Raw genomic sequence first — 72,089 nt, forward strand, 5'->3', positions numbered from 1 at the left:
TGACATAGAATTTGCGAAGTGTCTGTTAGTTATTCTAGGGTGGCAGGCACAGACGTGAAGTGGTTAGCCGGCCTGGGTGGCCGAGCGGTTCTGGGCGCTACAGTCTGGAACCGCGCGACTGCTACCGTCGCAGGTTCGAAAGCTGCCTCTCGCATGGGTGTGTGTGATGTCCTTAGGTTAGTTAGGTTTAAGAAGTACTAAGTTCTAGGGGACTGATGACCTCAGATGTTATGTCCCATAGTGCTCAGAGCCATTTGAATCGTGAAGTGGTTACGACGTGTTTGGTGCACAATACGACGATTTTCTCTTGTGGTGACCAGACGTGATCTACCGGAACCTTGAGGAGTGGAGTATGCCGCCATCACATTCTCACGCATATCAACATCTGGCCACTTTCACATCCTAGCGGCCCACAGTACTGGAATTTGCACACCCCGACCAGGCGGCAACTGGAGATAGCAGTGAGGCCCCTTTCATACTACGTCAAGTTCTTACAATGCTGTCTCGTGCAACTGGCGTCTCTGTTGATTCAACATCTGATGCCGTTCACACGCCTTATATGCCATACCAGGCCTGGTAACAACAATAAACGTGAATAACAAACTAACGCAGTCTGGTGGGCATTCTGCCTGTCACAGAGCTCTAGTCACTGCACTACCTGCCGGTAGTGTGCACGAGCACAGACTTATATTGACATCCGATCGTATCTTCTGGTTGCTTCACTTGTATTGTTAGGTAGTACAAGTGATGCCATTCATACGAGGTCATGGAGGAAGTGTTTTTGCAGCCACATTGGCGTACATGACTTCGGGCATGTTCACGGCGTGGAACGCGCCGGTGATGCCGCGGCTGCAGCAGAACACGTCGCACATCGTGCTGACGGCGGACGAGGCGTCGTGGGTGAGCTCGGTGGGGCCGCTCGTGGCGGTGGTGCCCAACTTCTTCACCGGCCCGCTCGTGGGGGCCGTGGGCAGCAGGAAGCTTCTGCTGGCGTCCGCGGTGCCCTTCTTCGTGGCATCACTCTGGCAGCGCTTCGCCACATCCTTCGGTGAGCTGCTCGCCACCATCGTCATCTCGGGCTTCGGCATCGGCATTGTCATCCCAGTGAGTACCTGGCGAAGCAGGCTAGTTGTCTGGCGCGTAACTGTTTTCACGGGTCTGGTCTACAAGTGATACGCCATGTTCATAACTCCTTCTACAGTGTGCAACCAGATTCCCGTTACAGACGCTGAGGTCTTGTACTGGGGACCAAGAAGGTTAAGTTTAGCGTGGGAACTCATGTCCATGAATGCATAGTTTTCCCGCTTACGCAAAATACCACAACACACTCCCACATTTTCGGTGACACTGACTAGCTTATTATGTACGTCACTCATCGATCCCCCGATGTCTCAAGTCCACTACAGATTTTGTTTACATGTCATTCAGTTGAGTTTGTGTTCTGCCCCGAGAGGTTTATACCTGCTGTTTTTCTTGTGGCCTTTTTTCATACTGTACTGCTGTACAGTAGTGAACACTCACTGTAGTACAAAATAGAAGCTGTAGGTACACTTCAGTTTTAGTGTGCTACTGTTAAACACGGTGAACTACACGTTTCCGCAACACGCGGTCATGATGTTACTGTACACCGAAGCTGGGTTTCGTGGGAGGGCTGCTCGACAGTTGTATGCGAAACATTTTCTAGACGTTCGCACTCCCTCTTTGCTATGGCGTAAGAGCGGCCCTCAGCGGTGGATACATTCACCACCATGAGGGCCGACTGTGGCGTTTCACGGCGGCGCCGCGCATCCGAGCTTGAAGTGGCTGAACGCCATGCGGTGGAAGAGGACGCGACGATGAATACAAGAAACATAGCAGATATATTAAATATGGATCGACAAACTGTCTACTGTGTTCTGCATGAGCAGCAGCTACACCCATACCACCCCCCGAATGCATGCAATGCGGCCACAGGATTTTGAGTCCACTTCTTACAGGTGGTTCCTGCACCGTTCTATGGACGAGCCCGATTAACCTTAGCAGATCCTTTCACGAATGAAGCCAACTTCACCATAGAAAGCATTCGTTCTCACAACAGTGACGTGTGGGCTGATGAACCCTGCATGCTGTGCACCCACAGGTGTTTCAAGAGCGATATAGTCTGAAGATTTGGGCAGGGTTCGTGGATGAACGTGTGATTGGGCCATACCTTCTTCCACTATATCTCACGAGTGCCGCGTACTTGCGATTCCTTGACGGCGTATTAGATGGTCTTTTTGAAGATGTGCCAATGCACGAGCGACAAAATATGATGGCGCAGCACCTCAATTTTCACGTGTGATATGAGATCATCTGGCCCAACGATTTGAGCACGAGTGGGTAGATTGTGGTGGCCCTATTGTTGGCCTACGCATTCTCGCGAACTGAGCCCTCTAGATTTGAAATCCTTTATTTAATAGATCCCCGTGATATCCGAGGAAGTGCTACTGGCGCGGACTGTGGCTGTGGCTGATGCTGGAGGTTTAGAGATTGGTGATCGTGTGTACCGGAACGTGGTACGGAAGCACCGTATCTGTGTTGGCGACGGTGGTCGTTACTTAGAGCCCACTTGTAAATGGACCTACACGACAAGCAGCCATAGTCAGACAGCAGTGTGCGTTGAGCTATATAGCGTGTAGCAGTAAAACGATTCCCGGACAAGAGCGTATGCTAAACTTACCGGTACACGTCTTTGTCCCCACTACAAGACTTCATCTGTAAAGAGAATTTAGTTACCCCTACATTTTGTTTTTTTGTTCTTGAAATTCAAGCATCCAGAAGATTCTCACGTCGACAAATGTTATGTGTTTATTTGTACTTACCTTCTGGTCGTTGATTTCTCCGAGACGGCAGCTCCATGGCTTCATATAGTGTATCAGGTTTGTATATTAACGTTCAGTGTTAGTACCATACTGTTCAATAAAATCGAGTAATCGGAATCACACTGTTAGAAACACTCTCCAGGATTGTCCACAGCTGCCATCTTCAACTAAGATGGTTTCTTGTATTGTGGTGACATGTGACGTCATTCCTAAGACGGTCAAGTCCTGTGGAAAAATGACAAATTGTGTTACGTATTAAATGAATACTTTCACAGTTTTCAATAATGCTGAAAGCCCGTTTTCACTACGATTCAGAGGACCAAAGTAGTACTGGGGGAACATTACAGATTATCTGTTATGTTTGACTGAACTGAGTCAACATGGGTGTAGAAAGACTAAAGACATGCAGGACGAAAATCTCTCAAAATATTAAAAATCAAAATCAAACAGAACGTGTTTCACGTGTACATCAAAAGGCTGAATTTTGATCATATCGGTAGATTAAAAATTTGGGTTTCTTCCCAGGGCAAAATATTCGTACCTCGTTAGTTATCGGTGCATTTGTATCGATGTTTTAACTGTGTAATATTAACTGCCATAGTTTTGGTACAACGTCATTATGTAAAAAAAAAAAAAAAGAAACTGTACTTGAGAACTAATGTTTCGGCCACAGTTACAGCTGCCTTCTTCTGCCTTTGCACCAATGGATTTGAGTGGTCATCTTCTGCGTATACAGCAGACCAAGGCCACAACCGCGGCCGAAACGTTGGTTTTTTTCAGTGCAGTTTTCTTACATTATGGCGCGGTACCATATTCAGAAAACTTTGGTTCAAGTAACTCTGGCGGCGGAAGCCTACGCAGTTGTACAGGGTGAACAAAAATTCGAGCACTCGGACTTCGCAGCGTGATTTCTCACATATTAGCAATGTAAAATTGTCTCTCACAAAATTTCGTCCTGCGCATATTTCCGGCAGTAAATGGACGTTAAAGATTGGCAGTCTGGCAACACTGTAATCACATGTACCGTAGTAATCCCTGTCAGCAAATGGCAGTGGTGCTGTGCAGTTGGTGCAGTTGATAGTGTTTTGTTTTAGCATGCAGCAGGTGGAGGGTTCGATTCTGTTTCGAGGCGTATTTGTTTTTATATGCTAAATGTAGTTTGCATGATACGGAATCTGGCGTCTTAATCGTCATACATCGATTACAGTGGGTCTTCTACAAAACATTTACACTTACTAACTACGAACACAGAAATGGAAGTACAGTCGTTTTCAATGTTCAGCTTTAAAAGAAGCCTTTTGCATATCGTGGACGCGAACTGTTTCACACCACTGCATCTACTAGACTCCAAACCTGTTCTCTGTATATTCTCCTCAATGGTCACATCGATTAATACCAACTATTAGTCTTGTCACTTTCAGGTCCATTATATTTCATTAGGGCCTTACACATTCGTAAGCATGTCGTACTTTCTTTTTGTGTTATTTTGAAACAGTGTGACACACGAATGGCGTACACAAACGACGAATATGTGGATATGCTTCTGGTCCTTGGTGCATCTGATAACCGAGCTCGTGAATGTGCTGCTAGATATCCTGGTCGACGTCATCCACATAAAAATGTGATTCCTCGCCTGCAGCTTCACCTTCGGGAGACAGGTTCTCTCCTTCCACCACCGCGTGACAAAGGTCGTCCACCGAGCTCGCCGTACTCCAGCTACTGTGTGAGTCATTGCGGAGGTCATACACCAAGAACGCCAGCGAAGTACACGTAGGGTAGCAATGCAGCTGCGTGTCTCGCAACGTACTGTCGTTCACGTCTGCACATGCATTGGCTGCACCCCTATCGTTATTCCTTAACACAACACCTACATCCTTCAGACTGCCTTCTGCGGATGCAATTCTGTGAATGGTTCTAACAACAACAGGAAGCCAACGACGACTTTATAAACACTGGAATATGGTCGGATGAAGCAACGTTCACTCATGAGGGCGTGTTCAATATGCACAGTGCCCCCATTGGCGTGACGCTAACCCGCACGTCGCACGCGAGCGTGGATATCAAGTTCGCTATGGCATCAGTGTCTGGCCTGGAATGTTGGGAGACAGGAGTTTGGGTACCTACTTATTGACTGACCGGATGACTGCACGAAGATATCATACATTCGTCTCAAACTATTTGCCTGACGCCTTGAAGATGTCCCACCTCATACTCCAACATGATGGTGCACCTCCACGCTTTGGAATTAATGTGCGACGGTGTTTAGACAGAACATATCCAGGAAAATGGCACTGACGAAGAGATCCATTTGTATGGCCTCGGTGTTCACCTGACCTAAATCCCCTGGATTTAATCCTGTAGGGACAGGAGAACGTGTGTTCTACTACGCCGACACATGTGGAAGAATTGATAGCGCCTGTTTATGCTGCTCTTGTATTTATGGATGCTGCCATGTTGCGAAGAGTCCAGAGCTGTACGATCCAGCGGGTCGCGCAATGTCTGGAAGTGCTCGTGGGTCGCTTTGAACTTCTGCTCTGAGGACAACATATTCGTCTCTATACATCATGTGGTCACTACTATGGAAATTGTTATTGTCACTGGTTGCTAATGTGTTACTTCTGGACGTACTGCATATAGTTTAAATAACTAGAGGATGTTGAGTTATTTAACAGTGCAATCATCTTTATCACCTCGAAATTGATATTGTGTAGTAGTTATTCTATCCTATAGCAGGTCACTTGTTTCAACTCTTTGTTTCTCACCATGTATTTGTTATGTTCACCTCTAAAAATCGCTATTATGTAAATGACGGATACGTATGGCTTAAAATAAGTGTATACAACAGTATTATATGGCAGAATAAAACTGACAAATAAAAACAAATAAGCCTCGACCCAGAATCGAACACCTTACCTCCTGCATGGTAACCCAAAACGCTATCCAATGCACCAACTGAACAGCATTGCTGTTTTATTCTGACAGAGATAGTTATCGAACGTGGGATTACAGTGTTGCCAGATTGCCAGTGTTTAACGTCCATTTACTGCCGGAAATACGCACAGGACGAAATTTGGGGAGAGATATTTTTGTGTATTTGTGAGGTATCATGCTGTGAAGTCCGAGCGCGCGAATTTTTTTTCACCCTGTGTAAGTAGTATTAATTATAACCTGGTCGTTTGTATGTAACATATTACATGTATCGAGGTATTTCCATCTTGTATATGACTGCGATACTTCAGAATATTAAAAAAAAAAAAAATTTAGTTAAAAGAAAGTTTGAGACTTAATAAATGTTTGTATAAAACACTCTAAGACAAAAATAACGTCGTGCTACGAAGGGATTATCCGAATGAAACGGAAATCAGTAGAAGTGATGTACACTTACAGAATAACAAATGATGATTTAATTTATGAAAAATTGGAGGGATTCATTCAAGAGAAAGAGCTTCACAAATTGAGCAAGTCAATAATACGTTGGTCCATCTCTGGCCCTTTGGAAGCAGTTATTCGGCTTGGCATTGGATTATGTCATATTGGGAGTATAGTACCAAATTCTGTCCAGCTGGCGAATTACATCGTTAAAATCGCGAGTTGGTTGGGAGGTCCTGCGCATAATGCTCCAGACTCGATTGGGGAGAGATTCGACAAGTATGCTGGCCATGGTAGGTAGGGTTTTGAAAACACGAAGACAACCATTATAAATTCTCGCCTTATTCGGGCGGGCATTATCTAGCGCTAATGTAAGTCCAGGATGGCTTGCCATGAAGAGCAACAAACGGGGACTAGAATATCGTCGACGTACCACTGTGTTGTAGGGATGCTACAGATGATAACCAAAGCGATGGTGTTGCGAAACGACATGGCACCTCAAACCATAAATCCTTGTTGTGGGGCAACATAGTCAGGATGGTATCCCCCCACTGTCCAGAGCATCCCCAGACACGTCTTGGATGCTCATCGGGGCTCAGTTCGAAGCGGGTCCCATCACAGAAGACAATTCTACTCCTGTCAATGAGAATCCAGGTCGAAGAAACGAGTGGAGCAGAAATTAGGGGACTTACCCTTCTCTTCCAAACCATAACTTCTAACAGGTATGCCAGAAATATACTACATCCTTATTCAGAGAATTAACACAAACGAAAATATCCGCGGTCACTTCATGCTGGAAACTATGGGAGCAGGGCCCATCAATGTGTCTGTAACTGTATTACTAGGTGATTTGAGTATGCGATATAGAATTTTTAACAGTTGTACGTAATAGGAACATTCCATAGCACACGGAAAAAGTTTCTTCACGAACTCTTTTTGTTTACGTATCTTTTACCCGGAATAGTTATAAGGCCCCGCACTGTTAAAAGTTCATACAGTTACTCAGACGGGTTACCATTTTGGAGCCACATACCGCACCGAGACGATAAGCTTAATGTGACTAATTCAGTATTTTAAAGCTATTTAGAGATTACTTGACGACTTAACCTTGTGCATCGGAATAAGTGCTATTTTGCATTTTACATAAAAGGAACTTCGTTATCGTCTAAAGGCTTCAACACTCTAACTATTGATCTCTACTATTGTTCCCTTCGTAAGTCACATTCAGTACTTGTGATACTCAAAACTTGCGGTCGATTTAGAGTTTTAGAGGAACTTAATTACCTTACCCTCAGAAAGGAGTATGTGGAAAGCCACTGTCTTTCCATCTCTCTGTCAGTACAACAGCTGAGATATGGCAAATACAATTATCTAACCGCAGATCACAATCTCACCAGATTTACATTTCTTTCGGGTGTTTAATGTAAACGATATTTGTCCAGAAACTGTTTCCAGCTTGTTCAGCTGCTGCGAGAAGACAGTCACATGTTGAATCAATATAGCTTGAAATTAAACTGTCTGAACTCAAGAACGCAATTCTGCTACGCAGGGAGTTATGCGATTCGCATCGCATGGTAGCAGAACTTGCATTCGAATCGCTTTATTACAACCGATGCGCGAGGTGCCTACGTGCTTAGACTACCGTCTCAGTTGTAGGACGAATACATTTCACCATCAGAAATCCAACTGGTCAGTACCGTGAGATACCAGTTTACCTTCTAATTGCGTTATAGAAGGCACTAACCATGGCAGGAAGAACTTCTGAAAAAAACTGGAACATTTAAATATTATGATGCGTATGTAAGTCATCACTTGTGACGTTACAGCAGTGGTCGCTGTTGTAGTTGGCGTGCGGATTTCGTGGCCGACGCAAACTAGCAGACCGTTATTTGCTTTATACTGCTCAAACACAATCGACTCCCACCTAAGCTCTCAGGTCAGAAGTATCTAGACACCGTTAGTAATGCGGAACTGACCACTAGATGTTAAGAGAGGAAAATCTACCATTAGGAAATGGGGCAGGGAGTATTTTGTTGTATTCGTAAGTATAGGAGCAGTAAGAATGGAATAAGTCACTCAGACGAGCTTAGTGACTTCGAACATGCTTTAGTCATTGGATGTCATCTGAGTAATAAATCCATCACCGACATTTGAACCCTTCTAAGGTTGTGTAAGTCAACTGTTGGTGATGTGATTGTGAAATGGGAGCACGAAGGAACTACCAAAGCTAAACGAAGGCTAAGCAGACCTCACTTACCGATGGACAGGCACGGTCGAGGATTGCCAGGGCGGTCATTAGAAACCGCATGAAAAACAGAAAGTCGCCAGGTCCAGAATTAATTTTTATAGAACTGGTTAAAGCAGCATCGTCAAAACTCTTTGAGATATTGGTAGTGATTTTTGACAAATTCCTTAGAGGTGACGAACCCCAAAAGTGTGGAAAAAGGCAACATCAATATTTAAGAAGGGCAACAGGAGACATTATGCAAACTATCGTGATATTAATGTGATGTCACCATGGCGAGAGTCTATGGCCGTATCTTAAAAACAGAGGATAGAAGAAGAAATAACTGAATCTGAAGAACAAAATGGATTCAGATCTGGTCGCTCCTGTTCTGATGGAGTATTTACCCTCAAAAACCTAGTGGAAAAGGACAGCAAGGGATGTGACGACCCACCTTATCTTGTAGACCTCCAGAAAGCTTACGAAACAGTTCCACAGAACAAACTAGGGACAAGTCTAATTTATAATGGCGTGTTACCGAGCTATGTGGAAGCTGTCAGACTCCCCTACCAAGGTTGTACGGCAATGGTGAAAGTGAGACATCAACTACATCAAGAGTTTGAGGTGACAAATGGACTACGCCAGGGATGCACACTCGCTCCTACACTCTTTAAGATCTACCTAGAAGAGGCACTAAAGCCGGCCGAGCGGATCTAGGCGCTTCAGTCCGGAACCGCGCTGCTGCTACGGTCACAGGTTCGAATCCTGCCTCGGGCATAGACGTGTGTGATGTCCTTGGGTTAGTTAGGTTTAAGAAGTTCTGTCTAGGGGACTGATGACCTCAGATGTTAAGTCCCATAGTGTTTAGAATCATTTGAATCATTTTACAGGGACTAAAATCCTGGAAAAGGAAATGAGAAGGAATGGTTAACCCCATAGACGATGAGATCTTATTCACTTTATTTTTTGCTGACGATCATGTTTTAGTAGCTTGAGATGAGGAAGATGCAAATTACATGCTCCGCAAATTAAAAGAAGATATGAAAAATGGGGTCTTGTCATAAACGTATCTAAAACAGAATATCTGAAAGTGGGATAGAATGCTGTTAACGACTTACAACACGGTGCTGATACTGTTAAAGAGTGTCATAATTTTAAGTATCTGGGAGTGGCACTGTCGTCCAATGGTAGAAGTATGAATGATATAAACAATAAAATTGGCCAGGGCAAGGGAGCCATAAAACAACTAAATGGTATTCTCTGGAACAAAAAGATAAACCACAGAACAAAACATACCATCTACCACATAATTACTGAAAGTATCACAAAATATGGTGCAGAGTTGTGGGAACTAACTCAGAAACAGAAGAATCGCCTGCTGGCTGTCGAGATGAATTTCTGGAGTCGGACTTTTATATATTCCAGGCTTGATCGTGTTAGAAATGATAGGATCAGAGAGGTTATGAATGTCGAAAGCACAATCCTAGACTACATGGGAAGGAAGTGCCTACTTTGGTATGGTCACTTACAGCGTGTGCCAGACCCAAGATAGCCAAAACGTGTATGGCAATGAACTCCACACCTGCGAGATGCTGGAAAGACGACGTCAATGAAGCAATGGCGGCGGAGATCTTAATGAAGGAGGCTGGAATGACCGTGAACGATGGAGATTGGGATGCGAGAGGCAGCCGTAGAAACCTCGCTCATTCATACAAATCAGCAGATTGACTTCTCGTGAGTTCCAAAGCTCTATCAGCGGTCCAGCTAGCACGACGACCGTGCGTAGGGAGTAAAAAACAATGGGGCTCAATAGTCGAGCAGCTCCTCTGGAGCTACACATTTCTGTAATCAGCACTAAGTGAAGCTGTAGGTGGTGTAAAGAGCGACGTCACTGGACAGTGGTTGACTAGAAACGAGTAATTTGGAATGATGAATCACGCTGCACTTCGTGATAGTCCAAAAAATGTTGTGTGTGTGTGTGTGAATTTCTAAGGGACCAAACTGCTTAGGTCATCGGTCCCTAGACTTTCACACTACTTAAACTAACTTATGCTAAGAACAACACACACATCCATGCCCGAGGGAGGAATCGAACCTCCGGCGGGAGGGACCGCGCAGTCCGTGACAAGGCGTGTGGCAGTCCGCTGGAAGGGTTTGGATTTGGCGAATGCTTGGAGAACGTTACCTGTCAAAATGTGTGATGCGAGCAATGAACTACAGAAGAAATGGTGTTACTGTATTGTGGATGTATTTCGTCGTTGGGTGTGGTCGGCGAGCTTTGCTTAAGAAAACACTAAATGCGGAGTGTTAAGGACGCTTTTGGTAGCAGTGTGTACTACGTACAGTAGAGGAACAGTTCGGAGACGATGGTTCATTGTATCAGAATGACAATGTATCCTCTCATAATGCAGCATCTGGAGGCAATGGTTTGTGGACAGTAACGTAGCTCAAATAGACTGGCGTTCCAGAGTCTTGATCTCAACCTAATGGAGCGTCTCTGTGATGAGTTAGAACGTCGATTTCGGTCCAGACCCCAGCGTCCGCCATCACTGCCTTTTCTGGTTTCGGCTGTTGCGGAAGAATGGGCTGCCATTCCTCCAGAGATTCTCAGATACCTCACTGAAAGTGTCCACAACATAGTTCAAGCCACCATAAAGGCGAAGGGTGGACGCAACTCGTATTAATGTCTACTAATGAAGTCTGGATATTTTTGATCACAAAGTGTATTCCAGGGGTGTCCAACCCGCGACCGGCGGGCCACGTGCACCCCAAAGCAAGTATCAATGCCGCCCAAGAAGTGAGCGTCCGTCCCATGGTCCTTAAAAATTCGAATACTCGTCTTCTTCGCATGTGGTGCAGGTAAGCTAAAAGACTGGACACCACTGATACATACCGTCAACGCTGTACCCTACTGTGCAGCGGATTCATCCGCTGTATTGCATATACCTTGAGAAACGATCTCAGCAGGTACTAATAACGCGCGTTGGTGCTGCAAGATTTTAAACCCGAAATAAACGAAGATAGATCAAGAGCACGTTATTGGTTTTTACTAAAGGCTATCGACAAGTCTACACAATATTTTCTTAGTTAACTTTGTTGTAGAACTGTTCCTGTGTTAATCTAATACAATATAATTTACCTTACAGTGTCTAGGCAACGAATTGTTAATTAAATGGGAAAAGCAACGCAAATGGACCTCTTAGCCATGTTGTGAAATATCAGTGACAGACCGATACTGTTCTGAAAGCCTGCATCTACTGGCCACCTACAGGCCACGTGATCGGTCTCGTCTGCTGTGCAAATTGCACAACGAATGTTTTTGCCACTCAGTTAGGGACTCATACCTCCTTCCACGTGACTCTTGTTTTTAACGCAAATTATAATATCTGAGACTTGGATAAAATTAATCGCTTCAAGTCACTTGTCGTGTTTGGATGGCGCATTTGGTAGATCACTTGCCGCGAAAGGCAAAGGTCCCAAGATTGTCTACCTCCAGCACGTAGTTTTAATGCACCAGGGATTTTGAGATCATCGCACACTGCATTGCAGACTGAAAATTCATTCTGGAAACAAATCTCACGAACTGTGGCTAGGCCATATCTAGTAAGGTATGCAGGAAAACTGCTGTGGTGTTTGGAAGACACAAGTACAGCTCTGAGTGCGGGTCGTGAGTCATGCTTGGACAGCTCGCTTGGTAAAGCAGTTGCCCGCATAAAGCACAGGTCCCAGGTTCGAGTCCCTCTCCGGTACACAGTTTTGATCTGCCAGAAAGTTTATTTGACGTTGGCTTGGTGGGAGACCCACTCTGTTTGAATTTAGGGAACAATTTCTTAAAATAAATAGTACATACCAGCTCCTTGCTCCAGCATTGACGGCCCAGTCAGTACTGATTGGTTGCTGTGTCATCTTTTGCCATTGGCATCATTCGAGTGTGGTATGAAGAGGGATGTGATCGGTACATCTCTCTCCCAGCCAGTGTCAGCTTCCCAGAAGTTGGTGCCGCTGCTTCTCATTCAAGCAGCTCCTCAGTTGGCATCATCACGGTGAGTGGACACAGTTCCAATCCACTCACCGAGAAAATTTCTCAGTTAGTGTTGGGAACTGAACCCAGTTCTCCAAGTGCCGGCAGACTCACGGATCACTCAGCTACTGAGGTGAAGAATAAATAGGAAACAAATAATCTAAATACATGATTGTTGCTTCTCGACTCAGTTTTTGGTGGCTCTAATGTTTTTAGGCATTCAAGGCTGGGCACACCTTTGGCTCCCACCACATGGTGCTCAATGGTTGTGCCTGACGCCAGCGTATGGATGGTCTCCCACCGGTAGCATTCCACTAGACCACGTACAAAGAGCTACTCTGGCTCTTCCAATCGTTTGCTGCTTGTTCATGCATAACCCTACGTTCCACTTTTCCTCCAGCATTGACATCATTTTTGAACGTAACCGCAATAACTAATATTGAACTTGTGTCTATTTAGGTAAGCCGCTCCATCAGACACTACGGTTTTCCTGAAAGAATTTGCGACTTTTGACATTTAGCTTCCAGGAGGATAGATAGCACTTGACTCCAATATCACCAATGCAGGACCAGCTTCTCCTCGCGCTACCAGCAGATTGAAGTTGTTCACTCCGCTGCGATCCACCAGTATACAATACCAGTAGCTGTCAAGTACCAGTGAGTCAAGTTTGGAGTGTTAGATCCACACAGGTAACAACGCTCTCCTCCGCTGGCTTTGCCCAGAACTATCAGAAGCCAGATAAGTTATTTTAACTGTACTGTATTACAAACAGATGAAACGGAAAACTTTAAAACTCTGTGTGCTACATGTTGGCAGGTGAGCCCGCAGTATCTGGTGGAGATTGCAGAGGATCGCATACGTGGACTCATGGTCTCCAGTTGTATGGTCATGATGGGTATCGGCGGCATCCTGATGAGCAGCGTGGCACCCTACGTGGACTTCTTCACGCTGTGCGAAATCATGCTCGCATTCCCCGTGCTGTTCGTGGTGACCTTCTGGTGGATGCCCGAGAGCCCGTACTACCTGGTGTCGAAAGGCCGCACGGAGGAGGCGACGGAGGCGCTGATGCGGCTGCGCGGGAAGGACCATGCCAAGGATGTGGATGGCGAGCTGCAGCAGATCCTGCGCTCTGCAGAGCAGCGCGACCAAAAGGGCGGCAGCGGCATCGTAGAGGCATTCCAGGAGCTGCGGAAAACCTCTGAGGCGAGGAGGGCGCTGCTGGTGAGTAGCGCTCTGTACTGCTCCGTCTTTCCGCACCAGTTTGGTTACACAGTTAACTCACACAAATTTAAACGTACTTGATTCACGTGAATACTAAAGAGAACAAAAGAAATCGTGCAAGCAACTAAGTTGGAATCATCTCATACAGGGTGTCCCAGAAATGTTCCAACAAACTTCGAGGAGTTGAAGAGAAACAAATCGAGCAAAGGAACCCACGTTCAGAAACGCCATCCAATGACACTTCAGAGTGTCGAAGTTACTGGCGCCGGTACCTTGCCACTAGGTTATCCCCTCGTCAGCAAACGTGACATGGTGCACTGGCGGACCATAGGTGGAATGTCTCGCAGTAATGGTTATTAATCGGCGATCGTGACTAATTGCCACGATAGATAGTGGAGAAGATGGAGCTAGCTGCTGTGTAGAAACGCCTTGTCTCCTATGACTGCTGTGGTACCATTGCACCATCGATACGACACAGGGGGCTGTCGTCACTGGAGACTCCAAAGTTGGCAGCGCGGTTGCAGTGGGCTTCCACCAGTGGTGGTTACTGCAACGGGCGCCGGCCAACCCCGAGTGACGCCAGGGCCACGCCCCACCATGCGTCCAGGGCGTAAGACTCAACCGCATGTAGAGGCACCCTCTGCTGCGGCATTTACTAACTAGTTGGTCTTCTGGGCCCATCCAGCATAGTCCATGACTACACCAGGGGAACCGCTTAGCAGTACATTGACGTACATCGCCATTAAGTGTTTACCTCGCCTCAGAGAACAGCTTACGGCTAGAACAGTTAGCTTTGTGGAACTTTGACTACAGTCAGGCGCAATTGAACTGTTGCACAGAAACATACAATTGTGCATGTCCACACCATCAGTATGCCAAGGACTTCAGTGTATAAGCTGAGTATTCACAATATAGTTATTTTAAGGTGATGTATGTTTATTCATTCCACGTTTGAATTATGCTTCAGCTCTCATGCACATTCCTGAACAGAACTGTATTTTGTACACACATCGACCACTCGGACACATATCGTTTGGCGCCTACATAAGGTGTCATAGCAACTGTGATGCTATCTTGCTGCAGGGAGGGCCGGTTTGGATATGGGTTTCTATCTGTTTATTTCTCTCCTGGAACTCTCTAAAATCTCCAGTGTTTATACAGGAGAAAAATAAACTGCAGATGGAAACTCTTGTCTGAAACCGTCATCCACCAAGGCAACAGAGAATAGGAGATGTGGTCTGTCTATGAAGCAGCTAGCTCCATTTTCTCCACTGGCGATTGTGGGCAATCAGTCGTGATCACTGAATAACAAACAGCCTTGCGAGATGTTTCGCCTGCACTCCGTCAGTGGACAAAGCCATGTCTGCTGCTGAAGGGGTAGTCTAGTGGTAGGCGCCGGCGCCTATAATTTCAACGCTCTGTCGCGTCGTTGGATGACATTTCCCAACACTGGTTCCGACCATCGCTTTGTTCCTCAAGGCATACTCTACAACCCCTCTAAATTTGTCGCGACATTTCTGGGACACACAGTATAAATGTCAATCAAACGTCAGTCAAATGACAATGGAAAAATGTAAGTAAATTGTTTATTATTTCAAAACTAATAGCAATAACTGTTAAATATATTAATCCCACTGTGTGGCGAGATGGTCAATTCCTTCATGGAAAAAGTCTATGGTCGTCTGCAGAACCATAATTATACTAGATCTGCACCTATTCCTGCAAAACAAATCGACAACCATGAATGTCTTTTTTCAGGGCTCCACAAATAAGGAAATCGAATGGCGAGCGCGTGTAAGGGGTTCACAGAGAAACTTCTGCAACGCAGTGGAAACAGGCACTCTTGCACTGGGATAGTCATGAAGACATTTTTCTTTGACTGCAGCTGCCCGCTGCTTATTGACTTTCTGGACAAGACCCCACAATTAACGCAGAGCGGTACGTGGACACTTTGTAAAAACTGAAGCACGCCAACGAGTCAAAACGCCCAGGAATGTTGACGGAAGTCATAATTCTCTTGCAGGATAATGCCCGCCTGTATGTTGTCAAGGCTGTTTCGATTAGGCTCCAGATGTTTCACTGCGAATCTCACCCCATGCGATTCCCTTATTTTTGGAGTTTTGAAGAAAGACATACGCGGACGTAGATTTCCTTCGGACGAAAAGGTGCACACCTGGGTAGAACTGTGACTCTGTGGGCAACAGTAAGTATTTTCCCATTAAGCCATTGATCGCCTTTTCTCACAGTGGGGTAAATGTAGTAACAGTTATGGCGATTACTTTTAAAATAATAAACAATTTACTTCCTTTTTTCATCTGTCCCCTATTAATTTGACTGTACTTACACAAAATACTACGCTGAAGGTGAACCAAAGACTGCACTTTATTTGCAGAACAGAAGGTGCAACACATTTGCTAAAGAGACTGCGTGCACCACGCTTCTCCCTCCTGTTCTGGATTATTGCTGCGCAGTTTTGGCTGTTACCAGACGGGATAACTGGATGACCTAAAAACTTTGAAGAAAGGTAGCTGGTTTTGTACTAACGCAAAAAACGGAGAATGAGTCACTGACATAATAACGATTTTGGCTGGTCATCATTACAGCAAACGCATTTTTCGTTTTGGTAAGGTCTTTCCAGGAAATTTCAACCAACAAATGTCTCCTCAATATTATTAACTCCCACCTACAGAGGGAAAATGACCATCGTGATCAAATAAGAGAAACCAGAGCTTATACGGAAAGATACAGATGTTCATATTTGCCATGTGCTGTTTGATAGTGGAATGGTCGAGAAATAGACAGAAAGTAGTTTCTTACATGCTCTGTCAAAACTTATGTGCGAATTGTGGGCCGGCCGCGGTGGTCTAGCGGTTCTAGGCGCCCAGTCCGGAATCGCGCGACTGCTACGGTCGCAGGTTCGAATCCTGCCTCGGGCATGGATGTGTGTGATGTCCTTAGGTTAGTTAGGTTTAAGTAGTTCTAAGTTCTGGGGGACTGATGACCACAGATGTTAAGTCCCATAGTGCTCAGAGCCATTTGAACCATTTTGCAAATTGTGGGACAGTCAGGCTGTTATTTAGATGGAGCTAGCAAGAAATGCTTTGAAAAAATAGCGACGGCTCTTATCTCATATTGTTATACATGTTTATTTGAACCAAGACTGCACAATTACCTAACTTGACCACATTTTGTAGAAAGGTACAAATCCGCATTATACCTCAGTTTGCAAATAAGGTAAAGAGCAAATGAAAAATTCCTAAACAAATTCAGTACAATATTGACTGATTAATATGCCTGCTTGGATGGCCATTATCTGCAGAGTTTTTATACAAAAATTCTTATTTGTGTTCTTTATCTTAAGCGCACTGCGACAGCTTAGTCTCGCTCCCACTACACCAATTTTTTCGGCTGTTCGGAACCCTGACTTTTTTTTTTGATGAATATTGTTTTACTGAAATTCTCTTTACTTTCGTAAAATTTAGCATAAGTTACCTTCTCACAAAATTTACTTTGACAAAAGGTGTTTTGCATTCAGTGTATTCATTTGTTTCTTGTTCGTGTTAGCAGTACCTCCTGTTCTTTCTCTGATTCTCTCTCCGATGAATAACTCGGTTACATAACCAAATTTTGTATTGTTTCATTTCATACGGACACACAACAACAGTTTTACACACACACACACATGCACACACACACACACACACACAAACACACACACACACATATATATATATATATATATATATATATATATATATATATATATATATATATATATATACACTCCTGGAAATGGAAAAAAGAACACATTGACACCGGTGTGTCAGACCCACCATACTTGCTCCGGACACTGCGAGAGGGCTGTACAAGCAATGATCACACGCACGGCACAGCGGACACACCAGGAACCGCGGTGTTGGCCGTCGAATGGCGCTAGCTGCGCAGCATTTGTGCACCGCCGCCGTCAGTGTCAGCCAGTTTGCCGTGGCATACGGAGCTCCATCGCAGTCTTTAACACTGGTAGCATGCCGCGACAGCGTGGACGTGAACCGTATGTGCAGTTGACGGACTTTGAGCGAGGGCGTATAGTGGGCGTGCGGGAGGCCGGGTGGACGTACCGCCGAATTGCTCAACACGTGGGGCGTGAGGTCTCCACAGTACATCGATGTTGTCGCCAGTGGTCGGCGGAAGGTGCACGTGCCCGTCGACCTGGGACCAGACCGCAGCGACGCACGGATGCACGCCAAGACCGTAGGATCCTACGCAGTGCCGTAGGGGACCGCACCGCCAATTCCCAGCAAATTAGGGACACTGTTGCTCCTGGGGTATCCGCGAGGACCATTCGCAACCGTCTCCATGAAGCTGGGCTACGGTCCCGCACACCGTTAGGCCGTCTTCCGCTCACGCCCCAACATCGTGCAGCCCGCCTCCAGTGGTGTCGCGACAGGCGTGAATGGAGGGACGAATGGAGACGTGTCGTCTTCAGCGATGAGAGTCGCTTCTGCCTTGGTGCCAATGATGGTCGTATGCGTGTTTGGCGCCGTGCAGGTGAGCGCCACAATCAGGACTGCATACGACCGAGGCACACAGGGCCAACACCCGGCATCATGGTGTGGGGAGCGATCTCCTACACTGGCCGTACACCACTGGTGATCGTCGAGGGGACACTGAATAGTGCACGGTACATCCAAACCGTCATCGAACCCATCGTTCTACCATTCCTAGACCGGCAAGGGAACTTGCTGTTCCAACAGGACAATGCACGTCCGCATGTATCCCGTGCCACCCAACGTGCTCTAGAAGGTGTAAGTCAACTACCCTGGCCAGCAAGATCTCCGGATCTGTCCCCCATTGAGCATGTTTGGGACTGGATGAAGCGTCGTCTCACGCGGTCTGCACGTCCAGCACGAACGCTGGTCCAACTGAGGCGCCAGGTGGAAATGGCATGGCAAGCCGTTCCACAGGACTACATCCAGCATCTCTACGATCGTCTCCATGGGCGAATAGCAGCCTGCATTGCTGCGAAAGGTGGATATACACTGTACTAGTGCCGACATTGTGCATGCTCTGTTGCCTGTGTCTATGTGCCTGTGGTTCTGTCAGTGTGATCATGTGATGTATCTGACCCCAGGAATGTGTCAATAAAGTTTCCCCTTCCTGGGACAATGAATTCACGGTGTTCTTATTTCAATTTCCAGGAGTGTTTATATATATATATATATATATATATATATATATATATATATATATATGTGTGTGTGTGTATGGTGACTTCTTACCGTACTTGGTTCTAAGCATCCGTTGAACAGCTGTAGCACACATGTTTTTGTCGAACTCCAATACTCGGAAAGCTCGCTCCGCACCTGAACTCGCCATGTTTGCGACTAGCGCTATCACTAAATTACCAAACCAAGCGGTGGCGGTATACATGAAAAAAATCTTTCAGAATTTCTGTTCAAAATGACATATGTATGATATCTGTACAATGTTTGGTTCTTGTACAATAAATAATTGAAAGTGTTCCCGGACTTTATGTACCCCTATCTATCCATGTATCCAGTTTTGGGATGATAGGAGGCTAGGATCTGGGAATAGTAAGGCGCTGAGCTAAATAAAATAACTTTTAAAAACAATTATTTGTTTGTCGCGGAGTTCTATCTTACAAGTATCAAAACAAGTAGTTGGAAAACTTGTGATTACAAGAATCAGTAAACAGAAAACAAATCTTTAGATTCTGATAAATATACAAGAAATTAACAAAAATTTTTATCAACACATCCTGTAATAAACAGCAACAGATAACTAACACTTTAGGTGATATACACGTTTGGGGAGCAGATAGAAAAACCACAAATGCAAGATAATTTTTAAAGGAACAAATGGTCCCCGTCTGTTAACTCTACCTAACAGTACGTTAAAAATTTTATCAAAGCACATGAGCGAAACCATTAATGAGCAAAATTTGAAACAACAGCAAATCTTACCCGTCTGTAGAGTAGTCAGTGAAATCATTAATCCAAAGATTTTAAAAGGGAAAGTTCTGTACACGTCTCTGAAGCAGACAAGGTTGAATGCTTTCTAAAAGATATTAAAACAAACTGGTAATAGAAACAAACGTTTAAAAGGGAAACAAACTATACACACCTGGGAAGCAGACGGAGCGGGATACTAATAAAAATATTTTAAAGTACTTTTAGGATTGCAGGTGATTGCTCGATTCAGAACAGATTCTGAAACATACAGAATACAAATTAGATTTTTTGGCCACAAATACTACCGAGGAAATTGAGCGAAGCTGAATTTTAGATTAGTAACTACATGCACAAATAGTGCAAATTACAATTAAGTAAAATTCTGACTTGCTGTAAGTAGACAAATTTAAAAACTTGCAGATTGGGAAATGCGTTGCTGCCTGCTTTTGTGCGTACAGTATAGAACCAGTATGTGTTCTGAAGACATATACTCAAAACGCAAATCAGATAGCAAATGAAAGACCTCACAAGTCTCCCCAAAATATCACAGAAATAGAACACGGGCGTTAAACTAGAGTGTAAGTTTTTAGCTTCGGCAATACAAAACGTTTAAATTTCCAAGTGCACTCACAAGTAGTGCCATGCAAGAATTACAGTCAAATGAGTGTTAGGCTGAATGACGTTCAGGATGCCGATCCTCTTTTGATGACGTAGGTTGCCACGTCCACCAACCAAGGCAGCAGGGGACTCCCCAAACCGAACTGCAGACTGTGGCCTCGTCACATAGTAGACAGAGTAAGGTTACAACTCTTCAGTATGCGAAGGCACGGTCTGCGATGTAAGTACACGTCAGTCCATGTCACAATTCCAAGTACGGACGACCTGCAGCCTGAGCAGACCCACTAGCTTCAAGCTGTGCGAGCGCTTAAATTGTCGTCGCCTTGCTGCAAACGCACCACCACAGGGTCACCCGAGAAGCCGTAACTTAGCAACGCAGCCAAAGAGGTTAAACGAGCACCAGAATATCGGGGTGAGCGAAAGTTTCAATTTGTCTAACGACAAAACCGTCTGTTTTCCATGGGTGATAGGGGGGGGGGGAGGGTCGCTCAGTACTCGTGAACCATATCGATATGTGGTGGAACATCCTCTTGCTCGGATGCGGGCTTGGATCCGTCATGGCACACCATCAATGATATCGCTGGTCTAGATTGTCCAACTTTTCAATAGTGATTCTGCATAAGTATGCGGTTGTTCTCGATGTTCAAAAACAGCTCATTTCAATTGATTCCACACGGTACCGATTGGGTTTATGTTCGGTGAACAGGCAGGCCATTCCACTTTGATGATCATAGTATACTGAAGGAATGTGTTTACAAGAATGGCAAGATGAGGACACAAGTTGTTACCCATCAAGATGAAATTTCAGCCACACTGTTGGCGTTACGGTCCCACTATTTGATGCAGAGTCTCGTCCTCCTACCGTAGAGCAGTAACATGGCCATCAACAACCAGGAGAGGTGTACGGTGGCCCCACCTAATGCCACCCAGAACATCACTCCACGATTACCTTGTTGGACATATGGGACACAGATTTAGAGGCGTCTAATGTTACCGGGTGCACCCAAGAATGTTGCCTGCAATTATCAGGGAACAAACACATCCGAGTTTCGCCTGAAGACAACTCCCATCGCCAATTCTGGGACGTACATTCTGATTGATTTCTCGCCCTCCATGATGTTGTGGTGTTATACGTGGAGCCCGCCACGGTAGTTGGGAATGGAGGTTCCTATCATGCAGTCGTCTCTTAAGTGTTTTATGTGGAACATGTTGCCATGTAGGCTCTTCGAACGCCGATTTCGGTTCTAGAACAGTCAGCTTAGGGCTCCTTTGACTCAAAAGCCGTACATGTCGATTATACTGTGCAACTGTCGAAAATGGATGGCTTGTGCGGTCCAAGTCCTCAACATTACTTTTCAATTGCAACCGATTCCCTGTCCGCATCACATAACTTTGTCTCCGGCGCACATATCGAGCAACTTCCTTGGTTGAACACTTTCTTCCTGTAACTTGATGATGTGGATCCGATCACCAACAGCGATTGTCCTTCGTGGTATGGTGTTTGTTCGTTCTACTCTTCCGTAGGCGTCTGTAATGCGTCCCTACAGGTACTTTACTTGCACCTGAAATGCTACAATCCTTTCGAGTGCTGCATTCTGCCTCTAGGTAGCGCTCACAGTAACCGTGTGTATGTTTACAAACAACCTCAGATATGACCTTCCGACCGATGCAGGTAGAGTCACAATAGTAACACACCTGGACAGCATGTTGGGACGATATAACACTATTGTTGATGTGTATACCTGCGTCCTGGGGGAAATAAGGCCGACTTTTCTTCTAGCCCCTTTTAACGCAAGAAGTCAAATGTGAGAAACCGAGCCATCTGGAGTTTTACAGCAGGAAAATAGCATGCAGAAACTAAGTATCCTTAATTAGGGCATAGGTAGTCTGTTGCATCTATTTTAAGTTTCGCTTAGGACTGCAACGATTTTATTTCCAAAAGAACCATCCTATTCTACAAATGCATACCTTTTACTTGCACGCACGTACAACCTCGAAGTACTTTTTACAATTACGTCTTGCTTCAAAGTTTTCACTTACCTTTCGCAAATCTTGAGTGTGCTGTCTATTTCATAACCTGCAAATGTCTACACGGCATCAAAGCCGTCGCATACTTTTGCAACCATGTCTGTGGTTATTGCATTCAGTGCTATTGCTACGCGGCCTCGCACTTCACACGAGGTGTTGTAAGAGGAGGTACTTAGATAGAATATTTCACAAAACCTAACAAAAATAATCGTATACTGTGAGATTAAACGACCTTGAAGGCGATTCGATGCGATATCCACACGGCCGATCCATCATTCTGATAGCCGATTGTTACGAAATGCTCTTAACATGCAGCAGCCACAGCGGTGGTGCTCGGTCTCGTTTAAAAATGAAATTTTCGTCGAGTCCTCGCAACTGTGGAGAAAACTAGAACATATGTAGATAAGCGATTCATCACGGGTGAGCGTGTGGACTAGCTGCACAAGGGATAGGCCGTGGCGGCAACCATATCAGGCGACAACTTAACAATTTTTACTTTCGTCGAGGAAGCAGAATTTCACTTCAAATTTCTGTCGTCATTGATACAGAAGATCTTCTGAAATCGGATGAATATTTTTGAAACGTCCCGTAAGTCGATAGTTTAGGAACCACACTGCACGATTAATTACAGTTATTTAGCAGTAGGTGTAGTTCTACTGAATATGGTCTAGGTATTATTATAAGTCAGTGGCTCACGCACTAGAATGATGTTTCTCGTATTTAAGGGGTTCTAAGGGATCAAGGACTAAGAAATGAAAGAGGAAGCCACCTGGTAGAATTTTCCACACAGCATAACTTAATCATAGCTAACGCTTGGTTCAAGAACCATAAAAGAAGGTTGTATACATGGAAGAAGCCTGGAGATACTGGAAGGTCTCAGACAGATTATGCAATGCTAAGACAGAGATTCAGGAACCAGGTTTTAAATTGTTGGACATTTCCAGCGGCAGATGTGGACTCTGACCACAATCTATTGGTTATGAACTGTAGATTAAAACTGAAGAAACTGCAAAAAGATGGGAATTTGAGGAGATGGGACTAGGATAAACTGAAAGAACCAGAGGCTGTAGAGAGCTTCAGGGAGAGCATTGGGGAACGATTGACAAGAATGGGGGAAAGAGATACAGTAGAAGAAGAATGGGTAGCTTTGAGAGATGAAATAGTGAAGGTAGCACAGGACCAAGTAGGTAAAAAGACGAGGGCTAAAAGAAATCCTTGGGTAACGGAAGAGATATTGAATTTAATTGATGAAAGGAGAAACTATAAAAACGCAGTAAATGAAGCAGGCAAAAAGGAATACAAATGTCTCAAAAATGAGATCGATAGGAAGTGCAAAATGGCTAAGCAGGGATGGCTAGAGGACAAATGTAAGGATGTAGAGGCGCATATCAATATGAGTAAGATAGATACTGCCTACAGGAAAATTAAAAGGACCTTTGCAGGAAAGAGAACCACTTACATGAATATCAAGAGCTCAGATGGAAACCCAGTTCTAAGCAAAGAAGGTAGAGCAGAAAGGTGGAAGGAATATGTAGAGGGTCTATACAAGGGCGATGTTCTTGAGGACAATATTATAGAAGTGGAAGAGAGTGTAGATGATGATGAAATAGGAGATACGATACTGCGTGAAGAGTTTGACAGAGCACTGAAAGACCTATGTCGAAACAAGGCCCCGGGAGTAGACAACATTCCATTAGAACTACTGACAGCCTTGGGAGAGCCAGGCCTAACAAAACTTTACCATCTAGTGAGCAAGATGTATGAGACAGGCGAAATACCCCCAGACTTCAAGAAGAATATAATAATTCCAATCCCAAAGAAAGCAGGTGTTGACAGATGTGAAAATAACCGAAATATCAGTTTAATAAGCCACGACTGCAAAATACTAACACGAACTGTTTACAGACGAATGGAAAAACTGGTAGAAGCCGACGTCGGGGAAGATCAGTTTGGATTCTGAAGAAATGTTGGAACACGTGAGGCAGTAATGACCCTATGACTTATCTTAGAAAATAGATTAAGGAAAGGCAAACCTACGTTTCTAGTATTTGTAGACTTAGAGAAAGCTTTTGACAATGTTGACTGGAATACTCTCTTTCAAATTCTGAAGGTGGCAGGGGTAAAATACACGGAGCGAAAGGCTGTTTACAATTTGTACAGAAACCAGATGGCCGTTATAAGAGTCGAGGGGCATGAAAGGGAAGCAGTGGTTGGGAAGGGAGTGAGACAGGGTTGTAGCCTATCCCAAATGTTATGGAATGAGATGAAATAAAAACTTTGAGGTTCGCCGATGACATTGTAATTCTGTCAGAGACAGCAAAGGACCTGGAAGAGCAGCTGAACGTAATGGACAGTGACTTGAAAGGAGGATATTAGATGAACATCAACAAGAGCAAAACGAGGATAATGGAATGTAGTCGAAATAAGTAGGGTGATGTTGAGGGAATTAGATTAGCAAATAAGACGCTTGAAGTAGTATATGAGTTTTGCTATTTGGGGAGCAAAATAACCGATAATCGTAGTAGAGAGGATATAAAATGTAGACTGGCAATGGCAAGGAAAGCTTTCCCAAGAAGAGAAATTTGTTAACATCAAGTATAGATTTAAGTGTCAGGAAGTCGTTTCTGAAAGTATTTGTATGGAGTGTAGCCATGTATAGATGTGAAACGTGAACGTTAAATAGTTTAGACAAGAAGAGAAGAGAAACTTTCCAAATGTGGTGCTGCAGAAGAATGTTGAAGATTAGATGGGTAGATCACATAACTAATGAGGAGGTATTGAATAGAATTGGAGAGAAGAGAAATTTGTGGAACAACTTGACTAGAAGAAGGGATCGGTTGGTAGGGCATATTGTGAGCCATCAAGGGATCTCCAATTTAGTATTGGAGGCCAGCATGGAGGGTAAAAATCGTAGAGGGAGTCCAAGAGATGAATACACTAAACAGATTCAAAGGATGTAGGCTGATGTAGGTACTGGGAGATGAAGAAGCTTGCACAGGATAGAGTAGCATGGAGAGCTTCATCAAACCAGTCTCTGGACTGAAGACCACAACAACAACAACGGATCGAGATGCTCGTACTATGACATTGCAGCACGGCATTTGTGATCTTCGCAGGGCCAATGTCAATGTGACTCAAAACACAGAGACGGCAGCACCTTTCCAGGCGACTATCTATACTGCTAAAGACCATTTCGAAGAAAGTCGCGTGTGTGAGTTGTTGGCTATTGTGCGAAATGTTTTCGGCATACGTTTGAACTGAAGCACTATTTGCATTTGTATAACACAATCGGGAGTGAATTCGAAACGAGTTCGTTAAAGGAATGTAAACTTCGTGCGCAGTGTTAGTGTCTGTGAAACAATTCTAGCTGACTGTGTGAATACACTGTCTAGTAGAAGCACGTCTTGTCTAATACTGACGGCGACGAAGCTGTTACTGAAATGGAAATCAGTCGTATAAAGTAACTCTAACTGAAATGATAATATACACTATTTATCTACGTCTACATCTACATACATACTCCGTATGCCACCGTGTGCCTTGTACCGCTACTTGTCATTTCCCTTCCTGTTCCACTCGAAAATACAACGAGACAAGAATGACTATGTATATGCCTCCGTTGGAGCCCCACTTTCTCTTAACTTATCTTCATGGTCCTTACGCGAAACGAACGTTGGCGCCAATAGACTCGCTCTGTAGTCAGTGTCAAACGCCGGTTCTCTAAATATTCTCAATACCGTTCCTCGAGAAGAACGTCTCCTTTCCTCTAGGAATTTCCATTTGAGTTCCTGAAGCATTCCAATAATAATTGCGTGTAATCCAATAGTCCAGGATTATTGGAATCCTGAAGCATTCCAATAATACTTGCGTGTTGATCGGATCTACCGGTAACAAATGTAGCAACCCGCCTCTGAACTGCTTCGATGTCTTCTTTTAATCCGATATGGTGCGGATCCGAAGCACTCGAACCGTAATCGAGAACAAGAATCGATCGCACTAGGGCTCCATATATGGTCTCCTTTAAAGACGAACAACACTTCCCTAAAATTCTCACAATAAACCGAAGTCCACCATTCGCCTTCCCCAAGTAAAATCCTTACATGCACGTTGGTTTCATATCGCTTTGCAACGTTATGCCTAGATATTTAATTCTACGTCAACGTGTCAAGTCTCTCACCACAAATGCTGTATTCGAATATTGTCTTTCCTACTTATCTACATTAACTTACGTTTTTCTGCATTTAGAGCCAGGGGCCCATCTTCAAATCGACTAGATTTTTTTAAAGTCGTCATGTATCCTCCTACTGTCACTCAACGATGACAGCTTCCCGTACACCTCAGTATCTACAACACAACCGCAGATTGCTACTCACACTGTCCGTCAGATCACTTACGTAAGTAAAGAATAATAGCGGTCTCATCACACTTCCCTGGGGTACTCCTGTCGATAACCTTGCCTCTGACGAACACTCGCCATCGAGGACAATGTACTGGGCCCAATTACTTAAGAATTCTTCGGACCACTCACATATCTGGGTACCTGTTCTGTATGCTCGCAACTTCGTTAACAACCTGCAGGGACTTAACTGCTATGGTCATCAGTCCCTAAGCTTACACACTACTTAATCTAAATTATCCTAAAGACAAACACACACACCCATGCCCGAGGGAGGATTCGAACCTCCACCGGGACCAGCCGCACAGTCCATGACTGCAGCGCTCTAGACCGCTCGGTTAATACCGCGTGGCTCTGAGAAAGGGCAAGCTGAGTATACAGTGTATTATATCGTAAACGACGTGTAATCAGTGAATCAGTACGTCAAAGTTATAATTCTGGTAAAAATATGTACGTTAGATGGGGTTTCCTATTAGAACAATGGCTGAAAACTACAGATTATTATTTAAATGTTTTAGAAAGGGGAAGATTTAATAAATTTTGATTCAAAATATTTCTATATTTATGTGCTTGTAGATCCAGGAGTTCAGGTTTTGAGCAACATTTGCTCACACACAGAGGCTCACTTGCTTAAGTTATTATTAAGGAACACATTCTTTTTAGTCCCTCGTTTATGGGCTATGCACGAATGATATATACTAATCATGGTACCAGAGGAGCTATAACGATTTCTTAGATACTCGTAGTTGTTGCTCTGTTTCTAAGGCTTCAGTGTTGTATACATGTGAAATTTTGGACCTGGCGTGGAACATGGTTGTTTTGAATTTACTAATACGAGTATGTTTATGTGTTATGAAGAGGCGAGGGCCAGTGGAACAGACAGTCGTCGTATCTACAGATAACGATTTCTTATTGTGGTTCAAAAATGGTTCAAATGGCTCTGAGCACTATGGGACTTAACATCTCAGGTCATCAGTCCCCTAGAACTGAGAACTACTGAAACCTAACTAACGTAAGGACATCACACACATCCATGCCCGAGGCAGAATTCGAACCTGCGACCGTAGCGGTCGCGCGGTTCCAGAGTGAAGCACTTAGAACCTCTCGGCTACCAGCGGCCGGCTCTTATTGTGGAGGCACTGATACCATAGTACATGCGATACACTTTACTGGCATCTTCAAGTGTCGAGAAGTCTTCGTCTTCGTCCTGAACATACTGCTTGTGAGGGGCTTGATGGTGGATCATCGGATACTGAGGACGCCGTGACAGGGAGCACACTGTGTCACGAGTTATCAGGACACATCACGTAACCGTTTGCATGATGTTGCCGTCATTTAACTTAAACCGTGTAGCACCTACAGAAGGTACGATCAGTAGAACCACCGGATTTTGTACCTAGTACGGATTTCGTGAGCGATTTCACGGTGAAAATGTTAGTAACAGAGCTTCCCTCTCCCTCGTCTGCCGCCTTTTCCCACTAACAGACGCTGTTCCTAAAACACAACTGCCGACTTTGGGGAAAATATCGCATGAATTCATGCTGCTCTGGGTAGATGATGATACATGTAAGGCGCGACACAATAGGCCTTGCTGTGACGATAGATGGGAGTGGTGGTGGCGTCGGTTTGAGCGCTGTGTACAAGATTCCAAAAAAATAAAAAAGACAACAATTCTTTGTTAGTAACACTAAAAGAACTGTTTAAAACAAATTCCAATCAAGAGAGCAAACCCAAGTTAGTCTCGCAAGTTTGTTACTACAGTGTAAAGCAACACCAATGTACAATGATGAGAAATAACACAACACAAAACCACTTGTATGTCTTACAAACGTTTTAAACTCTGACAGCAATCAATATAAAAATAAATGTCGAGTGACTAGGGCCTCCCGTCGGGTAGACCGTTCGTCGGGTGCAAGTTTTCGATTTGACGCCACTTTGGTGACTTGCTCGTCGATGGGGATGAAATAATGTTGATTAGGACAACAAAACACCCAGTCCCTGAGCGGAGAAAATCTCCGACCCAGTCGAGAATCGAACCCGGACCCTTGGGATTCAAATTCTGTCGCGCTGACCACTTCTTTTTTAGTTGTATATTGATCGAAACGGAGGTCACATAACATCCATTGAAGTTCGTTGTTGATCTTTCACTCAATTTTTTTATTACAGAGACCCGCCAAGTCTCTGGCCGAACACGCTGAGCTACCGTGCTGGCCATCACTCAGCTACCTGGGTCGGACAGTAATCAAGATTAAAGGAAATAACCTTGAAATAGCAGGTTTACATAATGTACACTCCTTTTTAAAATAACATCAAAACATTTGCTTATAGCTTCTATTCAGGCTGACAGTTACACAAAACGAACTTCCAAATGTAGCCACCTGTGATGTGAGATAACACTTTAGTTTGAATAGAGCCCAAAAAATATAGAACAGTCAGACAAGGGTCTGAAGAAAGTGAGCAGTAATCAGTCGGTCTTGGAAAACCCCACAGCATCGGTCATTCTATAGGCCACGCTAGTTAAGAGAGAATCTCTGTTAATTAGTAATGAATGAAGCTTTTGTAGAAAACACCATCACCTTTCCTAGTTAACAAAAGCGGAATCTGTCAGAAATCTGCAATCCAGTGCATCCTGGCACGAAACAGATTTCAGAATTTTTCTTCAAAATGACATATGAGCTAAAAGATATAACACACTTGAAAGTGAAAGCGCCACAAGATCAAACCACAGCTCATATCCATAGGCCGGCATTAAAAAAAAAAAAAAAAAACCACGGAGCACCCTGTCAGCTGCTGAAAAAAAAAAAAAAAAGCCACGGAGCACCCTGTCAGCAGCTGCTGTCGACTGCAACAGTTCTGCGGCAAAGCTTGAAGGCCATACAGGTGCATCAGAGCAGGTATTTAAATTGGTTCGTGGTCGTGGTGGAATTAAACCGTCACACTTTGGCTGATTCCCTTATGGCATTATCCTGTGTTAGACGAACACTCCAGTTACTTATGGCAGTCGATTCTCGATACAGATTTGGTGTCAGATGGTAAGACATTGTAGTCTTAAAATAGGTCGTGCATGAACAGTTAAACACACTGACGAGCAAAAACCATTATGACAACCTGGTTAACAGCGTATTGGTTCATCTATTGACCGCCTCACAACAGATATTCTGTATGTCATGGATTCAATAATCCTCGGTAGGTTTCTGAAGGTGATGTCTTTGCGAAGGTGATGGAGCTCCCGTAAATTGTGGGCCAGTTGTATGTGGCTGCTGGAGCCTGATAGCGTCCCAGGTGCGTTCAACGGGTTCATATCATGTGGAAAAAATGGTTCAAATGGCTCTGAGCACTATGGGACTTAACTTCTGAGGCCATCAGTCCCCTACAACTTAGAACTACTTAAACCTAACTAACCTAAGGACATCACACACATCCATGTCCGAGGCAGGATTCGAACCTGCGACCGTAGCGATCGCTCGGTTCCAGACTGTAGCGCCTTGAACCGCTCGGCCACTTCGGCCGGCCATATCACGTGGAAGTGGTGACCAAGACATCAACGTGAATTCGCAGCCGTGCTCCTGAAACCACGGTGGCGAGATTCTGGCCTTGCGATACAGACAGGTATCCAGATGGAAGATGCCACCGCTATCAGACATCAAGCAAGTCGGAATACAGCTGATCTGCAATAGTAGTCACTATTCTTCAGATGTCTTGGTGGCTTTGATTCCTACCAGAGACTCCATGGAAGAGAAGGTGAAAGTCTCGCATAGCATATTTATGCCCAGACCGACCTGAGACCGTGGCATGATGCACGTTTCGAACAGCCGTTCAGCCAGATGGCGGCACACCGGACACGGCCATCGACTTGGTGTAACAAGAAATGTGATTCATCCGGCCAAGCAACACGTTTCCATTGGTCCACGGTCCGGTCTTGAAGATCGTAAGGATATTGCAGTCATAACTGACGATATTCGATTAAACATGGGATCACGGAGCTGCCGTCTACTGTGGAAACCCATGCTGAACAACATGCGACATGCCTGCACCATCACTGTACTTTGTCTTCAGATGTGCCACAGATCGCCACTGGTCCTGCTTTGCAGAATGGACAATGCTCCGATCTCCAAATTCCGTGATAGCTGCACGTCGAACGCCTTGTCGCCTATTTGTGATTTCAGTGGACTTCAACCCTTTCCTCCTCAAGATAGCAATCTGACCCAACACACAAAGGTCATTGACAGGAGAGTTAAAATTAGCTATGTATTTTCCAAACATGGTTGGCGTTCTCTCCAATGGAATACAGTGCTTCTGTTAAATGACCCTTGGATTGTTACTTGTGGAGAGTGAAAAAGATCTCACAACAGTAGATTGCTTCAATTAATTTATTTATTCCGGCCCTAAGCGTAGTACATCAGAAACAGCTTGGTGTTGTCCAATTGCCTGTGAAACAATAGACGTCCAGCGTTGCTGTCAGTGCAGAAAGCGGCCAAGTGTGACGTCACTCGAATGCCGCTGTCAGTGACGTCACCAGCTGCGACCGTGGTGACAGCACAGCAGCGCAGCTGACGATGGCTGTGAACACCCTTCAGCGGATCAGGGCAAGCTGCCCTGTCTTGCTGTCGAGCGGTAACCCCAGGATATGGCTCCAGATGTCACAGGTTCATGGTATAGCCTGTGATACTGAGACAAGAATCATTTATCATACGAATGGCTGAGTACTTATACGCTCCAGACAATGTTCGTTTAGGTTTTAAGGCATGTACTCTAAACACTTCCATGGTTACAAATGAGAAAAGGCTTCCACCCTTCCGCTAGCGCATTGCAGCCTCAGCTGTTGCTATACCGCTCCCAGCTGGCTCCGCTTCGCAAGGCCACACGGCCACGTTTTGCTCTGCAACGCCTAACACTCTCACCCACCAGCAGCTGACTCTTTTGCAACTCGCCTCCACTTAAGCATATTTTTTTGACCGAATACAGTCGATAAGCTACACTTCCAATTCGCACCGCAGTAAGGTATGTGGAAGAGAACGCTGGTATGAAGATGACATATGTTGATGATCAGCTTTCTCTTAGCTCAGAACTTGCTGATAACGTGGAGAAAGGAGAAGCCAATGGACCAAATTTTTCTAGATAACAACTTACGAAATCAATGATAGTCATACTTAAAATTCACTGTTAGAAAAGATCTCGATAGCTTTTCAACGAATGAAGAACTCTGTGCTCCATATCATTACAAGGTGATTGTGCAACCGACGCCCTTAAGTTTGATGGTCCTCGAAGGATGTGGACACAATCGTTTTTGTTATAGTACATGGAAACATGGCACTACTAGGCACTCCAGAAATAGGCACATTATAACTGTGGTGTCACCGCCAGACACCACACTTGCTAGGTGGTAGCCTTTAAATCGGCCGCGGTCTGTTAGTATACGTCGGACCCGCGTGTCGCCACTATCAGTGATTGCAGACCGAGCGCCGCCCCACGGCAGGTCTAGAGAGACTTCCTAGCACTCGCCCCAGTTGTACAGCCGACTTTGCTAGCGATGGTTCACTGACAAATTACGCTCTCATTTGCCGAGACGATAGTTGGTATAGCCTTCAGCTACGTCATTTACTACGACCTAGCAAGGCGCCATTATCAATTGCTATTTACCTTGTGATGCATGTACCGTCAGAACGATGTTCACCAATTATGGATTAAAGTTAAGTATTCCAACAGCTACGTACTTTATTTGCTAGACTCAAATCCTTTAACTGTTCCAGACCTCACGCCAGCCTGCGTGAGCTTTAAAGCGTGCCTTTCGGCTTCACCTCGTAGTGGCTTGGCTGTCTTGCCAAGTCACAACAATAACAGTGATAAGATTCAGGCTATACGGCCGATTTTGTAAAGGAATATGTGTGCCAGCACTTCACCCTACAGGAGAATCAACTGTGCACTGGATCTCATCTATAGACTTGTTTGTATACACAGATGGAGCATAGGCTGTCAGCGATAACACTAATATTCGTTCGTTCCTCAGCCAGCGATATTTAAGATTAAAAACTCTATATAAATTTAAGGAAAAACATCATTCTACCGCTGTGTATTTTAAGATCTTACTGTATTCAGCACTACTAGTTTCCGTCATGGACCGTTTTGAACTGTGTCTGTAAAAGACGTGGATGTATCTTCTTCTTCTTCTCGTCACACAAAAATAGTGTGTCACTCGTTATTGTGCATAGTACGGTCATCAAAATGCATCATCTCTTGATAAGTAGCTACAAAATACAGTTACACACAGATGTACATGGTATTGATCACTGTGTGATGAGGCGAGGACGATGTATCCACATTTGTTAGACGCTCTTGAATATGGGCCTTGGCCGTAGCTGGTAGCACTCAATAAAGTACGTTTCTAAAACACAGCCAGTGGAATAGTTATTGAAACTGATGCAGAATTACTAAGATCACGATTCTGATGAATAAAATTAAATTAAAAAGTTGTTAAATTACGTGTTTTTCCCAAGTTAAAATATTGATAACTTTCTTTGTCTTAGTCGGCCTTTGTGGCCGAGCGGTTCTAGGCGTTTCAGTCAGGAACCGCGCTGCTGCTACGGACGCAGGTTCGAATTCTGCCTCGGGCATGGCCGTATGTGATATCCTTAGATTTGTTAGGTTTAAGTAGTTTTAAGTCTAGGGCACTGATAGCAGAGCCACTTGAACCATTGTTTTCTTTGTCTTAACGGGATTTTCTGATGATCAAGTCTGTTGAATTTGCGTACCCAACAGAAGAATCGTCTTTGTGTCACTATCCTACCGTACAGATTCAAAGTATGAATTTTACTTCTTGCTTAGACAAACGGGACAAATCAGTTGTTCCTCTTTGTGTTTTATGTGGTCCACTGTGGGCTGGATGGGACTTATGGAGGCATCATTAATTCATTGGCGGTTCCTCGGAAAACAATGGAAGAAAGTTTAATTACCATATTTTCGCCGCCACCAGCAGACCAAAATCCAGGCGAGGATCCCAAACTGCTACGCACAGCAAATGTCTGAAATTTTTGCGACATATATATAAGATTACGATCTCGAACGAACTTGAAAATTGTTTTGATATGTTTATCTATTGCCGACATACCGAGGTTCAAAGTTACACTACTTGCGTTAGTAAAATACAGACGTAGAAATTAGTAAATGAATCGACTGGTGATGACGACTATATCCGTGATATCCCCTGATTTAAATTGACGGGTATATCTGCGATGAATTAATGACTGAATGAATGGCGCATTTGTGCAAATTTTGCGAGTACGCTTCTTCAAAATTGTATTAACTGTAGGCTTAAAAAGTTGCTGAAAACATGATTTTTTGGTATCTAACCACAGCAACTGATTGCAAGAACGCTATGTACAGCAAGTGACTGAACTTTTTACGGTTTATTCCTAACGTCCTGATCTCGAGCAATCTTGAAAATTTTCTTGACATCTTTATCCGTTTCCGAGATGCGGAGGCTCAAAGATACCGTACATGAACAAACAAAATACGCACGTAAAATCCGATGTGAGGTGAAAATGTAACTTATAAAGCGTTGTATTACGGAGAAATATGCTGTATAATGTCTCTTTTATCGACAGGAGGGTTCTGGGAACCCCATATTGTAGCACTGAAGCGCATTCAAAATTTATGTGCACGTACAATTCGGCAGAAGTTGGTTTTGCGTTTTTTCAGTGTCACGTAAGTAAGCTATTAAAAATTTGAATGGCCCATGAAGCACTTTTCATATGATTGATATGCCCTGCTGTGGCAGGAAAAAGAAGGGAAAGAAGGAAAACCACTCCTATCGGATCACAGAAAGTGGAATATGTTACTGTTTAAAACAGTCTGACTCAAAATTTTTGGAAAAATGTGTAAAGATGCTAAGGAACGTACACTGATGCAGCTGGTGGCCCACTTTACAGTCAGTATTTTAAGCAGGGGCATATTCGCCTTTTTAGTGTCTCGATAGGAGCATTTTTCCGCTGGTGATTACTGAACAAAAGTGACGTATTCAATTTCAGTTTGGAGTTGTTTTTGATGATGGTAGTGCACGTTTTGGTACTGTTGGTTTGGGGGGGGGGGGGGTGGATGAAAATTGGAAAATTGAAATTTGTTCAAAAAATGGTTCGAATGGCTCTGAGGACTATGAGACTTAACATCTGAGGTCATCAGTCCCTTTGAACCTAGAACTAGTTAAACCTAACTAACCTAAGGACATCACATACATCCATGCCCGAGGCAGGATTCGAACCTGCGACCGTAGCGGTCGCGCGACTCCAGATTGAAGCGCCTAGAACCGCTCGGTCACAATGGCCGGCTGAAATTTGTAGTAAGTGGTAAGTTCCTATGGGACCAAACTGCTGAGGTCATCGGTCCCTAGGCGTAACTTAAATTAACTTACGCTAAGGACAAACACACACACCCATGCCCGAGGGAGGACTCGAACCTCCCACGGGGGCAGCCGCGCGAACCGTGACTAGACGCCCTTAAACCGCGCGGCTACCCCGCGCGGCTGAAAATTGGAATCTGTTGGTTTTGAGAAATAAGTGGTTAATAGGGCTTTTGTGGAAGAGTGTTTTGGAAAGGATGTGGGATAGAAATAACGATAAATAGGATGCTGAAACAAACACTTGGCAAGCGAAGGACGAGAGTGGAAAGAAGAAGAGCTCTGAACGGTGTGTTCCGATAAATTTGGAAGGGTGGGTCGATCTAAGGGTGGATTGTGTGTGTGTGTGTGTGTGTGTGTGTGTGTGTGTGTGTGTGTGTGAGTGTGTGTATGTTTGTGTGTGTGGGTGGGTGGGTAAGTGGCTGTGGTGGAGGAGGGGGGAGTCGATTAAAGTTTCGTTGAGAATAGAGATCGAAGGTGTAAGATCGGAGGGATTTTCTGGCATAATCGCTGAAAAGTACGAGAGATGATGAACAGGTATGAAACTACTGGATGATCATCAGTTTGTTTGATTCTGGGTCGTTGCTATATGTTATAACATATTTACAGTCACTTCCATAAGAAAGTGTACGCTTTTATCTCTGTGAAATAAAAGACACTATTATAAATGTATGTTTACATGAAACTACGTGTTATTACTAATTGCAAAGCTTCCTAATACTTAATCAAATCGCCGCTATTATATATTTTAGCTTGCCACGTTAGCCCTTCCAATTGCCGCTATTATATATTTTAGCTTGCCACGTTAGCCCTCTCTCCGGTGCATCATTCACGTTTCCAACTTCAAAATATCGTTTGACCGATTAGCAACGAATGACTTTGGCTTTCTAAGAATCTTAGCAGCAGCTCCATACGAAAGCTTTGGTCTCTGCGGATGATTTACGTGGAACACTGGCTCGTGACGTCTCGGATATTTTGCACCCATTTTAAACTACAACCGACAAAACAAATCATAAACACTGTTTATCTATACACAGCGCAAAAGCGCATTGAGTACAGATTCGAGATCACTACCAGAGATGTCGCTGTGGACGTTACGTTTAAAATTATAGCGTACACTTTCTTGTGGAACTGAATGTACTTTGTTTCTTTTATTCCATCTTGTGTAAATGGATTGTAACTGTGGCTGCTCGAAGACTTGAAGAAAATAAATACCAACAGCCGTAATTTTATTTTATAATTTTATTTAGCTTCGAGTTTCGATGCGTCATTGGCACCATCTTCAGGCCCGTAACACGAAACTAGATAAGTCATCTAGTTGCTTGTGCTATTATGGGGACCACTAATCCAACTAGTTTCTCTAGACTTCTAAAAACTTCTCGGTCGACGTGTAGATAAGTCATCTAGTTGCTTGTGCTATTATGGGGACCACTAATCCAACTAGTTTCTCTAGACTTCTAAAAACTTCTCGGTCGACGTGGACTCTTCAAACCTCTAACAGCAGTTACAGCTGATGGTATCTATTTTCTTCACGTAAGCACTTTGTTGTCGTCAGGGCCTTGGGTAATAAAGTTAAATGAGTACCTCCTCATGGACCACAGGTGGCGCTCATTTTCGCGGGGCTGAACATCCTCTGCGGCAGCGCTGCGATGGGCGTCAATGCGACGCAGATCTTCCTGTGGAGCGGCAGCTCCATGGACTCGGACATCTCCACCATCATCATCAGCTGCATCCAGGTGGTGTCGTCGATGGCAGCGTCGCTGCTGGTCGACCGCGTGGGAAGGCGGCCGCTGCTGCTCATGTCCTTCGTAGGGGCGTCCGTCTTCGTGATCGCTGAGGGCGTCTATTTCTACCTCAGGGAGCACTCTACGACTGACGTCACAGACGCTTTGGGCTGGCTCCCTCTTACCTGCCTCGTCTGCTTCTTCGTGAGTATCAATGTCCTCCACATGAACCCTGCTTGCTGTAGTGGCCCACGATCTCCTCAAATAGCGCTTAAAATCCTTATGGCACTGAATATCATTTAAACTCTCTGAACAGTCTGCAGCAAAAAGAAGGAAACTCGAGGGGCGTTCAGTAAGTAATGCAACACGTCTTATTCTCGGCCAACTTCAGTTGAAAAAAATGCGGAATTTGTTGTGGAACATTCGCGCTTCAACCCCTTTAGTTTCATGAAGTTCCGATAGGAGCGACGCATTACCAAGCCTTCAAAATGGCGTCTGTGACGGAGATGCGGTCCAAGCAGAAATCTGTCATTAAGTTTCTTTTGGCGCAAAAGCAGAGCCTCACATAGGCGCTTACAGAATGTCTACAGACACCTGGAAATGAACAAAAGCACGGTGAGTCGTTGGGTGAGACGTCTGTCAAAATCGCAACAAGGTCGCACAAACATGTCCGATTCTCGGCGTGCTGGCCAGCTGCACACAGCTGTGACTCTACGGACTTGCGTCAGATGGCGAGGAACCCAGCTGGCGGACAAGTGTATCAACACTACCGGCAGAGATGTCCAGTTGGGCAGCGAGATACTTGACTGTGATCCATCGATCACTTCGAATGAGACTATCCGCACGTTCCAACACTGCAGGAGGAATGAAGGTTCATCTGTGCGGAATTGGTTGCGCATTACGAGGCTAGTTGTGAGAATTTTTTGTCGTACGTCGTAAAAGGAGCTGAAACATAGGTTGATCACCTCAAACCGGAAACAAAACTACGATTTATGGAGTGGCACGACACCACCTCTCCTTCGAAGAAAAAGTTCAAAGCCGCAGCCTCAGATGGTAGCCGTAGTGACGGTCTTGTGGGACTCTGAGAGGGTTATTCTATTTGATGACCTCCTTTATGGTGCAACGATGAACTCTGTAGCGTATTGTGCTAGCCTCAGGAAATTAAAGAAACGACTTCAGCGAGTTCGTCACCACAAAAATACAAACGAACTTTTACAAGGCAAGGCGCCACACGGGTCTGCGTACCCGAAAGGAGTTCAGCTCACAAAACTTCATTGGACGGTGTTTCGTTGGGCAAGACGTCTGTCATCATTGCACTAAGGTCGCGCAAACCCGTCCTCTCTCTTGCGTGATGGCCATCTCCACACAGCTGTGACTGCACAATGTTGGAACGTGCGGACACTCATTTGAGATGATCAACGGATCACAGTCAAACACCTCGCTGCTCATCTGGACGTCTCTGTAAAAAATTTGTAGTGCTGACACATTCGTCCACCGCTTGGGGTAATCAAAGGTGTATGCCCGCTGTGTTTCTCGCCACCAATCAGAAGACCTTAAAGAGCAACGAAGCACCACCTTTGAGGAATTTCTTGCGCGTTACGAGACAATTTTTTGTCGAACATCGTCACTGGCCACCAAACATGGGTTCGTCACTTAATACTGGAAGCAAAACAGCAATGGAGTGGCGCCACGCCACCTCTCCTTCCAAACGGTGGACGAATATGTCAGTACTACAAACTTTTTACAGATATGTCCAGATGAGGGAAAAGTTCAGAACCGCAACCTCAGCCGTTAAGGTCAGGGCGACGGTCCTCTGGGGCTCTGAAGAGGCTCTTCTGTTTGATGTCCTCCCTCAGGGTGCAACGATCACATGGAGCATCCTCTTCTTCACCATGACAATGCCAGACCACAAACGAGGGCTGCAACATTTGCAACAATACGACACTTTGGGTTCACTGTTATTTATCATCCTTCATAAAGTCACGATTCGGCCACATCGGATTGTCACCTGTTTCCAAAACTCACAGAACGCGTTCGAGGACTTCACTTTGACCGTTATGAGGCGGTGTAAGAAGAGGAACGGTTGTGTCTCCGTCAAAAAAGTCAAACGTTCTACAGTGACGATATCAACAAATTGGTCTCTCGTTGGGAGACATGTGCTTATCATCATGTTGAGAAATAAATACGTAAACATGAAGAGTAATGTCGCAGAATGTAATAAGATTTTTTTCATTCAAAGAGCTTTAAGGGTTTTCACGCGAAAAGTTTTCAGGCGCTTATTTTCAGCACGCCATCTTACCTAGAAGGAAATACTGTGGGAGTAAGAACGAGCAGCCTGCTATTGGGACAGGGATGATAAAGTGGAGAGGGGTTGGAGAGATGACAGGGGGAAGTAGGAGAGAGGGGCAAGGAGGATTGGCCGGAAAAGGGGCGAGCAGGAGTTGGACAGAGATAGGGGGAGTAGGAGATCGATAGATGGAAGGAGGAGGAGCGGGTAGACAGAGAAGGAAAAGAGGAAGGAGATGGACATAGAAAGGATGTCTTCACCTGAATGGAAATTAATTACATGTGGTTCCATGTTACAAGGTTACAAGGTTCCATCTTGGGTGCATTGCTTTTTCTTGTGAACATTAATGACCTCCAATCTGTTATGTTGCCAGATGCTAAGTTTTTTTTTTTTTTTTTTTAATGATACAAACATTGAAATCATTAGCAAGTCAAGTACAGATTTAGGATAGCTGCCAATCAAATTTTCACTGACATTAATAAGTGGTTTAAAGCTAATTCACTGTCATCAAACTTTGAGAAGACCCACTATATGCAGCTCAGAGCCTGTAAGAGATTTGCTTCCAGCATGTGTATAACATATGAAGACAAGTAGATCGAAAAGGTTGACATTGTTAAATTTCTGGGATTACAACTTGATAATAGAGAAGGGCATAACACAGAATTGCTTAAGCGCCTAAACAAGTCTGTATTTGCAGTGAGAGTGATGTCAGATGTAGGAGATGTAAATACAAAAAAACTTGCATGCCTTGCTTACCTTTATTCTATTATATCATATGGGATCATATTCTGGGGCAACTCATCGAACTGAGAAAGAGTTTTTTTGGTTCAAAAGTGTGTGATAAGAATCATTTGTGGTGTAAATTCAAGAACATCATGTAGAAACCTGTTCAAGGAACTTTGTATTTTAACCACTGCTTCTCAGTTTATTTATTCCTTAATGAAATTTGTTGCAAGTAATACATCTATATTTCCAACCAATAGCTCAATCCATAGTATCAATGCTAGGAATAGGAACAATCTACATAAAGACCTAAAATCGCTTACCTTGGTCCTAAAGGGGGTTCAATATTCAGGAACACACATTTTCAATAAATTGCCAGCAACCATTTTGCTGGGCAACTCCTTCTGTTCTATAGATGAATATCTGAACAGACACTGTTAAGCAGCTTAAGTAAAAATGTCTGTTAGATTTCAGTTTTGACAGCACTCGGTCACAACAGTCAAGATTTGGTATATGTATATGATAAATTTATTAATAGTGCATTACAATGCTTTATTCTGACAGCGTGTTAATTTTGTGAATATTAGCTGTTCTAGTTTACTGCATTGCATTCAGCTATTTCGACAATCTCCTGACAAATGATTGGGGTACTAAGTATTACATTCAAATGTTTTATGTTACACTCTCTGACATGTTCCACACCCACCAGAATCATGTAATTCTTTGGGTCTATGGAACGAAAACTGAATTCTAATCTAATATAATTCAAGGAGGAGGAAATTGACAGATAGAAGGATGAGGAACAGATAGACATAGAACGGAAGGAGGAAAAAGATGGGCACAAAGAGGAGGAGGAGGAGGAGGAGGAGGAGGAGATCGACAAAAATAGAGGACATGGCCTTAGAAGGGGCGAGGAGGAGATAGAGAGGGCATAGGAGATTGACTTAGATGGGGTTGGAGGAGGTGGACAGAGGGGAAGGAGAAGATGGACAGAGGGGCGAGGAGCACATGGACAGAGAGGATGGAGGAGAAGATGGATAGAGAGGGGGAGGAGGAGATGGATACTGAGTTGAAATAGGAGATGGACAGGGGAAATGGACTAACAGAAGACTGAAATAAATACATGTATGGACAACGCCTGGCACTTTTAGCTAGTATAATAAAACAAGAGTAACAATTGAAAAAAAGGGTCATCATGAGGCTTAATTACCTAGAGAAGAATTAAACTAAGATTGGCTGCCCCCAGTCTCTGGACAGTGACACTGTACATCTAATAATGTGGTATCATGATGGTTTACCTTACCATAGGTTCACCATTCAAATTTTGAAAGTAAATCTCTTTACCTTTATCACAGTTTTTTGTCAGTTTTCTCAAAATAGCAACTTTTAGGTCAAGTTGGAGACCAGTCTGTAATTCAATAATTTCCTAACACATCAGTCCATTCACCCAGCATAAACCTGTTTCCACAATATTTTACCATCATCAATATATGCTATACTATCCATATCAAACTATAAAATAGATTCTCCTAGCTTACCTAACATATTGTATAACCTAAGTCTTGCATTTGATGCAGTGAATACAGCAATAAAAATATTTGCAGCAGTGTTATTTTCTACATGACAATCCTTGAAATTGTACTTAATCTGCACCTTATTCTTATTAATAAAATTTATAGTTATATTATCTAATTATCATCCAATAATATCTCATAAAATTGTAATAGGTCAGTAACACACTCAGTATTACTCATGTTTTGACGTTGTCCCAAATTTTCCATAATGAATTCAGATATATGTTAGCAGCATCAGATTTTCCTGGATTTTCTTGTATTCTGTTAGGATATAATTCAATATCCAGTTTTTCTCTCACTGTTTTACATTGAAAAAACATGAGGCCTGGGTTCTAACTTTACTTCCATAAAGTCTTTTAAATAATTGTGAAACAACACATTGCTTTTATTTTTAAAATCTCACACTTCATAGAATCCAAAATTTTGTAACCTTTTTCCACAGCTTTCTTGCCTCATCAGTTGTTGAAGCTCCAATAAAACTTATTTTGTCATCATATATAAAAACAAAGATGAGGTGACTTACCGAACAAAAGCGCTGGCAGGTCGATAGACACACAAACAAACACAAACATACACACAAAATTCAAGCTTTCGCAACAAACTGTTGCCTCATCAGGAAAGAGGGAAGGAGAGGGGAAGACGAAAGGAAGTGGGTTTTAAGGGAGAGGGTAAGGAGTCATTCCAATCCCGGGAGCGGAAAGACTTACCTTAGGGGGAAAAAAGGACAGGTATACACTCGCACACACGCACATATCCGTCCACACATACAGACACAAGCAGACATATTTAAAGACCTTTAAATATGTCTGCTTGTGTCTGTATGTGTGGACGGATATGTGCGTGTGTGCGAGTGTATACCTGTCCTTTTTTCCCCCTAAGGTAAGTCTTTCCGCTCCCGGGATTGGAATGACTCCTTACCCTCTCCCTTAAAACCCACTTCCTTTCGTCTTCCCCTCTCCTTCCCTCTTTCCTGATGAGGCAACAGTTTGTTGCGAAAGCTTGAATTTTGTGTGTATGTTTGTGTTTGTTTGTGTGTCTATCGACCTGCCAGCGCTTTTGTTCGGTAAGTCACCTCATCTTTGTTTTTATATATGATGACAAAATAAGTTTTATTGGAACTTCAACAACTGATGAGGCAAGAAAGCTGTGGAAAAAGGTTACAAAATTTTGGATTCTATGAAGTGTGAGACTCCACAATGTCAACTAACTATTTTAATTTCTTAAGTCCTTCATACTCTGCTGAATAAATACAGCTATGTTCCCACATCACCACTAAATTATATCCAGAATTTTGTATCTCACTGCTTGTTGCTAAAGTCTTTTGATTTAGGTCATCCATAGTCTCTTGACTGTTCATTCTTGGTGTTAATCACTTCGTTTTTAAAATATTTTCACAACCATGCAAAAACAGCCATGATATTGATAAATGGTACTGTTTTCTTTATCAAAATCATCTACTTTTGCTCCAACTATGCTTAACTTCACCACCATCAAGAGCATGTTGAATATTATTATTGTTTAACCTATTTAACAAAGCTATAGGTTATTTACTATGATTTTCTTTTTGTTCTTCACCCAATACAGCAATTCTTCCATCAGGCAAATATTTAGATCTGTGTATAGCCGTGTAAATCCCAGCAAATGTTAAATAACAGAAATGATCTAAATTGGCTATGTATAGAAACTGTTTTCTTATTTCTAAATGAGTGCATTCATTAATTTCTTTCCTCATATTGAATATATAATTTTCTTTGACCTTCTGACTGTGCAGTCTGAGATATATTTCTCTGTCTTTCGGTTTCATAGTACCAACTCAGTATTCGATGTCAGGAACTGGTCCTATGCAATTTACATTTTCTTGCACATTGATAAAATGTGGCAAGTAATCTTTCTCTAATTGTTTCAAAACAAAAATTTTGGGAAGCTGCAAAGAGGGTCTGCCATCTACACTTTTTAGCACTAACTGCTTTATCTCTAATTACATCAGTTTATTTCCTGTGTAGAAAATAGATGGTTTTATTCTATTTTCAACATAATACTTGAAAATGAATTATGAATCATAACCTTTAGGATAATGAGCTATGAATGTGTAATTCCTGTTTGCTTCAGATCTCATCCACATACAGAATTCATTATTTGGTTAAATTGAGTATTAAGAGTATCACCATTAAAATTGTGGGATAGTTTGAGATTTGGAAGATTTATACCAATCACTTGTTGAGCTTCATAATCAAACCAAATGAATCTCACAGTATAGGTACAAGCAATTCTCATTTGTATTTCTTTTTTACAAAGTTTAAACTGTTTCCCTGTAACTATTTTATAGCATTCCCAGCACTGGAAAACATAATATTTCTTATATTCTCCATTAATATAAGAAATGTCTTTACTACTGTTTTGGTAACCTTTGTCTACAAATTCTTCACCAAACTTTCTTTCACATATGCCACCTTATTGCAATCCATATTTTACAAATTGGCCTAATTTTTTAACACTTATTCCACAGTTAAGTTGAAGCATTGTTGTTGTTCTAACCAACACAGGGTTCTTGTTTGAAACTCAGCCATAGACTGACTGTCTCGTGACCAAAAATTGGGCCCTTATATATTCTCACAATAATAAGTACTGAAACTACACATTGTTCAGAGTTTGATTTACAGAAATTACAATTAAAACTACACTCATTAAATTAACTGAATACATCGAAAAATTGGTTCTTTTTAACAGTTTCTTCTACTACAAGGGTTAAGCCGAATTATTTGTTTAAATCATTAAATTAACAAATATTTTTATGCAAACAATACTTTTGACAAAACTTTAAATTACTTTGGAATTAATTAAGGGCTGTCTTTGAGAACATGTTCTCAAAGAGAGCCAAATAGATACTTTTAGATTACTAGCAGTTGTCCCTCCAAAAGCTTATAATTAGTACAGAATTTACATTTGTTTATACATCAACAATAGAATTTAAGTTACAAAACAATTATTGATTTCATCCTATAATGAAAGTATTAACTATAAATAGTCGAAATAAGTTAGAAAATCAATGGCATACCTAAAACTAAGCACAAAATTAGATCTGGTATTATAATCTTTAAAACTGAGGACGAACCTTTCTCTTTTATGAGAATACAGATTATATTCACATATGTTAATGGTAATCAGTTAAAACTAAAAAGAAAACGAATTTAAGATGGCAGATGGCAAAAAAAAGAGGGGATGTAAAATTTTCCCAGCTTGCTTCGTCACACGATCCATGATGATCATGATCATTTCCAGTCACCTTCAGCATGACCATTACATCATATCACCATTAACATTGTCAACAGCTATTTAATTCTTACGTATAATCTTGTAAAAAGATTTAAAATCATAAATGTACTCCACCATTGCGTTTTTCTAAAAAAAATCGTTATAATTTGTTTTCTTCATCTTTTAAATTTGTTTAACATTTTGCTACAGAGCGATTTTATACGCTGCCATTCTACCCTTTCGAGGGGAGTTGAAATAGCAACAACATAAAATGTCAAAGGTCAAGGTTCTCTACGGTCAATATGTTGTCCTTCAAGAAATATTGCTCAACACTACACGGGCAATACATTATTTGCTCTGGGTATTAGAGACTATAAGGATTCACCAAGTGGTCTACAAGTGAACATTTCGATCTCTGTTCACATGTCAGATTCACCTGTAAAAATGTTACCAGTTTTTAATCAGCTTGAAACCAAGATAGTAAAATTCGTATGAAAGGGGAAAGAATTTTAATTAAGAATTAACTGCCTAATAAACAAGAGAAATCACGTTAAACTGACTGTATCTGTGATTGAGAGAATAAATTACAACGGCAAGAGCAATCGTGGAGACAATACCAGCAGATGTCACTAGATCGCGGAACCAACAATAGGTCGAGAATGAAATTTTCACTCTACAGCGGAGTGTGCGCTGACATGAAACTTCCTGGCAGATTAAACCTGTGTGCCGGACCGAGACTCGAACTCGGGACCTTTGCCTGTAAAGTTTGGAAGGTAGGAGACGAGGTACTGGCAGAAGTAAATCTGTGAGGACGGGATGTGAGTCGTGCTTGGGTAGCTCAGTTGGTAGTGCATTTGCCCGCGAAAGGGAAAGGTCCCGAGTTCGAGTCTCGGGCCGCCACAAACTTTTAATCTGCCAGGAAGTTTTAGTAGGTCGAGAGTTAGACTGTATTGTGAGTGCGATGTTTTATTTATTTCTTAGTTACTAATTTTGCATATGACCTGCATCCTAGAAGGTACTACAGTCCACGATTCAAAGTTATTTTAGTTATTTATATCCATAGTGCATACATTACCGGAAAACAGATCGTGAACATGTGGCGTACAGAAGCCACTAAATCGCGGGACTGTCGAGAGCTCAAGCAAAGCCTGATATTTTCCAGAGCTGTGACGTAAACTGTTCTAGCAGGTCGAGTCGTACCGAAGCACAGCACTTGTTTTGAAACGATGTCATTCAGAATAAAATTCAAGAACTTTTGACAGCTGTGTCCTTCATCGTCATCAAGAGCTAGAATCTATCGACTGTCGAGATTAAGCGTGTTGTTTAGTTAAAACTAGAAGACCTCCACAGAACAATATTTGGTAGTTTATGAAGAGATTTCGGTGGTACTTGGTCTAATTAATTGATGAAGATGGGAAAACAGAATTAGTTTTTAAATAAATTCCGGTAGATTGTCTCTGGATTATATGACAGGTACATGGTAGCCCTAAGACTTGTGTAATGAAACTCTGTTTTGAAAGTTTGTTGTTTTTTCAAGTCTGTGTCGGTTGTCATTCACCGCACGCCATACAAGTTGGCCAGAAGCATGGCGTTAGTGTGTCAGTCTTGAAGAGCGGGTACAACTGGTAAAACAGGCCACAGCCCTTATTGGCAGCGCTGATTATGTCCAACCTCCAAGTGAAACTCCTGTCTATGATAAGACCAAGTCACGTCAGTGCCACCCACACGCTGCCGAGGCTGTGTTTCTTTCTTTATTGTTATATCAACGGCTCACGAAGATACCTCATGGCAGCGGATAAAATCACTTTTCATACAAAAGCTACATAGGTTTAAAAATGTTTTACAGTACGTGAAAACGGATGACGATAAATGATGTTTGTTTAAAACATGTTGGTGGACAATATTTATGAGTTTTACAATATTTTAAATGTTTTCGTGTTGCAGTTAAAATGTGGTCTCCGATGATAATCTGAATGATAATCTGCTATGGTGATGCTGTTGGCACATGAAAACGAAAATGTTCAGGATGAAGGTGGAATGATGAGTGACTATGGAACATTGACGAACCGCAGATAACGACTAAAGGTCAGTGAGGTGTAGGAAGAAGTGGGGGGGGGGGGGGGGGGGAGGAGACGGAAATGGAAGGATGGTCAGCTTTGTGACTAGGGATCTCAGGATGGGTTTCATTCTTGGGGAGTGGGAGTGGATTGAAATTTCAGCGAGAGAAGACTAATAATGCATGAAGGTTCATGGAAGATGGCATATGGTTGTAGGGGCGTTACATGGGCTGGTTTTTAGTGAGTGGGATTTTGTGTACCGGAACTGTCTTTTGCTGTTAATGTGTTGAATACGAAGGTGCTCTAGTAAGAGAGGAAGATGTGGGAAAAGGCTGATTTGGTATAGGATACTAGCTGGGGAAGAAAGTTGGGTATGGAAGGCGAGGTAGAGTGCTTGTCTTTTCAGGATTCCGAGGGACTTGTAGAATTTAGGGGAGGCAGACGTCCCTGTGACGTTGGCATAAGTGAGGATTTATTATTTATTTATTTATTGCTTATTTAGCGTGACCAGATTATGACTGAAGCTCCTCTCGTACTTCTGACCAGGAACAACACATACCAGAGATTTGACAAAGAAGTTCACAGTCATAGTAGTCATAATAAAATTAACAACTATAATAGTAATAGTTGACACTAACAATAATAATAATAATTATTATGTTTATAATAATAAAAGAGAATGACAAGGATTTAAATACATTATTTTAGTACATTTGGGTCTGTGATTAGAGTTAACAGGAGTGAAAAGAATATTGGTGAAGAAGAAGAAGACAGTGACAGTAGAAGATAGGAAACAATGAAATACAAATAAAGAACTCTGCTGACAAGAGGGGGAAGGGGGGTTGCGAGACTAAGCACGGATCTGAGTATAGGATAGATGACTATTGTACTAGAATGTGGGCCATTAGCTGTCTTTTGAAGCTCGGAAGGGATTTGGTACCTCTGATATTCTGTGGAAGATTGAGTTGGGTTCCTGATATCGAGAATGATTTAGAGAATTTGGCAGTGTTATGTGCTGGTACAGAGAGTATTTTACTGTGTTGGGAGCGGGAGTTTCTGCTATGCTGTTCAGGTAGTAGTGTAAAAGATGACGATAAATAAGAGGTAGTGCAGTGATTGAGGCGACGATCGAGCAAGCATAGGGTATGATAGTCTCTACGATTCTTAGCACGTAACCATGATAATTGTTTGCTGGAAGGAGTGATATGGTCGAAAAAGGGAATGTCACAAATGTATAGTGCACAAGCATTCATCGGCAGTTCCAACCTGCATGTGCTTTCGTGTGAAAGTCCTTGGAGAATGGCATCACCATAGTCGAGTATAGGGAGTACAAAAAAAAAAAAAAAAAAAAAAAAGGTTCAAATGGTTCCGAGCACTATGGGACTTAACATCTGAGGTCATCAGTCCCCTAGAACTTAGAACTACTTTAACCTAACTAACCTAAGGACATCACACACATCCATTCCCGAGGCAGGATTCGAACCTGAGACCATAGCGGTCGCGCGGTTCTAGACTGAAAGCGGCCGGCATAGGGAGTACATGTTACTCTACAAGCTTCTTATTAAGCTCGAAAGAAAACACTTTTTTATGTTTCTGTAGTGAGTGAAGTGATGCCTACGCCTTCTTACAGACTGCAACTGTCTGTTCAGTCCAGTCTACGTGATTATCCAGAATTATTCCCAAAGAAAGAATGCAGAAGAAAGAAAGGTTATTTCTGTGCCGTTTAGGATTAGTGGTGGAAGACATTCTCCGTATTGAGGGGTAACGAGTCTTTTGTGGGCGACTAAAATTGCCTGTGTTTTAGATAGGTTAAATTTCAAACATAATTTCTATTGCCAGTTTGACAAAGCAGACAAGTCAGTATTTACATACTGGATGGGTGCGCACTAGTTTGTTGGGTTTGCACTTGGAGTAAATGGAAATCGTCAGTGTATATTTAAAGTGGGAGAGAACAGTTGAGACGTCATTAACATATAACGAGAATAGTTGCGGTCCCAATACTGATCCTTGAGGCATTTGTGATACTAAACTCCTCCATTGTGACCTTTTTGTCCCAATCATTGCACGTTGCTGGCGCAATGTGAGGTATAAATGGAACCATTCTACAGCACTAGAAGAAAAGCTTAGGCTTTTTAATTTAGCAAGTAACATGTCAGATGTGAAATATGAAAAGCACATAATAGTCACCTGCTGTTTGTCCATGGCTTAAATCCTCAGTCACTTTTTTAAGAGCAGTCTCTCTACTCGTGTTGCGATTGACCTCCACGTGCGGCCTGTTAATAATTTTACTAGGTTTCCAGCTTTCTGCTGGATGTCGAGGAGGTGTGAATTCCATGTTAGTTTTGCGTCGAAGCATAGTCCTAAGTACTTTTCAGCGTTAGTAGGAAGTGTGGGTTGGTTGTGGATGCCGAGGCTGGAACACTGTTCCGCTTATTTAGGTACAGCAGCAGCACATGTATGCTTCCAGAGGAAGGCTGCAGTGACACATCGTGGGAAGGCTAGTTGGGCAATTCTTGGCAGTTGTGGTTCGCAGAGGGACTGAGTGACGGAAGGTGGCGTGAGGGACTGGCGCTACGTTTGGAACTGCCGTTCCTGTCTCTCTTCTTTGCATCCGCTCGTTGTCCAGTGCCTTGATGTGTACCCCTAATCTTTTTGTTTTGTTGGAAATGGCGCGGCTTGAAAACTGAGCACGAACAACATGTCACTAATGAAAATTGTAACTGTATTTTAATAAATCCCTCGTACTGCTAGTAAGGCACTATTGTGGGGTGGGGTGAATGGGTGAATGAGGGTACAGCAACAGCCATAATAACATCACTTATTAATAAGGGTACAGCACACTTATTACGAAGGTGTTCAATAAGTACCGCAAAACATTTTTTTCTGAAAGAAGGTTGGTTTAATTCAGGATTCCAATATACCCTATTGTTCCCCATCTTTTCGCTACAAAACCTTATTTTTCAACAAAATCTCCGTTCAATGCGACGACCTTACACCAGCTAACTGTGAAGGCTTGTATGGCTGCATGGTTCCATTCTACTCGTCGACGACGAAGCCAATGTTTTGCCGCATCAATAACCTCCCCATCATCCACGTACTGCTTTACACAGAACGTATCCTTCACCGACCAGACAGAAGGAAGACGGAAGGTGCGAGATCATGGCTTTGGGGTGGATATGGAAGGACAGTCCAATGAAATTTTGTGAGCTCCTCTCTGGTGTACAGACTTGCGTGAGGCCTTGCGTTATCATGGAGAAGGAGAAGTTTATTTGCATTTTTGTGGCGGCGAACATGCTGAAGTCGTTTCTTCAATTTCCTGAGGGTAGCACGACACACTTCTGAGTTGATCATTGTGCCGTGAGGGAGGACGTCAAACAGAGAAACCCCTTCACAGTCCCAGAAGATCGTCCCTGACTTCATGACATTGCTGACTGAGGGTGCGGCTTTGAACTTTTTCTTCAAGGAAAGGTGGTGTGGCGCCACTCCATGGTTTCCCATTTTGTTTCCCTTTCGAAGTCATGAACGCATATTTGATCGCCTGTGACGATATTCGACAAGAAACTGTCACGATCAACCTCGTGGAATGCAAGCATTTCCGCACAGATGGTCATATGTTGCCCTTTTCGTCTTCGGTTATAAGTAGGCTGTTTAGGTTTTTATGTTGGTAACGCCACGTAGCGCTCTGTATGAAAATTACTTGCTGTGCTGTGTGCAGTCTGTGGATGGTTGGCATTGTTGGAATATTCGCTATTGTAGTGTTGGGCAGTTGGATGTGAGCCGCCAGTAGTGGTGGATGTGGGGAGAGAGATGGCAGAATTTTGAGAGCGGACGATCTGGACGTGTGTCCATCAGAAAGAGTAAATATGTAATACTGGATATCATGAACTTATATATATATATATATATATATATATATATATATATATATATATATATATATATGATCACTTCTGAACATTATTAAGGTAAATACATTGTTTGTTCTCTATCAAAATCTTTCATTTGCTAACTATGCCTATCAGTAGTTAGTGCCTTCAGTAGTTAGAATCTTTTATTTAGCTGGCAGTATTGGAGCTCGCTGTATTGCAATAGTTCGAGTAACGAAGATTTTTGTGAGGTAAGTGATTCATGAAAGGTATAGGTTATTGTCAGTCAGGGCGATTCTTTTGCAGGGATTATTGAAAGTCAGATTGTGTTGCGCTAAATATGTTGTTTGTCAGTTTAGTGTTGATCAGAATAAGTAAAGACAGAAATGTCTGAGTACGTTCAGTTCTGCTCAGCTGTTTGAAAATCAAATAACGTAAGAAGTTTTCCAGCAGTGTTATTTTTAAATTTTTCTTAGGAGATGTTTCACTGTTAGGCGCACATCTTTGACTACACTAACTGGTGGACGAGTAGGCCAGCACTACTAACAGAGACGTTCAGTTCAGCAGCGAGGTGTTTGATTGTAATGCGTTTGCCACCTCGAATGAGAGCGGCCTCACTTTCCAATATTGCACGAATCACAAATTCAAATGGCTCGGAGCAGTATGGGACTGTACATCTGAGGTCATCAATCCCCTGGAACTTAGAACTACTTAAACGTAACTAACCTAAGGACATCACACACATCCATGCCCAAGGCAGAATTCGAACCTGCGACTGTGGCGGTCGCGCGGTTCCAGACTGAAGCGCCTAGAACCGCTCGGCCACATCGGCCGGCGCAGGAATCACAGCTGTCTGCGGCCGGCACGCGGGAGATGGGACAGATTTCCACGCTTAATGACTCACCGTGCTTTTCTTCACAGCCGGGTCTCCGTAGACTCACTGCAAGGCCTATGAATATCTGCTATGCTCTGGTTTTCCGCCAGAAGAAACTCAGTGAAAGCCCTCTGATTGAAATGTACTTCCGTTACAGACACTATTTTTAAGGCTATGTATAGCATCGCCACCTATCGGAAATTCATGAAACTATAGGGGCTAAAGCGGAAATATTGTGGAATCTTCCCGTTTCAGCCCCCATAGCAAATTCCGCATTTTTGAACCAAAACTGGTCTAGGAAAAAGTGTTCTATTTATTATTGAACGCCCCTCGTATAATAAACCCGAATATGTTAGCTGTCTAAAACCTCAACGTCTGTTGTGTTACGCAGGTCACCTACAACCTGGGCGCCAACGCGCTCACTTGGACCGTGGTGAACGAGTTGGTGCCTTCCTCTATTCGTGGTCTCGCCAACTCGGCGGTGGCCGTCTGGACGGCACTGCTCACCTTCGCCTGCATCAAACTCTTCCAGGTGGTCTCTTCTGCCCTCGGAACGTACGTTCCGTTCTGGTTCTTCGGAGCGTGCGCCATTGGGGACTTCGTCTTCACTTTCTTCTTAATTCCCGAGACGAAAGGCCGCACGCTGGAAGAAATCAACGCCGAGATGAGGGGCAAAGCTATGGGGAACGAAACGACTGATGGGGAGAAGCCTGGCCCCTGATATGTGTCCTGTAGGCAGTGTGTTACGAGATCGTGTTCGTCGATTTTCTGCAGGACCCAGTCCACCCCGTTAGGAGGCAGCTGATTCTCTTGTCGAAGTGGATTAAGCACGCTTCTCTTAAGAGGAAAGGGACTAATGCTAATCACTAGATATACTGTTTCCGACGAGGATGCAGTAATGTCTTTCCTGACTACCTCGAACAGTGCTTGCGTTGTGGAATTCATTGGGCATCAAGCTCGAAATAAGTGAGTCAATTCGACATAGCAGTTCAACTCTACAGCACAACAAGCTACTGACAACATGTACTCATATCTACACGATCTGATTAATGATACAAATGTGAAATGTGAAGAATACATTAAATTGCATACTGTTTAAAACAGGAATCATTCGTCTGTGTGTGACAGCAAACAAATGTGTATTCGTTTTATAAACTTGTTAGCTTTAATTTCAAGTAATCTAATGTCTCTCTCTGTATTGTTTTGTTCGCAGATCTGTAAACTGTTGTTATAAATAAAACGTGTGCTTCATGAAGTGAAAAATTTATGCTTTCGAGATAACGTTGGATGTAATGGATGTGACGTTATAGGGAAAGAAAAGAATGTTTAACTATTGGTATTCTTGTAAGTGTTCACACAGAAAGAAAACGCCGCCAGTTTGTTTGTACTGGTGCAGATGGTGGTGTTTATTCACTAAAATATATTGCAGAACAGTGACTAAACGTCTTGGAGACATGAAATATCCGAAAACTGAGACATGATAGTGAAGAATGCCTTCGGCCAAACCAGCACTTCACCTATGACGAGAGAGGAATGTTAGAAAATGACTGGCTGCAGAACTGTATTTGGAATAATTGTCGTGGGATCGCTATTAAATCTACATACTGAACAGAATTAAGATTATTTATCGTACGATTATGCTTTCACTTCAAAGTTAGAATATATTCTGTAATCCAGTAACGTTAGTAAAAACTAAATATTTTCGAACAATTATGTTAGAACGGATCAACGGATCACATATTTAAGCTGTTCGTCAATTCTAAAAAAAACTGAATTCACTGACTTGTTCACCAAAATACTAATAGAGGAAAGTGGGGCAAGATTGCGCACTCAAAGTTTAAAAGCGATATGCTGAAGGAAACTTCACAAATTACAGTTATATTTTAACTGACTTTTCATCTGAATTTTGCCTGTCCGAAAGTCATAAAAACAATTTAAACTGTAATTCGCACTTAGTAAAAAAAGTAATGCGAATGCGCAGTCTTACCCGAGCGTGGGGTGTGAGTGCGTTTCTAGTGGGGTAAATTTGCGCATTATTATCAAATGAGAAAAACATGTGTGTCATTTAGTTCTTCATCTTTTATTTAATTTATAGCGTACATAGACGTAATCTATCTTGTTTCTGAGCATATAACAGTTACTGTTGATACAATATTTGACCTAATGAACAAATCTGGGCCTGTCATCAAAAACGTGTAAAAATATTCCTGTCGGACGAAAATATTTTTAACAGAGATTACAAATGAAGTGTCCAGAACCTTCATAACAAGAGCAGGATTCATACCACCACTCCTTGCACTTGAGACATTGAATCCAGTCTTCCGTTGGTGGATTGTTGTATTTTTCAGTACAGCCTGGATAGTGAAAAGTTTGTGAATTTTCCCTAGACGTATTTAAGTTTTGCTTTGCTTTCTTTTTGTTTGCTTGATCAGAATCAAACAGTTTCCTTTTTGGTTTCTTTATTTCTTGTTCTGTTGATTGGGATTCCAGTTGCTTCTTGAATGGAATTCCAGATACTATTTCTGTCTTCTTTCCTTTCTTCTGTCGTTTTCCGCAATCTTTTCTTCTTGGCAAAGGAATTATTTCTTTTGGGGAAATGTAGGTACTTGGTCCTGGTAGTGGTTCATTTGTAGATGTCTCTGAACTTTGGCTCTGGAGAGATCCAGTTTCAACTGTGGAGGCATCATTAAATTTGTCACATTGGTCTGTAACAGTCGAAGGCAGGAAATCTTCCTCGGTGAATATGTGATGATCGACTAGATAAATGCCACATATCTTGAACGCCTTTGTTGCCTTCGTCATTGTCGCCGTCCTTTGATAAGCGTTTCCAAACAATTCAGCGATACATTCTTGCGTAATTACATATCCAGGGTGGTTAATGAGCCACTGGTCGCGTTCCTGTGAATAAAAGTCCTACAGTGGCTTGAAAAAGCAGCGATCCACTGGCTGCATTTTGTCGCTACAATTAAAAAGACTGGATTACCTTCTGTTGGCTGTGTATGTTTTTCAAAATGTTGTAGCCATGTGAGATACAAATCTGAGCTGATGTATCCAGTGTCCGAACACATCATTAGTGACTAAGGAGGGGCACCGTTCTTCAAACTCTCCTTCATCCTTTTCCGAGAGAATATTATTCCTGGAGGGATGTAACTACCCCCAGCTCCCATACAACATACAACCGTTATCAGCTGACCTCTTTCTGTAGACGCTATTTTGCCTCTGTGGTTCTTGCGCGCGTTGCAATCACTTTCGGAACTTTGTTAGGAACAGTTGTAATTCCTGACTTATCCATGTTATATCTGCGATGAGGTTAAAAATTTATATCTCTCCATCAGCGACGAAAGATTATCAAAGAAGATGCTCGTTGCTGTTTGTTGAACCCCATCACATGTCAAACACTAGTTTTCTGTGGGATCCGAAGGCTAAGTTTTCGTCTCTGCAGGAAATCATAAGCCCAGTCCTTTCCGGCCATCTTAGTGTTTTTGTCAAATTTTGTTTTATGTTATTCCTCACAGAGTACTCATGAACTAATCTTCTGAAATCTTTCAGAGTCATACCATAATAACATTTGTCCAAAGATCTGCACCGAGCGAGGTGGCGCAGTGGTTAGACACTGCACTCGCATTCGGGAGGACGACGGTTCAATCCCGCGTCCGGCCATCCTGATTTAGGTTTTCCGTGATTTCCCTAAATCACTCCAGGCAAATGCCGGGATGGTTCCTCTGAAAGGGCACGGCCGACTTCCTTCCCCATCCTTCCTAATCCGATGAGACCGATGACCACGCTGTCTGGTCTCCTTCCCCAAAAACAACCAACCAACCAAAGATCTGCAGTGTTCGGCGAGTTCCAGTTCCTGTTCATCATTAAAAGTTCTTCCGAATCTTCCCAGTTTGTTTACCCCAAAACCCTGAAAAAAGTGGGGGTGGGACTATTAATTTAAGCTTATCCCTACGTAGGCAAAAGTTTCCAAAATAAAAAATATAGAGATAAAAGTATACCTGCAAGGGCCTTGTACCTCTTTAAGGCGATTTCTGAGGACAGTTTCACTTATTCCAAGCTCCCTCGCTATTTGTCGTTTAGACTTGCCATTTTTCAAGCCCTCTTTTGCAGCTTCTAGTATTTCTGGAGTGCACGGTTCCCGTTCGGTTTTCCTTTTGTAGACGCTAAAATACAAAAAAGATTCTTAGAGGACTACTGTCGATGTATAATATCCACCTCAACGTTCATAAATATTTCTAGGTCTATGAAAAAGCAGACAATTATAACGTATGGGGTAAGATTACGCACTGCGCAGTTTTGCCCCACCTGCAACGCGTAAACTGGCCCCGCACTACGACACTGCAGCTTTTGACTGCATGGAAACGCTTAGTAGGAATATAGATGTGTTAATACACCACAAGACTGACAATACATCGTAGTACACAATGGAATAAAGTTAAAATTCATAATCCCATTATTGTCTGAGTTATAGCTTATTTCCAGAACATGAAATGTTATATGAAAATAATGTAAAACAATTCTTACCGCATTGCACAGCCGTTAACACCAGGATACCAATCAAACTGCAGCAACAAAGGGTCAGCCACAGAGGCTATTTCGTGCCCTGCAGAGTAGCTAACTACTGCGTTACTAAAACTGAGATACAAGCCGCGCAATCTTACCTCACTCTACTCTATGGTTGTATCTAGCACTATCTGATGAAATATCGTCAATTTTTTTGTTTTATTTTGTAATCACACTAATTAATAAAGAAGTGTTATTTCAGTTACAAGAACGATACACGTAGTTCTGGAAGAGAAACACCCCCCTACAGCCATGTATAATTTCGGTTTTAGTTTTCATGTAATACTGATTTTTGTAAATGCTTACGGAGCCATGTGTTAAAAATACGCATGTAGTAAAATGACACTCGAAGCAATGCTTCGAAATACAAAAAAAGTCAGTACACAAAGAAAGCAGAGAAAAGAGTAACGTAAGAGTGAAGAAAAGCAAAGAATTATAGCTAAAACTATTTCCTTCCCCATTTCCTGCGACTCTTGACCTCTGGAATATCGCTTCGTAAGGAACAGCTGTAGTCGGACAACACAGAAGCACCCCATTTGCATTGGCAACGTTTTTCCATATGAGGAATGTCTGGTTGAATCTGTTCTTCTCTGGTAAGAAATCCAAACGATCATTCAAGAAATGTAGTTCAGGCGGTATGTTACTTCCCATAAAGTAGTATGGCTTCAGCAGTTCTTGTTCAATATAGCGATGGTTTTTAGTTTATAAATCTAGACAGTCAAAACAACGAAAATAATGCTAATGTTGAATACGTATGTCTAATTAACCTCCTGCGGCAATTCAAGTAATATTGTAAGCAATAGAGGCCCACACTGTGAGGCACATGGAGGTTTGGATCGATCTGGGGAGCGTGGACGAGTTTACAATAGATTGAAATGATACAATCAAGTCGTGACGGCACGAAAACCGGTGCAATAATTTTGATGCGTCACAGTTCCTTCTGTCGGTTTAGATATTTCAATGCTCTGTCAAATTCTGCTAGCATTACTGCGTTAATAACTTCAACTTCATCCAGTTGCTTCCTTTTTCATGCTTAATTCTGTAGGAAACAGTAATATCACCACAAAACTCGAAAATGAGTGTCGATTTTGTTTCCTCTGTAACGTGGGAGCAATTCGTTTACGCAGGTATAATGCTATGAAAAACCTTATCCTCCAAACAACCTCTATAGGTATGAAATATATATTATGGAACCAGTTGCACGTCAGCAACGTTTAATGTTCAGTGTAGCATGTACTTCAATGGATAATCATTGCCAAGAGGTGCAGGCAGATATCCAATACTGAAGTTTGGGCTTATGACAAAAGCTTACCTAGGATCAGAGAAAGCGAGAGAGCCGTGTTTGCACCCTCATCTGACGAGCGCAACTGGACACTTTTACTTTTCTAAGTCGGACTTACATGTCTAAAATCACTGTGAATAACGCTCTTCGGTACATATGACAGCGTAGTGCTGTAAGCATTCCTTCCAGACACTTGTGCCTGTGGACTTGGTCAGAGTGACGACGTATTTACAGTGGCCTGCTATGTCATGCAGGAGCAAGCGAGTGTTCCAGATGACAAACACAGATAACTACGACCGAACCTGACACGCATTTATCAGGCTTTCGTATATAAGTATGTTGATTACTGATACACGGATTGAGAGGCGATTTCCGAGTGCTCCAGGGTAGAAAGGAAGGCTGAGAATACACACTCCGTCGAAGACGCATAACAGAGGACGACATGCGTCGCTTTCCGCTGCAGCTCGTTGCCGCCCTAACAGGTGAGTTCGTGTGCATCCCTAACTGTGATACAGGTACAGACAGACTTAAGGGGACCACACCCTGCCTATCTAACCCATGTTAATTTAGGCAAGTATTTGATCCATTTCTGGAAAAACTGATGCAGGATCTTAATATTTTTACTGTATGTTACATGATGCTAATAGAGTCAAGTATACTAAAATCTACTTTATCCATTTTATAGTTTTTAAGAAATACTTTTTTAAATGTATTAACAAAAAATATTAAGTTTTTTCTGCAGAAAATATATTTTTGTGAACTTCCTAATGGAGGAATATTAATGAATGTAGTACCAGAGGTGGCTTTTAATGTTATCCAGAGCCTCTGAAAATTTCATTCATTTATCTATGATAGTTTCTGATATAATGGGGCATATATACTGAAAATTTTAGTTTGCGGGAAATTGACTTTAAAGAAAAAACTTTTGAAATTTGTTAGTTACAGTTCATTAAAACTGTCCTGCTATGTATGATTGCCCTTCTTTGGCCTCTAGCACGTCTTACAGCTTCTTTTTCACCTTCCTGGATGTTTGTCTTGCTTTCTTGGCCATATTAGATGCAGACCTGTCTGCATCGGCTATCCTCATTTTATCGCAATGTTGCAGCCCACTGATCATATTTTCACCAGGATTAATTCCCAGCTTTTTCAGTACCCAACACTTTCCAATATTACCACAATTTTATGTAATAACAGCATCATGAACTCCTAGTTTCATTATATGCATGCCTACAAATACAGTTTTAGGAAGGCGGTTCCAAATTATGCTGCTGGAACATTCATTTGGGTTCTGTGTCTACCCATGCAGACAGTTCCTTAGGTCAGGATGAGCCAAGTCTCTGAAAATAGGTTTAATTGCTGTAATAACAGCAGCAGGAAGAGAATGCTAGTGAGAATTAGATTCTCCAGTTGCCTAAGCCCTATTGTATTTGCACCACGAATTTTCTTCTGATGGACACAATCCATGACATGGCTTACCATCAGTAGAGGACTTATGGAAAAATATGGCCCAAGCATCTCTCTTCATTGCCTCCAGATTTTCTTTATTTCTCCTAACTGCCTGCCCATAGTATACCTGCAAGTTTTCTATTTCAGTTTTAGTTACCTGACCCCGTCCAGTCAACAATTTTCCATCTTCCAATTTTTTTCGTCTCATATCAACAGTTTTCTCAGCCACGTTCCCAAACGTTTTTGAACATGGCCTACACATTCTATTTTGCTAATAATGGCATCTACATATGGCTTAGAGTTCACCAAATTGTTGTATGCCTTACTGTCACCATCGCCCAAATATTTAGTGTACCGTACACCTCTTGTTTCTACAGAGGGACGAAATATTTGTCGTTCTCCATGAACTTCCATACCATCACTTGTTATTCTAAAGTTAGCTACACAGTTGTGTTCTTTATGTTCATTGACTAAGCGCCTAGAACCGCTCGGCCACCGCGGCCGGCCTTAATATCGTGTCGGACCTCCTGTTGATCGGCGTAGTGCAGCAACTCGACGTGGTATGGACTCAACAAGTCGTTGGAAGTCACCTGCAGAAATATTGGGCCATGCTGCCTCTATAATAGTCCACAACTGCGAAAGTGTTGCAGGTGCAGGATATTGTGCACTAACTGGCTTCTTGGTTATGTTGCACATATGTTCGAGGGATTCACGTCGGGCGATCTGGGTGCCAATTGGTTCGCTCGAATCGTTCGGAATGTTTCTCAAACGAATCGCGAAAAATTGTAGCCTGCTGACATGACGTATTGTCGCCGGCCGGTGTGGCAGAGCGGTTCTAGGCGCTTCAGTCTAGAACCGCTACGGTCGCAGGTTCGAATCCTGCATCGGGCATGGATGTGTGTGATGTCCTTAGGTTAATTAGGTTTAAGTATTTCTGAGTTCTAGGGGACTGATGACCTCAGATGTTAAGTCCCATAGTGCTCTGAACCATTTGACGCATTGTCATCCATAAAAATTCTATCATTGTTGAGGAACATGAATTCCATGAATGGCCGAAAATGGTCTTCAAGTAGCTGATCACAACCACTTGAAGTCAATGATCTGTCCATTCCATGTATACACAGCCCACACCGTTAAGAAGAAAAACTATGTTGCACAGTGCCTTGTTGACGGCTTAGGTATATTGCTTCGTAGGGTCTGCGCCATACTCGAATCGTAGTATCAGCTCTTACCAACTGAAATCGGGATTCATCTGACCAGGCCACAGTTTTACAGTACAGTCGTCTAGGGTCCAATCGATGTCGAAACGAGCCCAGGAGAGGCGCTGCAGGTGATGTTGTGCTGTTAGAGATGGCAGTCGCATCGGTCGTCTGCGGCCACAGCTCGTTAACGCCAGGTTTCGCCGCACTGTCCCAAAGGATACGTGCGTCTTACTTCCTACACTGATTTCTGCGGGTATTTCACGAACTGGTGCTTCTCTTTTAGCACTGACAACTCTACGCAAACGCCGCTGTTCTTGGTCATTTAGTGACGGTCCTCGGCCACTGCGTTGTCCGTGGTGAGAAGTAATGCCTGAAATTTGGTATTCTCTGAATACTGAATTTTCTAACGATTTCCGAAATGAAATGTCCCATGCATCTACACTCCTGGAAATTGAAATAAGAACACCGTGAATTCATTGTCCCAGGAAGGGGAAACTTTATTGACACATTCCTGGGGTCTGATACATCACATGATCACACTGACAGAACCACAGGCACATAGACACAGGCAACAGAGCATGCACAATGTCGGCACTAGTACAGTGTATATCCACCTTTCGCAGCAATGCAGGCTGCTATTCTCCCATGGAGACGATCGTAGAGATGCTGGATGTAGTCCTGTGGAACGGCTTGCCATGCCATTTCCACCTGGCGCCTCAGTTGGACCAGCGTTCGTGCTGGACGTGCAGACCGCGTGAGACGACGCTTCATGCAGTCCCAAACATGCTCAATGGGGGAAAGATCCGGAGATCTTGCTGGCCAGGGTAGTTGACTTACACCTTCTAGAGCACGTTGGGTGGCACGGGATATATGCGGACGTGCATTGTCCTGTTGGAACAGCGAGTTCCCTTGCCGGTCTAGGAATGGTAGAACGATGGGTTCGATGACGGTTTGGATGTACCGTGCACTATTCAGTGTCCCCTCGACGATCACCAGTGGTGTACGGCCAGTGAAGGAGATCGCTCCCCACACCATGATGCCGGGTGTTGGCCCTGTGTGCCTCGGTCGTATGCAGTCCTGATTGTGGCGCTCACCTGCACGGCGCCAAACACGCATACGACCATCATTGGCACCAAGGCAGAAGCGACTCTCATCGCTGAAGACGACACGTCTCCATTCGTCCCTCCATTCACGCCTGTCGCGACACCACTGGAGGCGGGCTGCACGATGTTGGGGCGTGAGCGGAAGACGGCCTAACGGTGTGCGGGACCGTAGCCCAGCTTCATGGAGACGGTTGCGAATGGTCCTCGCAGATACCCCAGGAGCAACAGTGTCCCTAATTTGCTGGGAAGTGGCGGTGCGGTCCCCTACGGCACTGCGTAGGATCCTACGGTCTTGGCGTGCATCCGTGCGTCGCTGCGGTCCGGTCCCAGGTCGACGGGCACGTGCACCTTCCGCCGACCACTGGCGACAACATCGATGTACTGTGGAGACCTCACGCCCCACGTGTTGAGCAATTCGGCGGTACGTCCACCCGGCCTCCCGCATGCCCACTATACGCCCTCGCTCAAAGTCCGTCAACTGCACATACGGTTCACGTCCACGCTGTCGCGGCATGCTACCAGTGTTAAAGACTGCGATGGAGCTCCGCATGCCACGGCAAACTGGCTGACACTGACGGCGGCGGTGCACAAATGCTGCGCAGCTAGCGCCATTCGACGGCCAACACCGCGGTTCCTGGTGTGTCCGCTGTGCCGTGCGTGTGATCATTGCTTGTACAGCCCTCTCGCAGTGTCCGGAGCAAGTATGGTGGGTCTGACACACCGGTGTCCCCGGGAGTAGACAACATTCCATTAGAACTACTGATGGCCTTGGGAGAGCCAGTCATGACGAAACTCTACCATCTGGTGAGCAAGATGTATGAGACAGGCAAAATACCCTCAGACTTCAAGAAGAATATAATAATTCCAATCCCAAAGAAAACAGGTGTTGACAGATGTGAAAATTACTGAACTATCAGTTTAATAAGTCACAGCTGCAAAATACTAACGCGAATTCTTTACAGACGAATGGGAAAACTGGTAGAAGCGGACCTCGGGGAAGATCAGTTTGGATTCCGTAGAAATGTTGGAACACGTGAGGCAATACTAACCTTACGACTTATCTTAGAAGAAAGATTAAGAAAAGGCAAACATACGTTTCTGGCATTTGTAGACTTAGAGAAAGCTTTTAGCAATGTTAACTGGAATACTCTCTTTCAAATTCTGAAGGTGGCAGGGGTAAAATACAGGGAGCGCAAGGCTATTTACAATTTGTACAGAAACCAGAGGGCAGTTATAAGAGTCGAGGGGCATGAAAGGGAAGCAGTGGTTGGGAAAGGAGTGAGACAGGGTTGTAGCCTCTCCCCGATGTTATTCAATCTGTATACTGAGCAAGCAGTAAAGGAAACAAAAGAAAAATTCGGAGTAGGTATTAAAATTCATGGGGAAGAAGTAAAAACTTTGAGGTTCGCCGATGGCATTGTAATTCTGTCAGAGACAGCAAAGGACTTGGAAGAGCAGTTGAACGGAATGAACAGTGTCTTGAAAGGAGGATATAAGATGAACATCAACAAAAGCAAAACAAAGATAATGGAATGTAGTCAAATTAAATCGGGTGATGCTGAGGGAATTAGATTAGGAACTGAGACACTTAAAGTAGTAAAGGAGTTTTGCTATTTAGGGAGTAAAATAACTGATGATGGTCGAAGTATAGAGGATATAAAATGTAGACTGGCAATGGCAAGGAAATCGTTTCTGAAGAAGAGAAATTTGTTAACATCGAGTATAGATTTAAGTGTCAGGAAGTCGTTTCTGAAAGTATTTGTATGGAGTGTAGCAATGTATGGAAGTGAAACATGGACGATAAATAGTGTGGACAAGAAGAGAATAGAAGCTTTCGAAATGTGGTGCTACAGAAGAATGCTGAAGATAAGGTGGGTAGATCACGTAACTAATGAGGAGGTATTGAATAGAATTGGTGAGAAGAGAAGTTTGTGGCACAATTTGACTAGAAGAAGGGATCGGTTGGTAGGACATGTTTTGAGGCATCAAGGGATCACAAATTTAGCATTGGAGGGCAGCATGGAGGGTAAAAATCGTAGAGGGAGACCAAGAGACAAATACACTAAGCAGATTCAGAAGGATGTAGGTTGCAGTAGGTACTGGGAGATGAAGAAGCTTGCACAGGATAGAGTAGCATGGAGAGCTGCATCAAACCAGTCTCAGGACTGAAGACCACTACAAAACAACAGGTGTAACTTGTTGATCTCGACACCTTTTTAGGAAGATCAGCGTACTGAGAAATCGAACTTTCTCCTGACGGAGCTTGTCTACCTTGTGGAACATCTCCTTCCTGCAGAGTAAAGCTTGGTGATCTCTCACGTTTTCTTGGCGTGATTAACGCCGCACTTCCGTTTATTTAGTCGAGATCTCGTTTCCGTTTTTAGCACAATATTTCGACAACCGACCAAGTAGTCTTCTTCAAGTCCTGCAAAGTGTACAGCCTCACGTGAATCCGAGTTTCATTTTTTTTTTCACATCACGCATTGCCACTATTGGGAAACGACATAAGACGACGACAGAGACAGAGCGATAAGGCACTGTAACTAACTGTATTACTCGAAGTTGTTTCTATTGGGTCTCGTCATAGTGATGGCGCCTTTGAGAGGTTTTGATTAAAATGAAAAGGCAGCATGCCTCTCGCCCTCAATTTTATTCGTGAGACACTAACATTTTGTTTGCAGACAGGGCCCATAAGAAGAATATCTGGTAAGTCAGCCCTCTCACATGTATATAGACCTACATATAAAGCGATTTCTGTGAGTGGAGATTTGTGTGCAATGCAGTCCACCTATTTAACTCACTCATAAAGATCTTCTCAATAAAGAAATTACCATGTACTATCGAAAGGAGTGCTCATATAATGATCATAAAACCCTACAGCATCTTGCTCAGCTGTTGCCCTAATCTATCGCTGTTTATTGATAAGCAAAGAGATAGAATAATAAATGAAAGGATAATACTCTACGACTCGGAGCGTGGAATGTTGGACATCTGAACGGGGTGGGGGAAACTAGAAAATCTAAAAGCGAAACTAAACTCCTCCCGAACACGCTATGAAGGCCCAACGGTACCGACCAGCCGCCGTCTCATCCTCAGCCCATAGGCGTCACTGGGTGCGTATATGGACGGGCATGTGGTCAGCACACCGCTCTCGCGGCCGTATGTCAGTTTCCGAGATCGGAGCCGCTGCGTCTCAATGAAGTAGCTTCTCAGTTTGCCTCACAAGGACTGAGTGAACCCCGCTTGCCAACAGCGCTCGGCAGATCGGATGGTCACCCATCCAAGTGTGAGCCCATCACTACAGCGCTTAACTTCGGTGATCTGACGGGAACCGGTGTTACCACCACGGTAAAGCGTTGGCAAACTAGAGAATCTGAAAACAGAAAAGTAAAGGTTCAGTCTGCCTATAGCGGGATCAATGAAGTGAAATGGAAAGAAGATAAGGATATACGGTCAGGCGAATACAGAATCACGTCAACAGTAGCAGAAAATGGTGTAACTGGAATAAGATTCATCACGAATAGGAAGGTAGAGAAAAGAGTGAGTTGTTGTGAATAGCTCAGTGATAAGGGTTGTTCTCGTCAGATTCGACAGCAGGCCAACGCCAACAACGATACTTAAGGTATAGATGCCAGCGTCGCAAGCGGAAGAAGGTGAGACAGAGAAAGTATATGGGGAATTCAGTACGTAAAGGGAGGTGAAAATCTAATAATTATGGGGAATGTGGTTTTAGGTGAAGGAACAGAAGCACGGAAGAGTGGCAGGAATCAGAGAGGAGAAAGAGTAATTGGGTTCTGCAATAGATTTCAGCCAGCTGCTCAAGAATTACAAGACGGGGAGGTACACTTGGAAATGGCCTGGAGATACGGGAAGATTCCAGCTGGATTACATCATGGTCAGACTGAATTTCCTAAATCAGGTTCTAGACTATAATGCGTACCCAAGAATAGATATAGATTCAGATCACAATTTAGTAATTATGAAAAGTAGACTGAAGTTAAAAATAAGTGAAGAATCAGTGTGGAAGGAGAGGGATACTTAAGTAGTGAAGAATGATGAGAAGCGTTTGAAGCTCGCTGAAGATTTGGATACTGCGATAAGGAATATCATAGTAGACAGTTCAGTCTAAGAGGAGTGGACATATCTAGAAAGAGCTATCGCAGGTATTAGACAGACAGACATCGATACCAAGAAGGTAACTGCAACGAAATCTTGGTTAACAGACGAAACACTTCAGTATGTACACGAAAGAAAGAAATATAAAATGTTGAGGAAAAGACAAGAATACAGCAATATACATCACTCAGTAATGAAATAAATGGGAAGAGCAGGAAAGCCATACCAAAGGCCTGCTAGAAAGCTGAAATGAAACGGAAAAAAGAAATGGTAGTCGGACAGAGTGACTCAACATATAAAAAAGTCAAAAAAATCTTTGGTGAAATTAAAAGCCAGGACGTTAACATTAAGAGCGTAATGGGAATTCCTCCGTTAAACGCAGAGGACGTAGTGGATAGCTGGAAAGAGTAGAGAGAAGGACTCTCTGAGGGAGGAGGGCGGGAAGTAGTCGACGTGCTAGAAGTAGATATTAGAGTTGAGATGGAATAGATAGGAGATTAAGTAAAAGAGTCAGAATTTAAAAGCGGTTTGGTAGACTGGAAATTAAATAAGATAGAATGGATAGATCGATTGGGGCGATGGCAACCAAACGACTATTGAAGTTACTGAGAGACTGACGACGTACCATCAGATTTTCGGGAAAATACCATCCACCCAGTTTCGAAGAGAGCAGGAGTAGATAACGGCGAGGACTATCGCACAACTATTGCAAAAGAAGCTTAACAGATCATGCATGCAGGCTATTGACAAGAATAATATGCAGTAGAATGAGAGCATTGAGGAACTATTAGATGAAGATGAGTTTGGCTTTTGGAAATATAAAGGCATCAGAGAGGCAATCCTGACATTGTGCTTGATAACGGCAGCTAGACTGAAGAACAGTCGGGACACGTTCATATGATCTGTCGATATGGAAAAAGCGTTAGATAATGTAAAATGGCGGAGGTTTTAGAAATTCTGAGAACAATAATAGGAGTAGACGAGCAATACACAATACGTACAGAAACCAAGAGGGAGCAATAAGACTGTAAGGCCAAGATCGTACTGCCCGCATTCAAAAGAGTGGTAAGACAGGAGGGCAGTTATTCGATCCTATTGCTTAATCTGTCCATCGAAAAAGCAATGACGGAAATAAAAGAAAGTTTCAAAAGTGGAATAAAGTTTATGGTGAAAGGATATCAATGAGATTTGCTTATGACAATGTTGTCATCTTTGTATTTCAAAAAAGTATTAGAAGATCTGTTGAAAGGAATGAGCAGTTTAATGAGTACGGAATATGTATTGAAAAAACAGAAGAAATTAAAAAGCAGTCAGAAACAGCATAAATGAAAACAGCGAGACACTTAACGTCATAGTTGGTAATCAAAAAGTAGACGGAGTCAATGAATTTTATTGCCTTGAAAGCAAAATAACGCATGACGAACGAATCAAGGAGGAAATAAAAAGTAGACTAGCACAGGAAAAGAGGGCATTCCTGGCCAAGAGAAGTCTGCTAGTATCAAACATAGGCGTTAATTAGAGGAAGAAATTTCTGAGAACTTAGTTTGGAGCACAGTCTTGCATGGTAGTGAATAATGGACTGCAGGAAAACGGGCATAGAAGACAATCGAAGCATCGGAGATGTGGTGCTACGGAAGAATGTTGAAACTTTGGTAGACTTATAAGGTAACGAATGAGGAGATTCTCCTCAGAACTGGCGAAGAAAGAAAAATATGGGACACACGGCCAAGAAAAAGGGACAGGTTGATAGAAGACGTGTTAAGACACCAAAGACTTCAGGGAATAGCTTCCATGGTACTGTACGGAGTTGCAGAGGCTAAACACTGTGGAGGAAGACAGAGATCGGAATACATCAGACAAATAACTGAGGGTATAGTGTGCAAGTACTATTCTGAGGTGAAGAGACTGTCGCAGGAGAGGAGCTCGTGGTGGGGGGAGGGGGGGGGGGCTAGGGAGAGGGGGGGGCCTTCAAACCAATCAGATGACTGATGACTCAAAATAAAACAAAAAATTAAAAGTAAAATTAGAATGAGGTACAGTATAGGAAAACAAGCTTGGTAATGAATACATCAGTCGTCCAAAGCTGCCTAAAGTGATTGTCAATACATCCAGACACTGCCACTTTTCTTTTATTCAGCTGTTAGGTGTAAAACTCCATTAGCTGCTTTCGTCTGTAACTATAGACTATAGAGAAGATGGCCGCTGCAGCCGTTCTTCTGCCCAATCTCTGGCGAGCAGCCTTTCGCCAATGACACTTGCAGATATCTGTAGCATGTGACCAGCCCTATCTGCGATTCACAATGTAAATCGAATGGCTGATGCAGCAGATCATTATCAGCCATCAGCTATCAGTTCTCAAGGTATTACTTCGTAATTTACTTACGTCATCGGAAACAGTTGTAGGGAATAATGATTACCGTGCATTTTTTAGAGATTAATGTTCTCGAAATTAATGTGATTGAAAATCTGAAGGTACACATGCCCTGAAAAGACACCATTTCACTGGCAGATAATTTGGTATCATTTCACATCGGTCAAAGGAATCAATTACACGACGTTTGAATGTAAGTGAAGTTTGAAACTGATACGGTGACGCCATCCAAGCGTTTGACGACGTGTGAATTATGTAAAGAAACATCTTCCAGAAAGTAGTATAAAGTATGTTTTCATAGGTATATACGCATAAGTCGTCTTGTTATCTATGTACACTGAAGTGTCAAAGAAACGGGTATAGGCATGCGCATTCAACTGCAGAGATATGTAAACAGGCAGAATACGGCGCTGCGGCCGGCAACACCTACATAAGATAACAGTTGTTAGATCGGTTACTGGTGCTACAATGTCACTTTATCAAGATTTAAGTGAGTTTGAACTTGGTGTTATAATCGGCGCACGAGTGATGGGACACAGCGTCTCCGAGGTAGCGATGAAGCAGGGATTTTCCCGTACGACCATTTCACGAGTGCACCGTGAATATCAGGAATCCGGTAAAACATCAAATATCCGGCATCGATGCCGACGGAAAAAGATCCTGCGACAACGGGACCAACGACGATCGAAGAGACTCATTCAACGTGAGAGAAGTGCAACCCTTCCGCAAATTGCTGCAAATTTCAATGCTAGACTATGACCAAGTATCAGCGTAAGAACCATTCAATGAAAAATCATCGATATGCGGCGTCGGAGCCAAAGGCCCAGTCGTGTACCCGTGATGACTGCACGGCATAAAGCTTTACACCTCGCCTGTTCCCTCAACACCGTTATTGGACTGTTGATGACTGGAAATATGTTGCCTGGTCGGACGAGTCTCGTTTCAAATTGTATAGATCGGATGGACGTGTACGGGTATGGAGACAACCTCACGAAGCCATGGACCCTGAATGTCGGCAGGGGCTCTTCAAGCTGGTGGAGGCTCTGTAATGGTTTGGGGCGTACGTAGTTGGGGTGATATGGGACCACTGATACGTCTATATACGATTCTGACAGGTGACACTTACGTAAGCAACCTGTCTTTATCACCTGCATCCATTTATGTCCATTGTACATTCCAACGGACTTGAGCAATTCCAGAGGACAATGCGACACCCCACATGTCTAGAACTGCTACAGAGTGGCTCCAGGAACACTGTTATGAGTTTAAACACTTCCGATGGCCGTCAAACCAAAGACGTGAACATTACTGAGCTTAAATGCGATGCCTCGCAACGTGCTGTTCAGAAGAGATCGCCACCCCCTCGTACTCTTATGGATTTATGGAGAGACCTGCAGGATTCATAGCGTCAGTTCCCTCCAGCTCTACTTCAGACATTGTTCCTGCCACGTTGTGTTTCGGGGGCCCTACTTGATGTTAGGCAGGTGTACAAGTTTCTTTGGCTCTTCAGTCTACTTTGATAAATTGAAGCCGGTAGTTGAGGCCGAGCGGTTCTAGGCGCTTTAGTCCAGAACCGCGCTGCTCCTATGGTCGCAGGTTCGAATCCTACCTCGGGCATGAACGTTTGTTCTGTCTTTACGTTAGTTAGGTTTAAGTAGTTCTAAGTCTAGGGAACTGATGACCTCAGATGTTAAGTTCCAAAGTGCTCAGAGCGATTTGAACCATTTTTTTGATAAATTGAAATTGAAACGTATCAGATATTTTGACGTTGGCAACCTTCAATTATTTGCTCTAGCAAACGTATTTCTAACGTTTAAATGAATGCGCAACGAAGGTGAAGCGTTACAACATGTAATTTTAGATTTTTGGCTCTTTTAATGCATTGTAAATGAAGCAATTAGATGATTGTTCATGAAAGAATGAGAACGGAAACAAATTGCAAGTGTCAATTTACAGAGGAAATGTGTTCAATTATTCAGAAACTGTATTTAAATACCCCACTTCATGGTTAATGGGGTCTGTACTTGTACTCTGAAATGGAAGCTCGTGACAGTAAATGGCAGAAATTTGCTGCTCTTTCATACTTTTCTTGTTTTCCCCTACGCGCAGTGCTCCAAAAATCTTTCATATTATTAACAGAAACAGATTAAAAATTTTGTACCTGTATTTTCGCAGTAAAATGTTTAGCAGAGCAATTTATTTTCATGATTGTGGTTATGTGGGCCGGCCGAAGTGGCCGTGCGGTTAAAGGCGCTGCAGTCTGGAACCGCAAGACCGCTACGGTCGCAGGTTCGAATCCTGCCTCGGGCATGGATGTTTGTGATGTCCTTAGGTTAGTTAGGTTTAACTAGTTCTAAGTTCTAGGGGACTGATGACCTCAGAAGTTGAGTCCCATAGTGCTCAGAGCCATTTTTTTGTGGTTATGTGACCACGTTTAGAAATTTTTTGGAAATTTGTGGTAAGGTCCTATGGGACCAAACTGATGAGGTCATCTGTCCCTAGGTTTACACTCTACTTAATCTAACTTTAACTAACTTACGCTATGGACAACACACACCACGCCCGAGGGAGGACTCGAACCTCTTACCGGTGGAGCCGCACGGATCGTGACAAGGCGCCTCAGACCGTGCTGCTACCCCAAGGGGCTCGTTTAGAATTTAGATCACTAATCCATCGAATTGTTTTACGATTGATTTGCCCCCGCGTATTCCTTCTATCAACGGTGAAGAGGGCTGTCAAGCCCTAGGATAAGATAAGCCTGACTCTAAAATCTAGATTACCTATTTTTACAAACAGTTCGTAAGATAATTTCAGTTGTTTCTTATTAATAAGTAGTTGCAGACAGTTTTTTGCAATGTCAGTCTTAAACGTGCTTAAACTAAAAGAAGTCAGAAAATAGCCTTTTTTAATTTTTCATTTTTGAGTCATCAGTTTTCTAACTCGTTCGATGCGGCCCGCCACAAATTCCTCTACTGTGCCAAATTCTTCATCCCAGAGTAGCAGTCGCAACCTACGTCTTCAGTTATTTAGGATCTATTCCAATCCCTGTATTTTACAGTTTTCGCCCGATGCAGCTGCCTCTACTACCATGGAAGTTATTCCCCAATGTCTTAACAGATGTCCTACTGTCTTGTCTCTTCATCTTGTCAGTGTTTTCCTCATATTCCTTTCCTCTCAGATTCTGCGCAGGACCTCCTCATTCCTTACTTTATTAGTCCACCTAATTTTCGACATTCGTCTGTAGTACCACACGTCAGATTCTTCCATTCTCTTATGTTCCAGTTTTCCCACAGTCCATGATTCACTACGATACAATGCTGAGCTCCAAACTACATTTCCAGAAATTTCTTCCTCAAATTAAGGCATATGTTTGATACTAGTACACTTCTCTTGGCCAGAAATTCCATTTTTGCCAGTGCTAGTCTGATTTTGAGTCCTCCTTGCCCCGTTCGTCATTGGTTATTTTGCTGCCTAGGTAGCAGAATTCCTTAACTTCATCTGCTTCGTGACCATCAATCCCGATGTTAAGTTTCTCGCTACTTCTGATTACTTTCGTCTTTCTTCGATTTACTCAATCTATATTCTGTAATTTTTAGACTGTTCATTCTATTCAGCAAATCATGTAATTCTTCTTCACTTTCATCGAGGACTGCAATGTCATCAACGAATCGTATCGTTATTATCCTTTCACCTTGAATTTTAATCCCACTCCTCAAAGTACCTTTTATGTCCATCATCTTCGATGTACAGATTGAACAGTAGGGACGAAAGACTACATCCCCGTCTTACACACTTTTTAATCGCAGCACTTTGTTTTTGGTCGTCCACTCTTATTATTCCCTCTTGGCTCTTGTACATATTGTTTACTTTACTTTTCTGTGTCCGGAAACCAGGTCACAATCTTTCAGCCCAGTATAGGGTCACGTCCAAGGCTTCTTTAGTGTCCAGCCATAAATCGTCGGGGTTGCACCTATCAGGACAGTTTGAGGAGGCGAGCAGATGCTCCACATCCTGCACAGCGCCACAGTCACCCCTATGATCCGCGGTTCCAATACCCCATCTAATCATATTTGTCTTCAGTGGGGCCACCCCTGTCCTTATTCGGTTCAGTGTCCTCCATGTCTTCCAGTTTGTGCTGAATCCGCTGGGCACTTCCTGTGCTGGTGTAATCAGCTGATGGTTCTTCTATTATCGTGGCTAAGAACCTTTTATATAATTTGAATCGCCCGGGTTTACACTCACTGCCAAAAAGGGGATGCCGATCTTCAATAGTTTGTCTGACACTCTCTGTGAACTCATGTGATGTTCCCCGAGAGTTGGGATTCGCAAAGCGAGCAGCTCTGTATAGTATTGGTAGCGAAGTAGGTTTTATGCATCCCGTTGTTAATCGACATGTTTTACTAAGACTTATGTCCACCTTCTTTGCATAGGTTGATCTGGACCGTACTGGGCAGGCATATGTTACCTAGTTTCCGCTGAATATTATTTCTGGCAGTTACCTTTTGTCGCGTCTTTTCACAATGGTAACTCTATGTCAGATATCTTTTTACCACTACGACCAGGTAAGATGG

General features: G+C 43.1%; 1 protein-coding gene across 1 annotated transcript; it reads left to right on the plus strand.

Moving 5' to 3' along the window:
* The first annotated feature begins 801 nt into the window (after positions 1-801).
* On the plus strand, positions 802-52,686 carry LOC124613577 (facilitated trehalose transporter Tret1-like). The gene is made up of 4 exons (XM_047142292.1): positions 802-1,104; positions 13,271-13,675; positions 36,680-37,006; positions 51,827-52,686. The coding sequence occupies exons 1-4, from the start codon at positions 802-804 to the stop codon at positions 52,154-52,156; spliced, it is 1,365 nt and encodes a 454-aa protein (XP_046998248.1). The 3' UTR covers positions 52,157-52,686.
* Positions 52,687-72,089: the final 19,403 nt, after the last annotated feature.

The sequence above is a fragment of the Schistocerca americana genome, chromosome 4 (genome assembly GCF_021461395.2).
Source record: "Schistocerca americana isolate TAMUIC-IGC-003095 chromosome 4, iqSchAmer2.1, whole genome shotgun sequence".
NCBI classification, from domain to species: Eukaryota; Metazoa; Arthropoda; class Insecta; order Orthoptera; family Acrididae; genus Schistocerca; species Schistocerca americana.

Coding starts and splice junctions, on each gene's coding strand:
- LOC124613577 (XM_047142292.1), top strand. CDS start 802: ATGACTTCGGGCATGTTCACGGCGTGGAACGCGCCGGTGATGCCGCGG. Junction 1,105..13,270: donor GCATCGGCATTGTCATCCCA/GTGAGTACCTGG, acceptor ACATGTTGGCAG/GTGAGCCCGCAGTATCTGGT. Junction 13,676..36,679: donor AGGCGAGGAGGGCGCTGCTG/GTGAGTAGCGCT, acceptor CATGGACCACAG/GTGGCGCTCATTTTCGCGGG.